Raw genomic sequence first — 72,089 nt, 5'->3', positions numbered from 1 at the left:
TATAATTCTATGACATTTTGTCTCTGATCTTGTAGGGGAAATTGTGGAACGGTTGCTGGGTGGTCGGTTTCAGTGCTAGTGTTCTAGGGATGGAACTTCCTTCCAGAACTTTTTGTCCTGGTCTTGACATGCAAAGCATTGCTTAGCATCTTATTCAATAACCACAAGAATAAACATGCAACTCTCTTATTCTAAAGCATTACCTCTGTGGTCAATATGTGTTTCGAGAAGCACCGGTGAGGGCAAAGGAGGAGAGTAGTTGCAGGTCAGATACAACTATTAGATACTTTTTTTCAGCTATTGTATTATTTTAATAAACATTTTATTTTAGAACTGTTTCAGATTTACAGATGGTTTTGAGAGTTTCCATACTTTCTAGGCTTAGTTTACCCTTTAATTTAGTGTGGTACTTTCGTTATCATTAATGAATCAATATTTATAAATTATTATTAGCTAAAGTTAAGAGTTTATTGTGGCCTCTGAGTTTTTCCTAATGTCCTTTTACTATCCCAAGCTCTCAATCATGATAGCACATTACATTCAGTCATGCAGCATCTTAAACTACTCTTGAATGTGAGTTTCTCAGCCTTATTTTATTTTGATGATCTTTACAGTTTTGAGGTGTGCTTGCCAGATATTTTCTGATATGTTTCTTTACTGAGATGTATATGATGTTTTTCTTACAATAAGACAAAAGTTGTATGTTTTTTGAAGTGAGACCACAGAGTTAAGTGCCATTCTCATCACATTTGCCATAATTACATACTACCGATAAGACTTAGCACTATTTGTGTTAACCTTGGCATCTAGCTGAGGTAGAGTTTATCAGATTCCTCCATTGTAAATTTAATCTTTTCCCTTCATTTCCATACAAACAAGTATAGTCAATTTATTTTGACAATGGAGCAAAAGCAATTCAATGGAAATCTTATAATCCTTACAGTGAATGGTGAGGATTTGCATTTATCTGGCTAAGAGTTTGACTGTGTGTAATGTTTTCATAGCTACATGTGCTAGAGGCTTCAAATTAATTTAAGTATCTTTGCTTCCATGTCCCCTCTGACTTTTAGTTTCCTTAAAAAACTGCTCCTAGGAGGGATTCTGAGTCTTGTCTTTCAGCTATAATCCACCGTTAGAATGGAGCCCTGTTAGTGTGGTAGAAAGGTATAGGAAGGGATGTATCTTATAATCTTTTGATTAAATCTGTGTATTTTTGTGATCTTGTGTCTCTGTGCTGCAGCCCTCATAAATGTTTCTGTAGTAGTATAGCTTAGAAAAGAAATTCTCCTTTAGATGAGATAGGAAATTAGAGGAGGCTGGAGTCCAAATAAATCATGTTCCCAAACTGGGATAAGGATTTGTTAACTTTTTCCTCATTGGATAATAGACAGTACTTACAGAGAATATTCTGAGAGTATCTGACAATGATTTCCCTTCTCTCTTCCATATCAGAGTCACAGGGGATCTTTTTAGTATATTACCTTAAAGAACTCCTAGAGGAAAACATAGAACACACTCTGACATAAATCACAGCAACATTTTTGATCCATCTCCCAAAATAATGGAGATATAAATAAAAATTTAAAAATAGAACTTATTTAAAAACTATTGCACAGCAAAGGAAACAAAAAGACAACCCACTAATTGGGAGAAAATATTTGCAAATGATGTGACTGATAAGAGATTAGTCTTCAAAATTTACAAACAGCTTAAGATACTTAACAGAATCAAAACAAACAACCCACTCACAAAATGGGCAGAAGATCTCAATAGACATTTTTCCAAAGATTACATACAGATGGCCAACAAGCATATGAAAAGATGTTCGGCATTGCTTAGTTATTAGAGAAATGCATATCAAAAGTTCAATGAGATATCACCTCACACCAGTCAGAATGGTTATCATCAGAAATCCACGAACAACAAATGATGGAGAGGATTTGGAGAGAAGGGAAGCCTCTTACACTGTTGGCAGGAATGTAAATTGGTACAGCCACTATGGAGAACTGTATGGAGGGTCCTTAAAAAACCAAAAATAGAGTACCACATGACCTTGAAATCCCACTGCTGGGCATATATCTGAAGGAAAATATGATCCAAAAGGACACATGTACCCCAATGTTCATCGCAGCATTGCTTAGAATAGCCAAGACATGGAGACAATCTAAATGCCCATCAACAGAGGAATGGATAAAAATGATGTGCGATGGAATACAGCCATTAAAAAGAATGAAATAATGGCATTTGCAGTAACATGGATGGACCTAGAGAGTGTCATACTGAGTGAAATAAGTCAGACAAAGAAGGATAGATATAGTATGATACCCTTTATACATGGAATCTAAGAAGAAATGAAACAAATGAACCTACTTACCAAACAAAAAACCCACAGACTTAGGAAATGAACTTATGATTGTCTGGGGATACTTAGGGAGTTTGGGAAGGTCATGTACACACTGCAATACTCAAAATGGATAACCAACAAGGACCTGTTGCACATGGAACTCTACTCAATGTTATGTGCCAGCCTCGATGGGGAAGAGGTTTGGGGGAGAATGGATACATGTTTATGTATGGCTGAGTCCCTTTGCTGTTCATCTGAGACTATCACAACATTGTTAATTTCAGCTATACCCCAAAACAAAACAAAGAGTTTGAATTCTGAGAAACAAACAAGCAAAATGTCATTTTATTTATATTATTAGTCATAGAAATAAAAATTACTATATGCATATTAAAAGACAAAACAAAACGTAATGGACTTGCAAAGTGTGGGGTTCTTTCCAAGTTTATGGACCCCAGGCTTTTTATTGATGTGCTAGTACATCTTAGTTGTTCAGTCATGCCCGACTGTGACTACATGGACTGTAGCCCGCCAGGCTCCTCTGTCCATGGAATTCTCCAGGCAAGAATACTGGAGTGAGTAGCCATTCCCTTCTCCAGGGGATCTTCATCACTCAGGGATTGAACCCGGGTCTCTGCATTGCAGGCATACTTTTTACTGTCTGTGCCCCAGAGAAGCCCAGTCCACACTAAACTTCCAGCAGTTCTTCAAAATGACAGTGAAGTATTTCTGTATGTGTATGCTTTCTCTCTTGATTTGCTTGCTCTCTGAATTTCATAGTGGCAATTTTCCTTGTAACCTTGGCTATCTGATTAATTCAGTAAAGGTCATTAATTTTCATTTTGTTCTTCTCTTTCTTGTTTTAAGGATGGGAGTGACAACTTCAAAGCTATTCTTGATGAGAATGTAGCTGAAACCAGAAGTAGCCAGCCATTAGATTTTAAAGTTCAAGAATGATAAATTGATTTCTTTTAAGGATTTGGTGTTTATACTGATATTCCTAATCTGTTTTTATTCTTACCAATGCATCAACTGTATTTATATGAAAGTTATCACAGATAACTGTGATATCTAAATGAGCTATTTTTTCCCTAAGTTTTTGCTAAAGCATACCTCATCATATTTTATTTAATGCTAGATATTGTATAAGAAAAATCAGAGAAGCTCTGGATGGTGTTTTCTTCCTCAAAAGGGTTAAATATTTTTCTGGAGGGCAAATAGAATAGAGGCTAATTCCCCTGATTCCACAGAGGATTCATTTTAAGCTTTTTTTTTTTTTTTCTTTCAGAAAGAAAACATTCAACGTTGGCTTTACTTCCTAATCATCCCTTACCCCTGGACTATGCTCCTCTGAGGTCTTAACTACAATTCAGAATTGTTTGCCTGTGTTCTTTTTTTTGGCAGCACTTGAACTCCAACCTATCTCTCTAGTATGGCATTGCTGATGAAATCTCTGAACTTCTTTAGCTTCCCAGCTGCTAGTTTCTGTACAAATTATTGTAGGATCTTTCTGAGCATGTTCATCTTAGGAGTTGACACATACCTCAGGGAGCTTGCACTCCAATATTTGGGTTCACTTCTTTCTATGGCTCTTACCTCTCCTGAGAGATTTTGTCCTACAAGTCTAATCACTTTGAAATTTGCAAATTCCAATCTCAGAATTAGCAGAAAAGTCAATTACTTTAACTGAAGTCCCAAATATTTCCATTATTTTTATTTTCTTGAGCTGTATCAATATATGTCTGTATTTGAAAGGATATTCAACCATGTTTTCATTATATTTCATGGCCTTGGAAAAGCATCTTACACAAAATATGGAAAGTGTGTACACAATAGTAACCAAGAGAAATGCTTGTTAATTCCAGTATTTTTAAAAAACATTTAAGCAATAATAGATCTGTAAATATTTTAAAATAAATTTTATTGCCTTGAGCTTTCTATTAATTAGGGCTTATTTAAATCCTGTGATATTTTGGGGATTCCACATTTTAAAAAATGTAGTATTAGCAAACTGAGAAATAGTTACCCTAAAAAGATTATACATGTAGCACCTTTGAAATAGGATTATAAACAGATAAGAAGATAATTTTGAAAAAGGTATTTTTGCTATACTATTTCCATGTGATACTGTACAGTTTAGTGTAGTGGAATAGTGTGAAGGTAGGTAAGTGGGGAAAAATGTCAGTTCAATACTACTTACCTATTAAATTCATTTTCTTTCCTTAAATTCCTTCAGTTAAAAAAAAAGACCCATGAATCTAATCTGTATCAGATTAATTTTACATATTAAGCTTTATTTAGAACCCAATTTAGACTGTATACATTTCTAATAATAATGTAAATTTATTTGAGATTTATTTATTTATACATCTTATAATGGTTAACTAATTTATTTTAAATATATATGTGAAGAAAGAGAAGAGGGAGAGAGAAAGAGAGAAAATTTAGAGAACGTGCTTTAGCCATAATAACATGGCCGAAAGAAACCCATTTTAGTTAAATAAATTATTAAATTATGTCTCCTGCACAGGAAAAGTCAGTTAAATCTTTTAGAATTCAGTGTTTGGTGACCAATTAAGCTTTTCTCTGATTTCAAGATTCTATCTGTAAATGGTATAGCATTATCTATGTTCCTTATATCACTTTGAATGTTAAGAAAACTTATTTGAAGAAATATCTCTAATAATCACACACAAAAATGTTTATACATTCGATAATCAATGAGTCCAAATACTTATTTTAAATAAAGTTTAGTCTAAATTTCACATTTTACAGGTCTACTTATTACTATTTTAGAAACTAACTATGATAATTTGTTATTGCATAGTATTTACATACACAAATACACACAAATTATTGCAGACATGAACTATTCCTTTTTTTGTAGCTGGATCATTTTCTGAAACAAAGGCAGTAATTTCCCATAATTAGATGCTATGAAGAATAGTATTAGGTTATGGCAATTTTAGCAGACATTTACTTCTTCCTAAATAGTTTATTGAGGATAATTGAAGAAAGCAAAGGAATGTCTTTGGTGAGTGTTAGTTGGAATATTACTTGATAGGAATGAAGCCTACTGTGGAAAATTCTGAAAGAGATAGGAATACCAGACCACCTGACCTGCCTCTTGAGAAATCTGTATGCAGGTCGGGAAGAACTGGACATGGAACAATGGACTGGTTCCAAATAGGAAAAGGAGTACGTCAAGGCTGTATATTGTCACCCTGCTTATTTAACTTATATGCAGAGTACATCATGAGAAACGCTGGACTGGAAGAAGCACAAGCTGGAATCAAGATTGCGGGGAGAAATCTCAATAACCTCAGATATGCAGATAACACCACCCTTATGGCAGAAAGTGAAGAGGAACTAAAAAGCCTCTTGATGAGAGTGAAAGAGGAGAGTGAAAAAGTTGGCTTAAAGCTCAACATTCAGAAAACAAAGATCATAGCATCTGGTCCCATCACTTCATGGGAAATAGATGGGGAAACAGTGGAAACAGTGTCAGACTTTATTTTTTTGGGCTCCAAGATCACTGCAGATGGTGACTGCAGCCATGAAATTAAAAGATGCTTAATCCTTGGAAGAAAAGTTATGACCAACCTAGATAGCATATTCAAAAGCAGAGATATTACTTTGCTAACAAAGGTCTGTCTAGTCAAGGCTATGGTTTTACCAGTGGTCATGTATGGATGTGAGAGTTGGACTGTGAAGAAAGCTGAGCATCGAAGAATTGATGCTTTTGAACTGTGGTGTTGGAAAAGACTCTTGAGAATCCCTTGGACTGCAAGGAGATCCAACCAGCCCATTCCAAAGGAGATCAGCCCTGGGTGTTCTTTGGAAGGCATGATGCTAAAACCGAAACTCCAGTACTTTGGCCACCTCATGTGAAGAGTTGACTCATTGGAAAAGACTCTTATGCTGGGAGAAATTAGGGGCAGGAGGAAAACGGGATGACAGAGGGTGAGATGGCTGGATGGCATCACCAACTCGATGCACATGAGTTTGAGTGAACTCCGGGAGACGGTGATGGACAGGGAGTCCTGGCGTGCTACGATTCATGGGGTCACAAAGAGTCAGACACGACTGAGTGACTGAAGTGAACTGAACTGAACTGAAGGCGACATAAAACCTTCAAAAGAATAATAATACAAAATTAAAGAACATTCTTTAGAAGTTCAAAGTGAAAACTAAGATGATTAGATATTAACATTCTCTGTTATGTCTTTCAGAATATATTCCATATTCACTTCAATAACAACAAACTTAAAAGGAAGCTTAAATAAGAACTTATTAGAGGTATTACTTCTCTTTTTCCTTTTATTATAATTATTACTTTCATCATTTATTTTAATTACTAGATTTCAAATCACAAAGCAGGTATAGAAAATTAACTTGATAATAGAGTAAGAATTTTTCACACAGGCTTAAATACACAAACACACTAGTACACACACACATGCTCTCACATACCCACATACAATACATTTTTTAACTTATCAAACAGAATCAATCAATTTTAATATTGTCAATTTAATATTTAATTTTCAATTAAATATTTAATATTTAATTTGGGTTTTGTGCTTTTTCATTTTGTTTAACAAATATAAAGCATTCTACATGGTCTATGTGAATAATGTCTGCATTGAATGCAATTTTAAGTGTGATTAAGCTGTCTATCTCCCTAAAGGCAACAAATTTTATGAGGTTTGGATGTACATTTTCAATCTAATTTTTTGATTTCTTATATATAATATATATTATTTGCTTTTTCAGTTTCTGGAAATGTTATCAGAGTTTATTATTCTTTTATTTCACTAAATATACAGTTTTTGAGATTTACCTTTATTGACGGTGGCAGTCAGACAGACAGACAGATAGATATATCTCATTCATCCCTATTTCTGGTTGTAGTTTTCACTCTGACATTTCCAGCCTATATCTCTTATATTGTGTATTTTGGCTCTCACTTTAACAGAATAAATCTAGAATTTTTCATGTAAACTTTGCATTAAGAGGCTTTAATTGGTGAGTTTATTCAGTTTAAACGATTCCTTATAATTTTTTAAAAAATCTTTCTTTTTCTGTGTTTTATTTACAACATATTCATTTTATTTTTCTTATCCCTTTATTTAATTGAATTGGTATTCTTTAATTTTATTTTCTCACAAGTTAAAATCTTATTTATTCTATACTTTCTAATTAAGAACCTATGATGAAATATTTAGTCTGTATTTTATACATGTGTATATTCATCTATTTATTATAGTAGAAAATTAATTGATCTTTTTTAGTTTATACTTAAAGAACTTTGGTGGTGGTGATTTAGTTGCTAAGTCGTGTCTGACTCTTGTGACCGCATGGACGGTAGCCTGCCAGGCTCCTCTGTCCATGGCAAGGATACTGGAGTAGGTTGCTATTTCCTTCTCCAGAGAAACTTCCTGACCCAGGAATTGAACCTGGGTCTCTCACAATGAAGGCAAATTTTTTGCCTACTGAACTACAAAGGAAGCCCCCAAGGACTTTATTATTTCATAAATTCCCTGAAAGTTTTCTTTCATATTTTCATGTGATATTTTTATTCATCTTTTTTAGCTCTTTTAGTTTCTAAATGAAAAATAAAATTATGTATAATCATCTGGCTAAAATGAGTTATCTACTTATCAATATAATATGGTTTATATATATAATTATATATATATATATAATTTGGTTTTTCCCCATGTACTTTGTTTTCTTGCCAAGCCCTTCATTTTTCCTAAGTTCTTAAATTATAGTTCAGTTTGGTATAAAATACTTGATTGACAATATTTTTACTATGTACTTAAAAGATATTATTCTTTTTTCCTTCAAGTAATCTTAGGATGAGAAATATGCTTTATTTTCATTGGTATATTTTTGGGGCACTTAGATTTTTAATTTGATAGCCTTTCTTTTTTTAAGTTTCTCAAATCTCTTTTATTTATTTATTTTTTTGTTTTTAAAATTTTTAATTTATCCATTTTAATTTAATTTATTTTATTTTATTTTTAGTTTATCTTTTATTTACTTTTATTTTTACTCCATTTTAATTGGAGGCTAATTAGTTTACAATATTGTATTGGTTTTGCCATACATTGACATGAATCAGCCATGGGTATACATGTGTTCCCTATCCTGAACCCCTTTCCCACCTCGCTCCCCATCCCATCCCTCAGGGTCATCCCAGCGCACCAGCCCTGAGTGCCCTGTCTCATGCATTGAACCTGGACTGGCGATCTGTTTCACATATGGTAATATACATGTTTCAATGCTATTCTCTCAAATTATCCCACCCTTGCCTTTTCCCACAGAGTCCAAAAGTCCATTCTTTACATCTGTGTCTCTTTTGCTGTCTCACATATACGGTTATCGTTACCATCTTTCTAAATTCCATAAACATGCGTTAGTATACTCTATTGGTGTTTTTCTTTCTTGCTTACTTCACTCTGTATAATAGGCTCCAGTTCCTTTTAAAAGCTAATCTTAACTTTTATTCTTAGACTTTGAGAGTCCACAGTTTCATAGAAATATGCTTAAGATTTATTTTCTCAATCTAAGGATTTAGATATTTCTTTAATTCTGGGAATTGTTTGCTATTGTCTCATTAAAAATTGCCTCTTTTGCACTCTTCCATTCCATTGCTCTTCTACTCCTCTATTCACTACTCAGCTGATTCAAATAAATCTACACTGGATCTTCTAAATCTATCATGTTGTCTGTCAAATATTAAATCAAATGTATATGGTAATTTGCCTATTGAGGTTTATTATGATATAATTTTAATTTTTGTTTTTAAGAATCCATCTGATTTTTTTCTTAAAACCTGCCTTTCTTGTTGTAAAATATTGATCCTTTTCTGTACTATCTCATTTTATCTTCTTGAATTTTTGTAACATAATATATAGTCAATTAAAGTTTTCTTTCAGTTCAGTTCAGTTGTGTCCGACTCTTTGCGACCCCATGAATTGCAGCATGCCAGATCTGCCTGTCCATCACCAACTCCTGGAGTTTACTCAAACTTACATCCATCGAGTCGGTGATGCCATCCAGCCATCTCATCCTCTGTCATCCCCTTCTCCTCCTGCCCCCAATCCCTCCCAGCATCAGGTCTTTTCCAAAATTTTCTTTAAATTGTTCCAATGTATCTAGATCCTTGACTTATAGTCCTCTCATTGTGGATCTACCAGCAGTCAGTCACCTTTCACTGAGCCTCATTATAAATTTTATGATTTAATTTTTTGAGTATTCTCTATGGGATAAATCTGGACTCTGAAAAGTACTAGGAATAATAGGGACTGCACCATTGGACCATTTTTCATACTGCTGCCATGTCCTTATATTTCATCAGTTTGGGGCAAGGTATACCATCCTTTTACATATGCAGGCTTCTTGTTCTGCAGAGGTAGTGTGAATGTAGCCTCAAAACTCTACCCAGTACAACTTCAGATACTTGTTTTTTCCTGTTCAGAATCTGGAGCAGTAAACCTAAGTGAGCAGGTAAAAAATTCTATTTGACATACTAAATATCAATGATTCTTGGATCTGTACATGGTATTGAGGGATTTTGTTTTTGATTTTCAGCCTTTTGTACACTGTTCAAATCCTAGGTATAATTCCTTTATACTAGATTGAAATTCTTCCATCATCAATCCTATGATTTACTTGCCTTCAACCTCCTTTCAACAATCAAAAAGCTATTGATTGCTGTTCTATTCAGTAGTTAACTACATTTATTTGAACAAAGATGAAGAACCATTCTTTAGTTAAATCTGACAATTAAATAGAAGTAAAGTTCATAAATTTCTGCTATTTTTATACATAAAAATATACTTTTTATGCATTTATTTGACAACTTCAGGTGCAAACAATTAGCTGGGAATCTTCCTATCCACAATGAATACATAAATTTTAGTTTATGTATACATCATCAATTAATTTTCAGGGGTGTTTTTGCAAAGAAAACTTTGATTTCACCATGACATTTACACAGCACACAAATATATGGAAAGGGATGAAATATGAGAACACATATTGAAAACAAAAATGTATTCATATTTGGCTATGATTGAGTATCTTAGATTTGTTTATAACATCAATTAGATAAAATCTTATTTAATAACTAGCTCTTGAATTAATAGACATTTAAACAATGAAGACTCTAAACCTATTTGCTTCAGGGTCAGCCAGATACATCATCTATCTTTTTCATGAAAAGGAATACTGTCCTTCTCATAGTAGTTATGATAAGAACAATCCTAATAAGTTTGTTATTGTCAAGAAACAGAGGAGAAATCAGAGAAATCAGATATTCCTTATAGTTGTCTACCAATTAAGATTTAGTCAATTTGCAACACAGGAGTATTTATGTTAGGCCATGAGCTCATCTCATTGCCCATTATACCATAAATAAATAGATTAACAAGTAAATTTACCTAATTTTGCCAGATAGTTTTATTGTTAATATGTTTCACTTTGAAGAGAGGTGTTTTTTTTTTTTTTTTTGCATTTTCATGATTCTTAGAAATGATCTTAAGGCATTGGTTTTGAAGTGAACTACATATCAATTCTCTTTTGAAACAGTTGGTCAATTAGCATGACTTAAAGTCAAGAATAATCATGAGGCATAATTTACAGAGTAAGAATGCAGGAAAGAAATGATTAATTATATCTACAACTTTTAAGATTTAGCACTTTCAAAAATGTGTGGTGTTCAAGTATATAAACTTTATAAATTTAAGGCTTTACATCTCCCTTCAGTTCAGTTCAGTTCAATTCATTTCAGTCGCTAAGTCATGTTCGACTCTTTGCAACCCATGAATCACAGCACACCAGGACTCCCTGTCCATCACCTACTCCTGGGGTTCACTCAAACTAACGTCCATCGAGTCAGTGATGCCATCCAGCCATCTCATCCTCTGTCATCCCCTTCTCCTCCTGCCCCCAATCCCTCCCAACATCAGGGTCTTTTCCAATGAGTCAACTCTTTGCATGAGGTGGCCAAAGTATTGGAGTTTCAGCTTCAGCACCAGTCCTTCCAATGAACACCCAGGACTGATCTCCTTTCGGATGAACTGTTTGGATCTCCTTGCAGTCCAAGGGACTCTCAAGAGTCTTCTCCAACACCACAATTCAAAAGCATCAATTCTTTGGTGCTCATCTTTCTTCACAGTTCAACTCTCACATCCATTCATGACCACTGGAAAAACCATAGCCTTGACTAGACGGACCTTTGTTGGCAAAGTAATATCTCTGCTTTTCAATATGCTATCTAGGTTGGTCATAACTTTCCTTCCAAGAAGTAAGCATCTTTTAATTTCCTGGCTCAGTCATCATCTGTAGTGATTTTGGAGCCCCCAAAAATAAAGTCTGACACTGTTTCCACTGTTTCCCCATCTATTTCCTATGAAGTGATGGGACCAGATGCCATGATCTTAGTTTTCTGAATGTTGCGCTTTAAGCCAATTTTTTCACTCTCCTCTTTTACTTTTATCAAGAAGCTTTTTAGTTCCTCTTCACTTTCTGCCATAAGAGTGGTGTCATCTGCATACCTGAGGTTATTGATATTTCTCCTGGGAATCTTGATTCCAGCTTGTGCTTCTTCCAGCCCAGCGTTTCTCATGAGGTATTCTGCATAAAGGACAGAAATGGTATGGACCTAACAGAAGCAGAAGATATTAAGAAGAGGTGGCAAGAATACACAGAAGAACTGTACCAAAAAGATCTTCACAACCCAGATAATCACAATGGTGTGATCACTCACCTAGAGCCAAACATTCTGGAATGTGAAGTCAAGTGGGCCTTAGAAAGCATCACTACGAACAAAGATAGTGGAGGTAATGGAATTCTAGTTGAGCTATTTCAAATCCTGGAATATAATGCTGTGAAAGTGCTGCACTCAATATGCCAGCAAATTTGGAAAACTCAGCAGTGGCCACAGGACTGGAAAAGGTCAGTTTTCATTCCAATCACAAGAAAGGCAATGACAAAGAATGCTCAAACTACCGCACAATTACATCTCCTTTAGTACATATAAAGTAAGTTATAAGATACCAATTAGATATTCAATTCAGTTTTGTTGCTCAGTCGTGTTCGACTCGTTGTGACCCCATGAATCACAGCACGACAGGCCTCCCTGTCCATCACCAACACCCAGAGTTCACTCAAACTTATGTCCATCGAGTCGGTGATGCCATCCAGCCATCTCATCCTCTGTTGTCCCCTTCTCCTCTTGCACCCAATCCCTCCCAGCATCAGAGTCTTTTCCAATGAGTCAACTGTTTGCATGAGGTGGCCATTAAGTTCGGGCAAATATTTAAAGGTTGGATTAAAATGGCTAAGTCAATTAATATAGTCAACAAAATATTTTTTGATGAGCTAGACTGTACAGAATTTGTGGCATTAATTGGGCATACAAATTTTTGAGACATAACTCCTTTTTAATGAGATGAATTCTACTGGAAAGAAGCTCTTTGAGGAAGTATTAATTAATAAATACTTATTGTATTTAAGATAATAATAAACAATAATAAATTAATTACTGGAATAAAATGAAGAAGGATATAAGAAAACTAATGAAGTGATATGTGAAATGAGATGTGTAGGGGCATATGGACTGAAAAGAAGTGAAGGAAATAGAAACAATTATTGTACAATTAAGAAAATGGGAGATTAAATAAACAAGAAATAAAACCAAGTGTAGGATAATAAAACATAGTAAAAATCATCAAAATGTGAGTCGTTTCCTAAACAATCATTTCTTCTCTAAAATTTTAAGTTTTATTATATGAGACTTTATTCTAATATGGGATATTACTAGCCCAAACCTAAATAATTTTTTACTAATATTTTGAAAGAATTGTCACTATTATTTTGTATAGCAATACTGTATTTAACATTGAGAATCTCTGATATTCTAAAGATTTACAGATGTAAAACTCTTGTCAAATAGTACTATTTCTTTTGTCTTTTATAAATATTTTAGATCCAAAGTTGTGATTTGGGAGTAGTATACATATCAAAAAGAAGGAATTCTTATATAAAAGCAGAAGAAACAAAAAAGTTTAGCAATCTCAACAATCTGACATAGATCTGGGTTTTTTGTTGAGTTTTAAATTTTAATCCCCCTTGACAAAATAATGTAGTACAATTTTCTCAGTTCTCTCCATAGGGATAATTTTTAAACTGAATGAAATATACAATAAAAAGCATCAAATACAAATGTCAAAATTTTTTGAAATATTAGTATCAAAAAGCTCTCAAGACAGTGAAGAAGCAGAAGCAAAATCTAAAAGAATATAAGTCCACAGAGATCTAGCCCAAGAATTCAAAAATGCTCTTTATGAAACATAAAAGATTCTGACTTTTTTTTTTTTTTTAACATATCAGTTAGTCAGTCAGTTCAGTCACTCAGTTGTGTCCAACTCTTTGTGACCCCATGGACTGCAGCACGCCAGGCCTCCCTGTCTGTCACCAACTACAGGAGTTTACCCAAACTCATGTCCATTGAGTTCGTGATGCCATCCAACCATCTCATTCTTTGTTATCCCCTTCTCCTCCCACCTTCAATCCTTCCCAGTATCAGAATCTTCTCAATTGAGTCAGTTCTTCACATCAGGTGGCAAAAATATTGGACTTTCAGCTACAGTATCAGTCTTTCCAATGAATATTCACGACTAATTTCTTTAGGATTGACTGGTTAGATCTCCTTGCTGTCCAAGGGACTCTCAACAGTCTTCTCCAATACCACAGTTCAAAAGCATCAATTCTTACGCATTCAGCTTTATTTATAGTTCAACTCTCACATCCTTACATGACTATTGGAAAAACCATAGCTTTTACTAAATAAACCTTTATTGGCCAAGTAATGTCTCTGCTTTTTAATATGCTGTCTAGGTTGGTCATAGCTTTTCTTTCAAGGAGTAAGCATCTTTTAATTTCATGGCTGCAGTACCATCTGCAGTGGTTTTGAAACCTCCAAAATAAAGTCTCTTATTGTTTCCATTGTTTCCCCATTTATTTGCCATGAAGTGATGGAACTAGATACCATGATCTAGTTATAACGTGAAGAAGTGAAGTGAAGTGATTTGAAGCTGCTCAGTCATGTCCGACTCTTTGTGACCCTCTGTGGCCCACCAGGCTCCTCTGTCCATGGGATTCTTCAGGCAAGAGTACTAGAGTGGGTTGCAATTTCCTTAGAAATTAGAAACTTTATGAACTGACACAGATTTCTGTATATAAAAGCCAAATAAAATTTCTTGATAAAGTATGTCTGTACTTAACCAATAGTAACAACAAAAAGAGGAAACAACTAGTTCTCAGAAGCTGATTTTAGATCTAAGACCAGATTATGTATATCTGGAGAAAGAGTTAGCCAATTGGAAAACAGATCTGACGAAGCACTCAAACTACAATATTGAGAGATAAGAAGACTCAACTTAGAGAAGAGAGGATAAGAAAATAATAAATATGGTGAGACATTCTAAAATGCATATCACTGGATTCTCAGAAAGCAAATAGAATACTTCAAAAGTAATGTTTAATGATAAAACAGTTGAACATTTTCCAGAATGAATGAAGTCAACAGTCCACAGAGTTGAGAAGCTCAGTATATCCTTAGTAAGAGAAGTAGGATAAAATACACTTGGAAAACTGTCTAGTATTTTCTCAAACTGAACATAGGTATACTCTATGGCCTAGTGATTTTGATCCTAGGTTATATCACAAACATATATGCATATGTACACAAAAATATGTATAAGAATGCTCATCATATATTAATTTACACTTGCCTTAAACAGAAAGCAACCTAATGACTGTCACAGCACAAGTAAAGCATTGCCTACTTTTCAGTGACTTGAAAGTAGAAAACTATATAACAATGAAAAAGAACAAACTACTGCTCCCTGAGATATCTTTTATATATAATGTTGCACAAATAAAGACAATCATAATGGGTATGCATCACATTATTCCACTTATAGAAATTTTAAAACTGATACAATGCGTTGTCAGAATAATATCTATGTTTGGGGAAGGCAGTTGATTGGGAAGGAGGATAACAGAAGTTTCTAGTGTGCTATTAAAGCACTCGCTCAGTCGTGTCCGACTCTTTGTGACCCAGTGAACTGTAGCCTACCAAGTTCCTCCATCCATGGGATTCTCCAGGCAAGAGTACTGGAGTGGGTTGCCATTTCCTTCTCCAGGAGATCTTCCCAACCCAGGGATTGAACCCGGGTCTCCCGCATTGCAGGCAGAGGCTTTATCGTCTGAGCCACCAGGGAAGCTCATGTTATTAAAGGTATATGCTTTGATCTGGGTGGTGAATAAATAAATAAGCTTGTTTGCAACATTTTACAAAATTTTAGTAGATTTAAAAAATCTATGTACTAAAGATTTGTGCATTATATTAAAAGTATGCTGTATTTCATAAAATAAGACCTTGCCATTAAAATGTTAAATCTATTGAGAAGAGGAAAAATGTGTTTAGAACTTTGACCAAGAATGTGGCTAGGGAGCATTTTCCTAAACAGGAAACAGAGCATTCATGATAGGAGAAGAAATGGATAGATTTATCTACATCCAAATCAGGAGCTTCTTTTCATCCATAGTAATCAGTGAACAATTTGTATACATTATATACAGAATCTCTACTTACTAATAGGGATAAAAATAAAAGACAATCTATTTAAAAATTGGCAAAACTCTTGAATGAGAACTTCAAAAGAGAAAAAATGTAGTTGATAACAGTATTGTGTGAAGATTTAGGGACATCTTCAATAAAGAGAAAATCTGGAAATTCCATGTGTTGGAAAATTTGTGGAACAATGGAAATTTTCATTATCCACTGATTGGTGTGTTCATTTCTATAACCATTTTGGAAAGCTCTTTAGAATTATTTACTGAAGCTGAAGATGTGTCTATCCTGTGTTGTGTGTGCTTAGTCACTCAGTTATATCCCACACTTTGTGACCCCATGGACTGTAGCCCACCAGGCTCCTCTATCCATGGGGATTCTCCAGGCAAGAATACTGGAGTGGGTTGCCCTACCCTCCTCCAGGGCATCTGCTCAATCCAGAGATCAAACCCAGGTCTCCTACATTACAAATGGCTTCTTTACCTTCTGAGCCCCCAAGGAAGCCCATGAATACTGGACTGGGGACTGGGTAGCCTATCCCTTCTCCAGGGGAACATCCCAAACTAGGAATCAAACCGGGGTCTCCTGAATTGCAGGCATGTTCTTTACCAGCGGAGCTACAAGGGAAGCTCATGTACATCCCAAGAACAGATGATTCCATTTTTGAATGAATTACTGGTAAAGGCTCAGAAGGACCTGTGTACAGAGATGCTTGTAGCAGCATTGCTCTTCATTGCCCTAAACTAAAAACGATTGGTTATCTACATTAGAATGAATACATGAGTTCTGTTTTATTTATAAAATATAAGTTTCTCTAGCAAAAAAGCTAAATGACCTTAGCTAAATCCAGCACCATGGGTGAATCTTAAAATACTGAGCAAAAGAAGCACACTAAAATGATATGTTGATATGATATGAATATCATTTGTTGACATAAAGTACACACACAGGACAAATTGCTCTATTTTGAGGTACATATAGAAGGTAAAACTATAAAGTAAATCTTGGAAGTGATTACCAGAAAACCCAAAGTCATATTAATCTCACAGAGACAGGGGAGAATTGTAATTATGAAGGAATACATGGAATTTATGAGAATGATCTCTAATACAATCTGGATGATTATTTTATGGTTATTCACTATACTATACATTTATGTAATATTGTCATATTTATATATCTATATCTATAGACATATGCTATTTTGTTGTTTAGTTGAAAAGTTGTATCCAACTCTTTTGCACCCCATGGACTGTAGTTCACAAGGCTCCTCTGTCCATGGGATTTCTCAGGCAAGAATACTGGAGTGGCTAGCCATTCCTTCCCCAGGGCATCTTCCTGATCCAGGGATCAAATCTGAGTCTCTTGCAGTGCAGGCAAATTCTTTACAGCTGAGTCACCAGGTAAGCCCCATTTATGCTATACTTCTAAATAAAAAATGTTTAAAAATCACAAATCACAAGTATGCATGTAATGCAAATAATGCATGATGGACACTAGGCTTGGCAAGTTGATACACTAAATCCAATGGGCAAAAGGTTCAATTCTGTGCTATTGTAACAAATCAATTATGATCCTGAATCTGATCATGTTGTTCAGCAGAAAACATCCTGATGCTAAAATCAGTTTGATGTAAACAAAAGTTGATTCAGTTTGCTCTTTAAGATTTCAAAGATAATGCATAGCGATAATTTTTTCAATGTAGTTATATAAAAGTTATGGTTCTTATGAAATATAGCATAGAAATACAATGTATACATCAAATTGAAAAAGAAAAGTAGAATTAATTCAGAGAGGAAATATTTATTTCACTTCCAAATTTCTCCTAAAGTTTTTCTTTATTTTAAACCCTATCTCTAACTTTTTAAAATTACCCACTTCCTAAAACTAGGGTTATATTAAAAAGGAGAGCATTGTACCAAGTTGAAAAAGAAGTTTCAGATTTATTTGTATTCATTTAACACACTCCAATTATAATTTAATATTTTGATTTTGAAAAGTATTCAGTTGATATACAGGTCACCCATTTCAGATTATTTTCCAAAACATTTTCTATATTGTAGAAATTGGACTATGTAACTAAAATTATAAGCTGTTCCCTGGTGGCTAGATTGTAAAGAATTTGCCAGCAATGTGGGAGACCTGGCTTCGATCCCTGGATAGAGAAGATCCCCTGGATAAAGGAATGGTCACTCCAGAATTCTTGCCTAGAAAATTCCATAGAGAGAGGAGCTTGGTGGGGTGTAGTCCATGGGGTCACAAAGAGTTGGACACGACTACATTAAGATTATATAATAAAAATATGGAAGACTTTATCATCCCACATGAAATACATCATAATACATACCAACAACTCTAATTCTACTATCATGTGCATTATCAGTTCAGTTCAGTTCAGTTGCTCAGTTGTGACCGACTCTTTGTGACCCCATGAACCGCAGCACGCCAGGCCTCCCTGTCCATCACCAACTCCTGGAGTTTACCCAAACCCATGTCCATTGAGTCCATCCAGCCATCTCATCATCTGTCTTCCCCTTCTCTTCCTGCCCTCAATCCTTCCCAGCATTAGGGTCTTTTCCAATGAGTCAACTCTTCGCATGAGGTGGCCAAAGTATTGGAGTTTCAGCTTCAGCATCAGTCCTTCCAATGAACACCCAGGACTGATCTCCTTTAGGATGGACTGGTTGGATCTCCTTGCAGTCCAAGGGACTCTCAACTGTCTTCTCCAAACCACAGTTGAAACGCATCAATTCTTCAGCGCTCAGCTTTCTTCACAGTCCAACTCTCACATCCGTACATGACCACTGGAAAAACCATAGCCTTGACTAGATGGAACTTTGTTGGCAAATAATGTCTCTGCTTTTAAATATGCTATCTAGGTTAGTCATAACTTTCCTTCCAAGAGGTAAGCGTCTTTTAATTTCTTGGCTGTAATCACCATCTGCAGTGATTTTGGAGCCCCCCAAAATAAAGTCTGACACTGTTTCCACTGTTTCCCCAACTATTTGCCATGAAGTGATGGGACCAGATGCCATGATCTTCATTTTCTGAATGTTGAGCTTTAAGCCAACTTTTTCACTCTCCTCTTTCACTTTCATCAAGAGGCTTTTCAGTTCCTCTTCACTTTCTGCCATAAGGGTGGTGTCGTCTGCATATCTGAGGTTATTGCATTACAAGTGGAGCTAAATCTCAAGACTTTCAAATTTGAGAAATAAATTATTAAACTACAGGGGAGAACAATATCAAGTTCTGAGGCAGATTTATATTTTATTTTACATATTTTAAAATGAGTTTTTTAAATAATTGAAAGCTAAATTAAACTTCATGAAGCACTGGGGAGACAATTTATTATTATAATTATGATTAAACTATCATTTCATGCCACATCTACTACTATGTTAACTAATACTACATCTAATCATATAATTATGCATAAATTCCTTTTTATGTTGTAGCAACCAGAGTTTCTTATGAAAATCAGCTTAAGGCTTTGTTTGCAGCACTGGATGACTTAAGTTGTACATGATAAAACCAACTTACATGCAGGCTAATTTGAGAGCTAGCGCCACTTTCTAAACAATCTTGAAGCTCTTTTTATAGTCGCAAATTGTTTATTGAAAGTGAGAGGATTTCAAGCAGTCATGAGTCTGGGTCATTTGTACTCAGTCACGTCTTATTCAGGTATTTAAATTTGTTTAGCTCTGGTTAGTTTGTGATGTGCTTTAATTTAGAGGTATAAATCCTGGCCAGAGTTCTGAGCTTTAATTAAGTACTGTCAAGGGACTGATTACAGTGTATTGATCCATAACTGAACATGCTATCTACTGAGCCACAATTCCGGTAAACGAGGCTGCATTTTTAGTTCTGTCTGATTATAGTCTGTACTGGGATAGTGTATAAATTGCAACGCTGTTATTTGAGAATAATGATACAAAGCCATGGATAACACATGGTTTTCTTCCTTTCCCTTCATTAAGCTACAAGTTTGGACAAACAAGGATATGATATTAATTTCATATATTTTCTGAAGGCAACTCTAAAAACAATGGAACAGCTTCAGTGAAACAATAGGTTTAGTTAAAATGTTTGAAAATTACTCCTACAAAATGGTTAAATTTAACTAGAAAACGTTTCTATCCTCTTTTTCAAAGATATTGATGGTTTTTGTTTTTTTCTGTCACCATTGATGTTTCCTACTCTCTAAACTACCCCTGACTCATGCAATAACATTTATATTCAACACATCATAATTTTTCACTTATCTGTGAATCCCATATAACTTTTAGATGTGGCTCAGTGGTTTCCCTATATTGTTAGAAAGTTCAGTATCAGAACCTTTTCACTTTGCACTTGAAATGTAAACTTAAATGGAATCTATGTCCATATTTCACCCTTGTCTCTACTTAAGCAGTAGTCATGTGCTTTTGTATTTATTTTATTTGGTAAAATGTTGAGAAACATTAAGGACTAACATAAGGAAAGAAGAATCCTGACTCAGAGTCTGTGACATATCAGTAAGGATTATTTTTAAATTTCAGACATATTCCCTGAAATGACAAAATAAAATACCCTGAATCTCATATTTCAAAGCACAGAATGATTGAGTCATATTACCTATCCAATTTGTATGTAGTAATTAAAAACAAAAGAGATGGACAAACAGTAGGCACTTTCTCCTAAGATTTCATTCAATACTCAGTACTCTGGGGTAACCATGAGATAAGACAACATTTTTTTTTCAATTAAGTTTCTTAAAAGCCATTGACTATGCTAAAGCCTTTGACTGTGTGGGTCAAACAAACTGGAGAGTTTTTCAAGATATGGTAATACCAGATAGACCACCTTACCTGCCTCCTGAGAAACTTGTATGCAGGTCAAGAAGCAACAGTTAGAACTTGACATGGAACTATGAACTGGTTCCAAATTGGAAAAAGAGCATGTCAAGGCTGTATTTTTTCACCCTGCTTATTTAACTTCTATGCAGAGTACATCATGTGGAATGTCAGTCTGGATGAAACATAAGCTGGAATCAAGACCGTTGGGAGAAATATCAATAACCTCAGATTTGCAGATGACATCCTTATGGCAGAAATAGAAGTGGAACTAAAGAGTCTCTTTTTGAAGGTGAAAGAAGAGAGTGAAAAAGCTGGCTTATAACTCAACATTCAAAAAATAATGATCATGGCATCCAGTCCCATCATTTCATGGCAAATAGATGGGGAAACAATGGAAACAGTGATAGATTTTATTTTCTTGGGCTCCAAAATCATTGCAGATGGTGACTGCAGAAATTAAAAGACACTTACTCCTTGGAAGAAAAGCTATGACCAAACTAGACAGCATATTACAAAGCGGAGACATCTCTTTACCAACAAAGATTGGTATAGTCAAAGCTATGGTTTTTCCAGTAGTCGTGCATGAATGTGAGAGTAGAACCATAAAGAAAGTTGAGCACCTAAAAACTGATGCTTTTGAACTGTGGTGTTGGAGAAGGCTCTTGAGAAGTCCCTTGGATTGCAAGGAGATGAAACCAGTCAACCCTAAAGGAAATCAACCCAGATTATTCTTTGGAAGGACTGATGCTGAATCTGAAGCTCCAATACTTTGGCCACCTGATAAGATCCAACTCATTAGAAAAGACCCTGATGCTGGGAAAGATTGAAGGCAAAAGGAAAAGGGGGCTGTAGAGGATGAGATGATTAGATAGCATCACTGAGTCAATGGACATGAATTTGAGCAAATTCTGGGAGACATTGGAAGACAGATGAGCCTGGTGTGCTGCAGTCACAGTTTTCAAAAAACCCATCAGATTAACTTATTTTGATTTTTCCTAAAGATCTATGGTGAACTAGCTTTTTTTCCCCTCTACTTTTGAAATTTCTTCTTCTTTTTTTTTTTTTTAAAGTTTGCTTATAATATATTAGCATTGTTCAATTCAATGAAACTTTCATTACAAGACAAAAAGACTAATATATTGTTTGATGGATTTGGTGCTGCATAAAAAATCAGTGACTCAGCAATATTATATTATTTTGAAATTCATTAGAACTTTTATGGAACTAGGGTCTTATTCATCAAATCAATTTAACAAATTATTGAAAGGTGACTTAGTAACTAATGGTGTACTAATTATAAAGAACAATTCTGCCTCCTCTGTTTTATTTAGTGACAAAAGATAGCACATCAATCATTTACAGACCTATGCTATTGTCCACCCAATGACTCATAGAAAAAGTGTAAATGGCTTAGTAAATCATCTCCTCGGTTCAAAAAACAGTTTAAGAGACATACTTTTTATGGATGAATCACTAGTGTTGCATTCAAGTAGAAACTGTGACAAAATCAGATCAACATACAGACCTTTGAATTAAAGAAAAATGCCCTGAATATAAGGTTTCCAAAAGTTGTTTAATGGTGAATTTATATCCCCATGTTCTTTATTTCTCTTTTTTCCCACTATTTATTTTGCACATATAAATAATAACAAATATGTATATCAACACACTCAATTTGGTTCAACAATTAACCATACATTTAAACCTTATATTTAAATCTTTACTCCATTTTTATTTAGTTGTTTTGAGTGCTGTAAGATAGGGGTTCAGTTTCATTCTTTTGCATGTGAGCATTCTGTTTTCCCAGAATCATTTATTGAATGAATTTCCTGTTCTCCATTGAGTATTCTCAGCTCCTTTGTCAAGTACTAGTTGATCTTGACTGTAAATGTATGGGTTCATTTCCAGGCACTTGATTCTGTTCCATTTGAGTATTTGTCTGCTTTGATAATCTTTCTTCAAAGAGATAAAATATTTTAATACACTTGCAAAGATCTAATACATTAAGCTCATGTGCTGTGCTGTGCTTAGTTGCTCAGCCATGTCCGACTCTTTGCAACCCCATGGACTGCAGCTTGCTAGACTCCCCTGTCCATGGGGATTTCTATTTCTGCAGGCAAGAAAACTGGAGTGGGTTGCTATGCCCTTCTCCAGGGGATCTTCCCAGGGATTGGACCCAGATCTCTCCCACATTGCAGGTGGATTCTTTACTGACTGAGCCATCAGGAAGTCCAAGAATGCTGGTGTAGGTAGCCTGTCCCTTCTCCAGGGTATCTACCTGACCCAGGAATTGAACCGGAGTCTCCTGCATTGCAGGCAGATTCTTTACCAGCTGAGCTACCAGAGAAATCCTCATTAAGCACAGAACTTTAGAAAAATGATCATACAGAATTTTCTCTTTCTTTTATCACTTATTTTTGACTCAGCCATTAAAAAGAATACATTTGAATCAGTTCTAATGAGGTGGATCAAACTGGAGCCGATTATACAGAGTGAAGTAGGCCAGAAAGAAAAACACCAATACAGTATACTAACACATATATATGGAATTTAGAAAGGTGGTAATGATAACCCTGTATGCGAGACAGCAAAAGAGACACAGATGTATAGAACAGTCTTTTGGACTCTGAGGGAGAGGGAGAAGGTGGGAAGATTTTGGAGAATGGCATTGAAACATGTATAATATCATATATGAAACGAGTCGCCAGCCCAGGTTCAATGCATGATACAGGATGCTTGGAGCTGGTGCACTGGGACGACCCAGAGGGATGGTACGGGGAGGGAAGAGGGAGAGGGGTTCGGGGTGGGGAACATGTGTATACCTGTGGCAGATACATTTTGATGTATGTCAAAACAATACAATATTGTAAAGTAATTAACCTCCAATTAAAATAAATAAATTTATGTTAAAAAAAGGTCAATCTGACTGTTCATACTAAGCATCTCCAGTCTTCCTTACATCCCTATATGATGGAAACAGATGACTCTATTGTTGATTCCTTCATCTTGTAGACTTTATCTGTTTCACAGGAAATATTTATTCATTTTTGGTACCAACAAAGTATGGGATATCAGGCTTAATACAATAGAGACATTTCTATATCTTGCTAGAGCTCACTTTAAGCTTTTCAAGGTATAAACCAAACACCATTATTATGTGTCTGAAAATTATAATAAAAATATTTGAAATCTTTCTGAGCAATTCTCTGAAATGCATCTTCATAAGACCAAAATTTAAATACTTAGCAACTTTCAATACTTTCCTTCGGAGAAGGCAATGGCAAGCCACTCCAGTACTGTGGCTTGGAAAATCCCATGGATGGAGGAGCCTGGTAGACTGCAGTCCATGGGGTCGCAAAGAGTCGGACATGACTGAGCATCTTCACTTTCACTTTTCACTTTCATGCATTGCAGAAGGGAATGTCAACCCACTCCAGTGTTCTTGCCTGAGAATCCCAAGGACTGGGGAGCCTGGTGGGCTGCTGTCTATGGGGTTGCACAGAGTCGGACGCAACTGAAGCAACTTAGCAGCAGCAGCAGCAATACTTTTTATAAATGAAAATCTAAAAGTTTTTCAAGAACCCTAAGATATATGTTATGCTTCTTATATCTATCAATATTTACTGTGTTAAAAATTAGAAAATATTTACAAATGTATTTAAAATGATCATAGCGAATTTATTACAGATTAACATGAATACTATATTTTACTTGAAAAATAACTGTACTTTCCAAAAGAGTGACATTGTTTTACAATTTTGTGGAAACCTTTAATATCTTGTTTAATAGAGGTCAAATGGATCCCTGAATCTGCCACTGCGTTCATCCTTTGGAATATCAAGTATTTCTTTATTGTCCACGCTACCTTGTATCTCTCAACTATGAACATACCATTTTGACATCATGGATTTTCTGATTGGATTTTGGAGAAATCTCAAGGTCACTAGGCCACATTTTGATAATCACTGTAGTACAATAATAACAATTTAAATTAATATTACTTCTGTTTTTATATTCTTAAAGCAATAGAGAAGATTAAAAATGGAAGAATAGGTGGAGTACTTTTGGAATGATGGGAACATTCTACAATTGAATAATGGTGATAATTTCCCAACTTTAAGTTTACTAAAACTTATTGAATTACAAACTCATATATGGTGAGTGTTATGGTATATAAAGAATGTCTTAATGAACTTGTAAAATTGGTGGTGGTGGTGGCTTCATCACTCAGACATACCTGACTCTTGAGACTCCACGGACTGTAGCCCACCAGACTCCTCTGTCCTTGGGATTTCCCAGGCAAGAATACTGGAGTGGGTTGCCATGCCCTCCTCCAGGGGATCCTCCCAACCTAGGCATTGAACTCCGGTCTTCTGCATTGTAGGCGGATTTAAATCTTCAATTCTAAAAGAAGTTGGGTAGCATAGAGATTAGAAACAGACTCTTGTTTCACCCTGAATTCCTGTTTTTAATCCTATACGCTCTCTCTGTTTCCTCTTCTGTAAAAAGGAGAAAATGATAGCACCTAAGCTAATGGCTTGTTCTATTAACTGAGTTAATATACCTAGAGTTGTACCCGGTAAACATGCCGTGCTCTGCTGTGCTCAGTCCCCCAGTCGTGTCCAACTTTTGCAACCCCATGGGCGCCAGGCTTCTCTCTCCATGGAGATTCTTTAGGCAAGAATACCGTAATCATGTGTTAGTTATTATTATAGATGCTGAATTGAAGAGCCACTAAATCTTAAAATTGAAGATACAAAAGATAGTAAAAATGATAAAGATTTGAGAAAAGGAATGTGATTAATCTTCTTGAAGTAAAAAAAAAAAATCTTATCCCTGAAGTAAGACATATATGACAATGACTAATATTAATTCAGGTATATTTTTAACTAGTGAACTGATGGATGATGGTGTTAGTAACTAGGAAGGTAATAGAAATTCAGCTGTTTTGGCTATTTCTATTGCTATTTTATAATAGGTGAATTCATTTGAAAAAAGAGATAACCTGATGATGGTAGAGATCATTAAAAATTTGTTATAGTTGTTATTGGAAAATTAAGAAACATGCTAAATAGAAATATAGAAGAGAACAATCAAATGTTATTGGAATCCAACTGAAGTTGTAGTGCATAACTTGCTGTTTATGGAAGTATATTTTTGATAATTTCAATAGACAAAATGACAAAACGATTTTACTAAAATGAATTTGCTTATTATTAGAAACAGTTTTAAAAGTATACAGTAGCCATTACAACTGACTAACCAATATTTATTCCCCATGAAAGAAATCAATAATAATAATTTCTTTATATTTGCTAGTGCTGAATTTAGAGATGGATAAGTTTAACAACATGAAACTAACTATCTGCTTTGGACTTCTAAGGAGATAAATTAAACGTATGCTGTTGAATGTAAAGAAAGGTGCTTTTTATTCTAGTTTCTGCTAGCAGACATCTATTAATGCCTATGAGGCAAGTCATCCTCAAAATTAATCTGTTTTATGGTGGTAGAGATAAAGAAATAACCTTGGCTTTTCAGAAAACTTTTCAGAAACCAAATCAAACATCCCAAGAGCCTGGCCTAACGAAGTTTGTACTGCTTACTAAGTACTTTTTTAAAAAAGCTATTATTATTTTCTTGTTTTAAATATGATTTAAGTTGAAATTTTCATTACCTATAGCTGAAATAATCTAATATAGAATATATATCTTGAAGTATTCTTCAGATACTCATTATAAAATGTAAAGAGAAAAAAAATATATTTCAAAAGAAAACATTTTGATTTAATAAAAATTACGTTGTTATATTTACATATTTTAATTGAATTTACATTTAATCATCTTTATGTGTGTGTTTAGTTGCTCAGCCATGTCCAACTCTTTGCGATCTCCTCTGTCCATGGAATTCTCTAGGCAAGAATAGTGGAGTGGGTTGCCATTTCCTACTCCAATCTTTATGTAGTTAATCATTTTATATGCAAACTATGGGCTCCTTCCAAGCTGAAAATTCCAAACAAGCAACCAGGATGACTGAGTCTGGAATTCAGAGCATCTGAGGATAAAACAAGAAATAGTCAATTGTATAAGTTCAGTTCAGTTCAATTGCTCAGTCATGTCTGACTCTTTGTGACCCCATGGATTGCAACCCACTAGGCTTTCCTGTCCATCACCAACTCCCAGAGTTTATTCAAACTCATGTCCATTGGGTCAGTGATGCCATCCAACCATCTCATCCTCTGTCGTTCCCTTTCTCCTCCCAATCTTTGACAGCATCAGGGTCTTTTCTAGTGAGTCAGTTCTTCGAGTCAGGTGGCCAAAATATTGGAGTTTCAGCTTCAGCATGTGTCCTTCCAATGAATATTTAGGACTGATTTCTTTTATGATGGACTGGTTGGATTTCCTTGCAGTCCAAGGGATTCTCAAGAGTCTTCTCCAACACCATAGTTCAAAAGCATCAATTCTTTGGTGTTCAGCTTTCTTTATAGTCCAACTCTCATCCATATATGACTACTGGAAAAACCATAACTTTGACTCTATGGATCTTTGTTGGCAAAGTAATGTCTCTGTTTTTTAAAATGCTGTCTAGGTTGATCATAGCTTTTCTTCCAAGGAGAAAGCACCTTTTAATCTCATGGCTGCAATCACCACTTGCAGTGATTTTGGAGCCCCCCCAAAATAAAGTCTGACACTTTATTTTAATGGAAACAATATTTCCATTGTTTCTTCATTGATTTGCCATAAGCTAATGTTTGACTAAAAGTAATTTTAGGATGAGTATAGATCTTGGGGCTTCCCTGGTAGCTCAGCTGGTAAAGAATTCGCCTGTAATGATGGAGACCTGTGTTCAATCCCTAGGTTGGAAGATTCCCTGAAGGAGGGCATGGCCACCCACTACAATATTCTTGCCTGGAGAATCCCCATGAACAGAGAAGCCTGGCAAGCTACAGTCAATGAGATCTCAAAGCACTGGGCAGGAATGAGTAACTAAGCACACGCACACATATAGATCCTGAACAAGGTGTAACTGAAACAGTCTTACAGAGTTTAAAAATTCAAAAACTACATCTGAAAATGTGGCAAGAGACTTGCATTTGCTTCTGTCCTATATGTAGCTTTTCTATCTAGTAGAAATTCTTCAAATAAAGCATTACATTAACTGTATTGGTTTGAATCTTTATAAGACTCTGGATTATAAATGGCTTACTAATTATAGGACAGGGTTTACATTCTCCTAACTGCATTTCCTTTTATTCTCTCTTGACTTTAGGCAGTCTTCTTAGCATACCTCATTACATTATTCTCAGAGTACATTAATCTCAACACTTAAAAAAAATAAACACCTGCCAGACTTCTCACACTGATTGTACCTAAGGAAACTCTTCTAAAATTGTCCCTTTAAATATCTCTTATTCCTGGGTAGAATTAGAAGAAAGAAAAAGTGAATACAAAGCTAAATTCAGTTCTTTTATTCAGATACAATAACCAAGTGCTCTAACATGTGTCCTTTAATTCCTTATTAAACAGACGATAAAAACTCTAGGAGAGCACATCATTTGGAAGCCAAGTCCTTTATCCTTCCTGAAATATGTGCCTGGGTAGGAACCACACTAATTAAACTCAGAACTCATCACAGTATGATTTCCTTAGTGAATGGAAAGGTGAAGTCTCACTCAGCACAGTTTTACCAAGCCCTAAAGAAAAAATCAATGTTGAATGCAATTTCTTCCAGAATCATATGATGCTCTTATATTCCAGAAAATCATTTAGGGTCAACAGGAAAACACTTTTAAATGGGAAAAGCCTTTAGTTTTGAAACTTTCCCCTACTTTTTGTTTCCCATTTACATTCTGGGGTCACAAATGTCCCATTCAGACGCACTCCTTAGTGCTTGCCTGCGTCTGTCCACATTGCTTATTTCCCGCCCGAGCACTGCCTGGAAAGAAATGTCAATCTTCTACTTGTTAAAAGAATTATTTGTTCCCAATGGATAAAAATTATTTGGTTGGTCCATAAGAAAAGTAATCAACACTCAACATTTCTGATCTATGTAAAACAGTATTTTCAGATGACTCCAACTAATATTATCAAAGTACTGAAAACTTCTTATCAGAAAAAATGATCTAATACAACCAGTAATATAAATTAATTTTCTATTTAATTTATAGTATGTTTCTGATATTTTAATTTTCCTGGATTTAGACTTGTATGTATGTAGATTACTTTTGCCCAATATTGTTTCCCCCTTTGCTAATTTCAGGGATTATTTTATTTTAATCTGAATTTGGTTAGGTAAAGAGTCTCTATGGATTTTCAAACAAGTTTTTAGAAACAAAGAAGTGCAACTTACCTGATTAGTTTAAAAAAAAAACAAACAACTGAAAAGTATCAAGGAAGATGGAGAGCTGCCATATTTTAGTACAAATCTTTGCAAAATTGGTGGAGAAGGTTGACAGAAAACTATAGTGACCAAGGAAGACAGACAATGATGTAATTCTTCTATATGCTTCTATGTATTCCTATGAAGTACTTTTTTCAACCAAAGCAGCTATTAAAACCAAGTAATAAAATTAACTGAACTAAGAATCAGACTTCTTGATGTTTTATCCCAGTATTTAATACTGAAATAGGTTCAAACTCACTGCTCTCATTAAAATATTATTACTAGCAAAAAGAAAAGGTGTTTGTATCATTAATAAATTAATAAATGACATAAAATTAAAAAAAGAATTATTGGAATAATGGAGCTTATATATTTATTGCAGAAACTGGAGGAGTGATAATAGGTGAACCCAGAGCTGGAGCACTGGAAAAAGATGTCAGCTGAAGCACAGGCTGAAGAAGATGGGAAAGAAGCCGCAAGACTGCAGGGACTTGGACAAGAGTTCTTTTCCCAGAACTGCAAGTCACAGGGATGGCTAAACCAGCACTACCTTAGTGGTGGTCTCTTCACTTCTGTTTTTTGGATTTTGCTCAGGTTATTCTTAATAAGAAGCTCTAACTCATGCTAACACAAGGAAGGGAATTCCATGGAAAATATGTCTTGGCATTCCAAGTTGACTACTGACAATCCACTGCAGGCCCAGAAGCCAGAAATTAGCATAGGAGGTCATGCAAACATTTTCATCTCCAAGGGACCATTGCCTTTTCTGGAAAAACCTAACAAAGTACATCCATCACTGAGATACACAATACCTACAATCATAGACAGAAAGACATGCTCAGCTCAAAGACCTTGCCAATAAACTAAGTGACAGTGTTTTTCCTAGAAGTTTAGAGCATATTGATCATGTTGGCTCACAGGCATGGTTAGTAAGGTGATTGATAGGTATGTCAGGTCTAATAACAGGACATTTGTCTCACACTCTGAAAGAAAGTTGGTCTGCCTGATCAGCTTCTATATAAGTAATAAATCTCTTATCTGTCTGTTCACTTCTAAGGCCCTAATCTTTATAATACTAGTTAAGTACCAGGAGTTTAAAACCTTCCCTCACTAGATCTTCAAGTCATCTAACAATCATTGATATAAGTAAATATAAATGACTATGGAATGAGAAAAATAAACAAAACCAAATTTTTTTTCAGCATGGAAAAGCTCTTTCCAAAGAAACATGATTTTGCTTACAAAATATCAGGGCATGATTATTATGCCAATTAGTCTTACCATAGGGAGAGGACTACCTATTTGTGAAATACAAAACAAATATGTGAAAATAAAATGTTCCGTATTGTGATTTTCAATATTTTAAAATAACTTAATGTTCTTTCTCTAGAATATTATTTTTAAAATAAAATTTGTCACCATTTTTTGTACACTGAGTCTCTTCCTAGAAGATATATATTTTTTCTCATTTCATGATTTTAGAAATACATATATCTTATTGTAATCAAAATTTAAGTGAAGGATTGTGAATCTTAGACCAATATTAAAATAGAAAACTACAAGAGAGTAGAGACTTAATAAGCGTTCATGAATGTGGTACTTGTCTTTAAAATTACTATGTTGTTGCATGAATAGGAGGACATGAGAAAGTGAGGTTAAGAGAAACAGCAGTTATTACAAGATTGTGAGGGCTGAGAATGACATTCAAATGGACAGTGAGGGCCTCCCTAGTGGCTCAGCGTTACGATCTGCCTGTAATTCAGGAGATGCAGGGGACCAGGGTTGGACCCCTGGGTTGGGAAGATCCTCTGGAGGAGGAAATGGCAAACCAGCTACAGTAATCTTGCCTAGAAAATCCCATGGACAGATGACCCTGGCAGGCTACAGTCCATGGGGTCACAAAAAGCTGGACATGACTCACTGACTGGACAAAAAAAAATAAAAATAAAGGACAATGAAGATGGAGCAGATATGAATACAGTGTCAGATACAAGGAAAGATCTCAGAGCCTTGAAAATAAGCAAAATAGTATTAAGTGTCTTGGTGAAGGATGAAATCAGTTGATGGCTTTGAGAAACAAAGTAAACATGAAATCATTTTCTTAAAGTGGACCATATTTTAATTTGTATGAATTTGTTACAATACTTTTTCTGTTTCCTATTTTTGTTTCAGAGATGAGACTGGTTACTGTATGGGGCTTAATCATCCCCTATATGAGAATATAAATTTAAAAATACTTGTTTCAGTTCAGTTCAGTCGCTCAGTCATGTCCGACTCTTTGTGACCCCATGAATCGCAGCAAGCCAGGCCTCCCTGTCCATCACCAACTCCCGGAGTTCACTCAGATTCACGTCCATTGAGTCCATGATGCCATCCAGCCATCTCATCCTGGGTCGTCCCCTGCTCCTCCTGCTCCCCAATCCCTCCCAGCATCAGGGTCTTTTCCAATGAGTCAACTCTTCGCATGAGGTGGCCAAAGTACTGGAGTTTCAGCTTCAACATCATTTCTCCCAAAGAACACCCAGGACTGATATCCTTTAGAATGGACTGGTTGGATCTTCTTGCACTTGTTTAAAAAATGTTTTAAAATGTCTCAAGAATTTTGGACCTAAATCTTGCTGAATTCTGTAAACATTAGAGAATTAGATGACTTACACTGTATTTCATTAAACTTAGAAACATCTATACTTGAATATTTTCATTTTAGGTTTAGATTTATTAAAAAGAAAGCTGCAGAGATAGTGCAATTACTATATACTCTACACTCAGTTTTTTTTTAATTAATATTATATTTTAGTATGGTACATTGTCACAATTAATAAACAGATATCAACGTGTTATTAACTGAAGTCCATATAACTGAAAGCCATCCTTTCAGAGTTCTGTAGTTTTCCTCTCATCTCCTTAACTCTTTCTCAGGATCTCATCTAGAATAATACATTACAGTGAGCTGTCCTGTCTACTTAGGCTTCTCTTGATTGTCATAGTTTCTCATTTTCTTTAGTTCTGGTAGCCTTGATCATTTTAAAGATTACTGGTCAAGTATTTTATAGAGTTCAGGCTTGTTTGATTGTTTTCTCATGGTAAGACTAGAGCAATATATACTTGAACATTAAAGAGAAGAAGAAAGCTTTAAAATTGTCACTCAAAAATTATTGTGACCTAGTAAACAAATGTAAATTTCTGGGGAAATGAATTAAATTTATAATATGTTAATATGATATCAAAATATAGAGTTCAAAGAGCAGATTTTCTAGCTTTTTGAAATTTCAGTCTATGATCATAAATATAAGCAATATGTGAACTTGAGAAAATAAGATTGTCTGTTTTCTTTTTTTAAATTTCTTTCAATCTACTAAATTCATCTTACAATCGACTAACGTGCCATGACTTGCAGTTTTCATAGACTGGGCTAATCTACTGTGTGTCACAGAGGAGATCAAATAGTCTTTTCTGTCCCTCAGAACTCTGGAAAGCATTTGATTGAATATTCCCAAAGACATAGAGGGAAACTGAGCAAAAAGTTTGGAGAGTTGGTATAATAAGAACAGAAACTCCCTAAAGAATTTCTTTACATTTGTTGGAAACACAAAAGTCTAAGAGAGAAGAAAATAAATACATGTTGCTGTGATTTTCATAGTGGTTATTACAGTTAAATTAGGTGTGAATCAAGAAAAAAATGTTAATTGCATGGATAAAGGTTGTACAATAAGTCACGAATAAAGAGGAGAATAAAAACCAGGCATCTGTCTGCTGCAGTCACTAAAATATCCCACAGCTAGTTGATTTAGCAGTAACTGCATTCTCTTTAATGTTTCTTATTACATAGGCCTGCTTTTCACTATAAAAGAGAAAATGAGTGTAGGGAATTCAAGGCTATGTATAAATGATATTGGTTCTCACGTCTCTAGTGAATATGAAAAAATTACAAGAATCATGTAAAAATGCCCTCTGTTTCACGTGACTTGCACTGTAGCAGTCCCCATTGCACAGTCCTATGCTTCAACTAAAAGGTAATATTACAGGGATCATTTACAAATGAAGATAAAAATAACAGAAGCATCCTTCACCCTGAGTTCTATTAGGAAATGTGACTCAGAAGCACGTTTTCTTATTCTTCTGTTTGTCTAAAGAGGTGAACACACGTCTGGGGAGCATTTTAAAAAAGGACAAATGTAGCAGGGATGTTATCGAATGACTGGAACATGATCTAGACATGTGAGGAATTCTAATTCAGGTGTTCAGGGAATCTTAAAAATGCAGTTCTTCTTTGAGAGCCAAAACAGCAGCTCATTAGTGACATTTTTTTTTTAATGCAAGACAAGAGATGTGGGTTCAGGCTATTTGGCACATATTATACAGTAGAGGGTGCCTGAAAAAAAAAAAAATAAAAACTGGGCATCCAGGAAGTATGGCATGCTGCTCACCAACCATTCTTCTAGTTTGGAAATGATTGACATGTATATCAGCCCTCTGGTTAGATACTCATGGTAAGATGTACTGTTATGGTGCATGTGTGTGCATGAAGCGAGAAGGGGTAAAGTGAAATGTAGGAAATAGACACAATGCTTTTTGTATTGGGAGCTGCCCAGGTGGCACTAGCAGTAAAGATGTAAGACGCCTGGGTTCAATCCCTGAGTTGGGAAGATCCTTTGGAGAAGGGCATGGCAGCACATTCCAGTATTCTTGCCTGGACAGGAGACAGGAGCCTGGCGGGCTACAGTACATGAGATTACAAAGAGTTAACACAGCTGTGTGTCTGGCCAGTCTGGGAAAACATGAAAGTGATTTGTCAAAATATAGATAAGAAATCTTTGCACCATTTATGCCACCAAATTTATCTACTCTTAATTCATATAAATAAAATGAAGTTCTAGTCAAAATTTGGTTTGCTGACTTTTGCTTGGCTAATTTGTCATAGGACTTTTAGTTATTATACCTTATTATTTTAAATTTATATTGTCAGTAAATTTATTTGTGACTTAGGACTCCTAATGACGATGAGGTTTCAGTTTCTTCCAATCTCTTTTAAAATTATTATTACTTTTACCTGGAGGACATCTGCTTTACAATGTTCTGTTGGCTTCTGTCATACATCAACATGAATAAGCCGTAAGTATGCATATGTCCTCTCCCTTTTGAACTTCCTTTCCACCCCTCATGCCATCCCACCCCTCTGGATTGTCACAGAGCACCAGTTACTCCCTGTATAGCAACTTCCCATAGCCATTTATTTTACATATGGTAATATACATGTTTCAATGCTACTTTCTCAGTTTGTCCACCCTCTCCTTTCCCCACTTTGTCCACAAGTCTGTTCTCTGCCTGCATCTCCATTCTTTCCCTGCATATAGGTTAATCAGCATCATTTTTCTAGATTCCATATATATGCATTAATATATATGTTTTTCTCTTTCTGACTCACTTCACTCTGTACAACAGGTTCTAGGTTCATCCACCTCGTTAGAACTGACTTAAATTTGTTCCTTTTTATGGCTGAGTAATATTTAATTGTTTATATGTACCACAACTTCTTTATCCATTCATCTGTCAATGGACACTTACAAGATCTCTTAATATATTTCTCCACGTTAAAAGAGGCTTGATAGAAAAAAAAAGTATTAGAATCTTTGCATGACCTTTTATTATATTTTTTAAACAAAATTAGAGCAAAAGAAGAACGTGCAACAGAAGAGTAAAAGGATATTCTCTATAAGGAGTGGTAGCATTCTGACAAACAGCTAAAAATCACTGGTTTATATGCTTGATTCAATTTAATTCTTAAAGGAGACCTGCAGTTGTGTGGAAAAACTGGAGTAAATATGTATTTGTGTATATTTTTTTTCAAGAAGCAAATGATTAAAATTTTTCATAGCATTTTGAAAGCATTCTTGAGTGGACCCATGACCAAATCCCACATCTCCCTCCAGTACATCAGATTCATATGAGTTTTCCCAGACTTTTGAGAAATTAGGTCATCTGTGACTTACAGAAAATTTTTGTAGTCAGATAAAACTTCCAGACTGTTGTCTTCAATTTTCTCCAGATTTCTATTTTATTCTACATTGTCTTAGAGATATTTTCATATTTTCACTGTTTTATTGGTTTGTTCATTTCAGTTTTCCAAAGTTGGGTGAATCTACCTTTAAATTGTTATCAAAATGCTATTTTAAAGTGAAGTCTATTCCTTTTTTTCTTATAAACAGTTGGGGTTAGTTTGAAAAGCAGAATAAGCTATCTAGGGACTATATGACGAAAGACAGGTATGGTAAGTGGTGTTATGTCAGGGACTTTCCAAGAGGAAGATCAGCATACCACTGCTTGTCAGGCCAGGAGAGCATGACAATGAACAATTTAAGAGCTGTCAGTGTTCAGAGATCCAGATAGATAAGTTAAAGGCAAAGCTGCATGAAGTAGCAGGGTGATAGACATTAAGGGATTAGCTGCAGTCTCTAGAAGGTGAGAGGACAGGGACTGACAACAGAGAAAAGCAGGGGTTCCAACTTGGAGGGCTTGAGAAGTTCTAGGATAGGCAATATAAGAACCCTGGCAGAGGAGACCGGGGGCAATCACTTGTTACAGGAGCAAAGCATAATTCTCAATTTGGCCTCTATGGTTAGAGCCAGATTGGTAGCGATGAGAACTTGTGGCTACCATCTGGTAATGAATTAAATTCTTGCTGGCAAAAGAGAATTTTTGATCTAGAAGCAATGACAGGGTTGAACTTAACGCCAAGAAGTCTAGCAAAAGAGAAGTAGCCAAATCCAATGCTGTGGCTATTTGACCTATTTCATATACATTTCTTTCAGTAGTCATTAATTATATTATTTAATTAGGGACATTTAGAGCTTTCTACTAATAGGTCCTCCTCATTATTGAGAACATATGATATGTAAAATACTCTTTGTTTCTTACTAAACATTATTAACAATAAATTGAACCTCACTATTTTTATTGGCATATAATTGCTTTACAATATTGTGCTAGTTTCTGATGTACAACAAATCGAACCAACTCTGTGTATACACATATTCCCTCCTACTCGAGCCTCCCTCCCTCCACCCCATCCCACCCCTCTAGGTCATCACGGAGCACCGCACTCTGCTCGCTGTGCTTTGTGGTAGTTTCCCACTAGCTATCCACTCTACAAATGTGAAAAAGTGAAACTTAGTTGCTCTGTTGTGTCTGACTCTTTGTGACCCCATGGACTATATAGCCCACCAGGCTCCTCTGTCCATGGCATTCTCCAGGCAAGAATACTGGAGTGGGTAACCATTCCATCTGTTGGGGATCAAACCCAGGTCTCCTGCAATGTAGGCAGATTCTTTACCATTTGAGCCACCAGGGAAGCCCTTATTTTACACCTGGTTGGTGTATATATGTGGATGCTACTCTCTCAATTCACTGCAACCTCTGCTTCCCCATCTGTGTTCCCCTGTCGGTTCTCTACATCTGCCTAAGACTATTTTGATTTTGCAAAGTTTACAGCATCCACCTCAGAAGGAGTTACCTATTAAAATGTTCATCTCAGCCACTTCAAATTGTGAGTCACATATTCTATATCAAGAAATACAGAATATCCTTAAACTTTAAATGTTGTTCTGTTACCCGAACTTCACAACTAAAATGTTCCTTTTCAAGGAAAAAAAAATCTGTCAAACTTGTTAAATAATATTTTCAATGTCTTACTTCCACATACTTTTGCTGAGACCGCCCCTTATTAAATCAGTCTGCCAAAGCATACATTTCTACTTATTTTCATTGCCTCTTCACAAGTTGGTACAGAAGTAGATGCTAACCTTTTCTTATACAACATTCTTTTTGAAAAATATTTGGTAAATTATGTCATAAATATTAATTTTAAAGTAAAGCATTCACTAAGAAAATTTGTAATCTATAATGCTAGTCAGAGTGTTGGATACGGTAGAGTGTTGATTCTACTCCTGAAACCTATTCTGAATAAGATGCTGCTAGTCTCTTTTGGTTTTTTTGTATCAATCTGTTGACTTTGCAACCTGAAAGCTCTTGGTCTTTAATGATCTGTAGCACATCTGTATGCATAATACTGCCTTTCAAATGTCTCAACAATACGAAAACATTAGGCACGTATCACAGAATTATTTTAATACATTTTCCATGCAACAATGCTTTTGCAAAATGCAACCCATTTTTGCATAAAAAATAAGATTTTCCTGTGTGAGGATAATCAGGTAGTTATGCTGAATTAATGAGCCTTTTCTCTTCCTGACAGTCTTCAGATATAGGGAAATTTAATCATCTCTTAGATCTAGAAATAATTAGTTCTCTACCTTTGGTCACCCATTAAAGATTTCCTTACACTGGAATATCCAGGCCAGGCAAGCTCATTAACAAGCAGCCCTCCAATCCATTGATTACATTATACGAAATAATGCTCTACTTGTCTATTCATTTGTATAAAGCCATTCATTAAAACTGAGCTACTCTGCATATAATGCAAATTGATTGTGCCCACTTGTCAATGTTATTTTTATTACATAAACTAACCTGAAAACATGTATTTTTTCTTTACTGTTTAAAGCAAAATTTTAAAAATGATCACAGGGAAATGATAATGTACTAGCTGGAATAATTTGGCTTTATCTCTTCAGAGGAAATCTTTATTTTTTTTTCCTGTTAATTGGAATCATGTTTTAGACAATATAACAATAGACTCCTATTGTCGTAATTTTTAGACATTCCATCTCCTTTTCTGTTTATTGCAAGTCTTGACTGTGTTCCAGAATTCAGTCCTGATGCTCCAAAATCATACAAATCCCCTATTCTGAAAGGAATATTCAGTTCAAAAAGGGAGAGGCAGAGTATGAAATTCATTTAGATTAATAGCATATTTATTTAGCACCAAAGGGCAATATTCTTATGAAAAGATGTTTTATTGTTTCTTTGAAATGACAAAGAAGCTAATGAGAAGGTGGCAAATCTTCTACCTTTGGCTATTTTTCTCTAAAGTTCTGGCCTATTTCTTACTGTGTTGTAGAAATAGTTGTTGGTTTTCTGTTTCCTTCCCTCTCTCAAAGCCACTTCTTTCAATAGTTCTCTATACTCATGATTTAAGGATAGGAAGCTTGAGGGTTTCTAAGTGTACTCAGTATTAGAAATGCAAGTACATGATGACTTCTTTGGGTGAGCATAAGGCTTATTTTCAAATCTGTGTTTAGACATTTAAAAATATTTAATTATTATTTTTAATGTTTCTGATGTCAATAGAAGAATACTTGTGAACAATGTTGTGCTTTTTTTGTTATTCTCTCCATTTTCTGGCTTGTTTGAGGGCACGCAGAAAATAAGAGTAAACTGACAAGATGCTCAAGAAAAGGCAGGATTGATTTAAAGTAAAAAGCACTAACAAGTGAACATAATTTTCAGCCTGTTTGGCAATGGCCACCAGAATAAAACCCCCAAATAAATATATAAATAAATACATTTTTAGAAGGAAGAAAAAGAAAAGTATACCTAAGCCTGTTTATTTCAAGCTAAGCGAGCAAAGCAGTAGCTTCTTAACAGTGATCACATCACTTGTAGGACTGAAGCATTAAATCACCCCAAGCCCATCTGTCAGCCAATCAGGAAAAATTTACGTTTTAGCTGGGTCTGTAGCACAGGGATCGAGGTATTCATAGGTTGCTTTCTTGTAGCATAAAGTTTAATGCACTGCATCGCATGTTGTTGAAAACTGGCCAAGACTGACAGGGACTTGGCAGACACTTTCTGGAGATCCTAGTGCCAACAAGATGTCTTTGCTAGGTAAAAACAAATAAGAACCAAAATTCTTTCTAGCTCGCAGAGATAAACGTTTCCTGGGAATTGTTGCGTGTTAGATTGTTGTCCTAAAGCCTTTAATTTTGTGCTCTCATTCTGAGTTGTGTTTCTGTTGCAATTGGCTCCCTGCCTGGAAACTTGCTGTGCCCTACTGGGTTAACCATGATGGGCAGGTGGGATGAGGGAGCTCTGGTTGATTTGACAGTAGCATGGTGGCATTTAGGATGATCATTACTACAAGAGGGTGGCATAAATCTGTGGAAGGCAACTGATGTTTCAATCCCCACACACAATTCCCCTTTTAAACTGGCCTCTTGTCTTCTCTTTCACTTTTCACTTTTACTGGAAATGCCCTCAATGGCCATTTTATAACTTGACATTGCCATGTCACATTATCAGCTTCAAACATAAAAAACAAAGAACAAAAAACCAAAGTGATCACCTTGTGGTAGGGGACTGGTAATTCAACAGAGTTAAGTCCATGTCCTTTTCATCACAGGGGACTGGAATTCAAAAGTAGAAAGTCAAGAGATATCTGGACTAACAGGCAACTTTAGCCTTGGAGTACAAAATGAAGCAGGGAAAGGCTAGCAAAATGTTGCTAAGAGAATGCACTGATCATAGCAAACACACTCTTCCAATAACACAAGAGACAACTCTACACATGGACATCAGCAGACAGTCAATACAAAGACAGATTTATTATATTCTTTGCAGTCAAAGATGGAGAAACTCTACACAGTCTGCAAAAACAAGACCAGGAGATGATTGTGGCTCAGATCATGAACTGCTTGCTGCAAAATTCCAACTAAAATTGAAGAAAGTAGGGAAAACCACTAGACTATTCAGGTATGACATAAATCAAATCTTTTACAATTCTACAGTGGAAGTGACAAGTAGATTCAAGGGATTGTATCTGATCGACAGAGTGTCTGAAGAACTATGGATGAAGGTTCATAACATTGTATATGAGGCAGTGATCAGGACCATCCCCAAGAAAAACATGGTTGTCTGAGAAGGGCTTAAAAATAGCTGAGAAAAGAAGAGAAAGGAAAGGCAAAGGAAATAGGAAAGACATACCCATCTGAATGCAGAGTTCCAAAGAATAGTAAAGAGAGATAAAGCCTTCCTAAGTGAAGAATGCAAAGAAATATAAGAAATCAATAGAATGGGAAATACTAGAGATCTCTTCAAGATGATTTGAGATACCAATGGAACATTTCATGCAAAGATGTGCACAATAAAGGACAGAAATTATATGGACCTCACAGAAGCAGAAAATATTAAGAAGAGGTGGCAAAAATATACTGAATAACTATACAAAAAAAGATCTTAATGACCCAGATAACCACAATGGTGTGGTCATTCACCTAGAGCCAGACATCCTGCAATGTGAAGTCAAGTGGACCTTAGGAAGCATCACTATGAACAAAACAAAGGAGGTAATGGTATTCAGCTAAGCTATTTCAAATCTTAAAAGATGATGCTGTGAAAGTGCCACACTGAATATGCCAGCAAATTTGGAAAACTCATCAGTGATCATAGGACTGGAAAAGGTCAGTTTTTATTCCAATCCCAAAGAAAGGCAATACCAAAGAATGTTCAAACTACCACACAATTGCACTCATCTCATGGGCTAGCAAAATAATGCTCAAAATTCTCCAAGCCAGGCTTCAACAGTGCATGAACCGAGAACTTCCAAGTGTTCAAGCTGGATTTTGAAAAGGCACAGGAACCAGAGATCAAATTTCCAACATCTGTTAGATCATAGAAAAAGCAAGAAAATTCCAGAGAAATGTGTACTTCTCTTTCATTGATTGTGCTAAAGCCTTTGACTGTGTGGATCAGAACCAACTGTGGAAATTCTTAAAGAGATGGGAATACCAGTTCACCTTACCTGCCTCCTTTGAAACCTGTATGCAGGTCAAGAAGCAACAATTGGAACCATAAATGGAACAACGGACTGGTTCCAAATTGGGAAAGGAGTACTTAAAGGCTGTACATTGACATGATGCTTACTTAAATTATATGCAGAGTACATCATGCAAAATGCCAGGCTGGATGAAGCACAAGATGGAATCCAGATTGCTGGGAGAAATAGCAATAACTTCAAATATCCAGATTACACCATCCTTATGGCAGAAAGTGAAGAGGAACTAACAAGCCTCTTGATGAAGGTGAAAGAGGAGAGTGGAAAAAGCTGGCTTGAAAGTCAACATTCAAAAAACTAAGATCATGGCATCTAGTTCCATCGTTCATGGAAAATAGATGGGAAAATAACGGAAACAGTGACAGACCTTATTTTGGGGGGCTCCAAAATCACCACAGTGACTGTAGCCATGACATTAAAAGATGTTCATTACTTGATAGAAAAGCTATGATGTTCCTGGACAGTGTATGAAAAAGCAGACAGTACTTTGCAGATAAAGGTCTGTGTATAGTCAAAGCTATGTATTTTCCAGTAGTCATGTACAGATGTGATAAGTTTGACCGTAAAGAAGGCTGAGTGCTGAAGAATTGATGGTTTCATACTGTGTTGCTAGAGAAGACTCTTGAGAGTCCCTTGGACTGAAAGGGGATCAAACCAGTCAATCCTAAAGGAAATCAGTCCTGAATATTCATTGAAAGGACGGATGCTGAAGCTCTAATACTTTGGCCACCTGATGGGAAGGGCTGACTCATTGGAAGGCTGGCAAAGAGGGAGGCAGAGGATGCAATGCCTGGATGGCATCATCAACTCAATAGACATGACTTTCAGCAAGCTCCTGGAGATAATGATGGACAGGGAATCCTGGCTTACTGTAGTCCATGGAGCTGCAAAGAGTTGGACATGTCCTTGTGTCTGAACGACAACATTTTTGACTCCATTTGCCAGTAGACAGGAGACTTCATCTCTTCTCAGCACTATCCAGGACTGTGCAGTTGCTGTCAGGGTTTGACCTCATGCTGGGCAGAACGTGGATTAAAGGTTCACATTCTTTATGTATGCTATGCTCAAAAGGGAGGCTGAAGGCCATATCTGGAGATTCTTCTGTATCCTCCTGTTAGTTATATTGGCTATACTCTGAGCTATCCAGCATTTTGTCCTGTGCTTTTCAAACAACTATCTCCAGATAATTCCTATCAAATCTCTTTTTACCTGAAAGAGTGATACTCAAGGTTACAGCAGAATCACCTAGGGGGATTTTAATGCATAGATTAAAGCTCTCTGCTCCCAGAATTTCTGATTCAGTAGGTCCTGGATGGAGCCAGATAACTTGAATTTTTAATAAGTTTCCAGGTTATCTTGATGCTGCTGAACAATATGTGGGAAACCGCTGACCTGGATGATCTGTATTTCCTTTTGGGCTGGAAGATCATCATGGTGAATTTTCCCTTAATCGCATTTCTCAGTCTTTCAAAATTGTCTCTTAACTTTTAAAGACAAACTTTTGGAATTTTAGAAAAACATTTTCTCTCTCACCAAAAGTCAAGTGGTTTTCTCCTTTTTCCTTAGTATATTTTGGATCTGTTTCAAACTGAGATTAATAAAATGAAATTGTTGTTTTTAGTCACTAAATTGTGTCTGACTCTTTTGCGATCCCATGGACCGTAGCCAGGGATCCTCTGTCCCTGAGATTTTCCAGGCAAGGATACTGGAATAGGTTGCCATTTCTTTCTCCAGGGAATCTTCCTGACTCAGGGATCGAATCCATGTCTCCTGCATTGGCAGGTGGATTCTGTACCACTGAGTCACCAGTGCTAGGAGGAAGAATTATATTTTCTTTTTCCAATTTCATACATACTTTCAACATGTAAAAATCAAGTATATGTTTATATATATATATATATGCATGTATTTGAAAAGTATTTACTGATTAAATATTCTCTATTTTAGCCTTTCAATTGCTAAATATGATTTAGTCAGTAACAGTCCTCCAAACTCTAGAGGTATCATACTGTTTTGCAATTGTGTTCTGTTAAATAATGCTTAGGAACATTACAAGTACTTAGCTAAGTTAATATGAGCAACCGTTTACAATCTGTTATATTTCTCATATGGTAATTTTTAAAAGATTATGTTAGATGCACAAATAAGCTAGCTGAGCCTGATAAATGAAAGTGCATGCACTTACTCCTTTCCCTCTTACTGCATTTGAATTAGACCATAAGCATTGCTCTTTTTATAGCATGTCCCTAAGAGTCAAAATGAACACCTGTGCCATTGAGGGGATTACCATACATAAATGAACACACGCAGACACACACACATACATTCATACGTTTTGGTAAACTGTAACGAGACGAAACCAGATACAGCACATATTCATAAAAGCTTGCTAATATAATTTATATGAATAAAAATATATCTTTTGAACTTTCCATTTTTCCATTTTCAAGCAGACAAGGCAATGTACTTGTTCTAAACGTTTAAATAACCTTTTTTCAAGTAGCCTCAAATTTAACTGGGATTTAATTACAGAGTCTCTATTTTGATTATTTGGCTTTAGGAATGAAATTTTCATTGACAGATTTTTGTTTGTGCGTTTGGCAGTTTTTCAGACAGAATCACTTTATTGTATAAATTCATGGCTACCCTTGACAAGCAATGATGTTGAATATTTGTATGTTATTTATACTTATATGGTATAAAAATATACAAACTTAATATACTTTAACATTTGAAACTGACAGTGATAATAGGGAATCAGGTTGAAAATGTCAGTATCTGTTCCAAGGCAATCAATTAAGAAAGCTGCCTTCTGCTTTGAAGGTGAGGTTGCAGCTTTAACAGCAAGCATTTTTAGTTAAGCTTTCTCTCTTGTCTATTAGTCTCTGTATTATAGATCTGTGGAGATTTTTTTTTTCTCAAAATGTTACTAGCCTATCTTGCATTCCTCCCTGCCAGCTGACCATTCCTATTTCTGTTTATTTTAAGCAATCAACAGCTCGTCTACATTTCTACAGGCTGAGTTTCTTGGTCATCTTTCTTTTGGCTGGAAAATATATTGGCTTCATTTGAGAGCTGGTCTAGTAAGCATGGCTATAATACCAGTTCATGCATTTTGTACCAGGATCTTGATAATTTCAGCTCCATTTTGCTAACTGAAAACATCATTGACACAGTGCTTGCCAATAAATCCTGTCCAAATATTGAACAAAGAGAGTGATCATGTTCAAGGACTCTAAACTCTGAGAATGCATTATTATTCTTAGAGTCTGTGTTAATCTTCATTGTCTTCCGTGGGTGCCATTTATGCTGAAGATCTGTTATTTGGCCTACCCAACAATCATTTCCCTTTCCTTTGGTAAAAGTACCTTGCCTTTCTTTTGGAAGATAACTTTTCTCAGTCTCAATCTCTGTGATTTGAGGTGAGCTGACTCAATCTTGAACTTTAGCAATACATGTGACACAGATATACCCATTTAGAGCACTTCAATCTCTTCACTTAAACTCATTACCTCAGGTGGACTAGGCAGATAGTTATGTGAGGGTTTTTATGTCAATAGGAAAAGGAATTAATTTGTTTTCTCCCCTAAAACTGTCTAAACAGAGACAATTTTGTTTTGGTGTCACTAGCTATCATTTAGCATTACTTGTGATTGAGGATAGCTGCTTAAAAATAAAGTCAACAAAGATGAAAGCAAAGCAGTGGTGAAGTTGCCTTTAGAGAATTCTCCTTGTATATCTCATTTGAGTACTATATCAAGTCATATCTAAAGCTGTCACCACTCTTAGACGTCCCTGTTATACCACCCAAACACTCCATTTTTGCTGTATCAATTTCAATTGGGTTTCTGCCACCCACAACAAAATTGTATTATAAAGTACACTAATAAAAACAGTACCTCTAGTCCAAAACACTGGTGTTGTTAGTAACAAAATAGCAAAACATGACAAAACAGTTAACTTTTGGATAAAGTCAATGATTTATCTCAAGATAAAGTAGTAAAACACTCTGGTTTATGGGCATTAACACGTAACATTTCACCTACTACTAGGAAGTTATTTGATGTGATATGCATCACATATAAGACATGCTTGCTCTTTTTAATCTATGTTTCATTTATGGTTATCTCTTTGGTTTACCTGAGTACCATGTATCTGCTTTGGTTTCACAATATTTAGTGATATTTCCTCTTTAATTAAGCCAGCTTTCTTTAACAGGAAGCTGGTATATAACTCAAACACAAATAATGGAGACTGAATATGAACTATGGAGGTAACAGAATACAATGATAGCTCTGAGGTCTGTAGGTTAGAAGAGAGTTGCAGCCAAGTGTAGTATTTGTTCAGCAAGACCTTGGTTTTCAGGATGATTGTCATTTCATTGTATTATGCTGAGCCTTATAAACAATCCCTAGTTTATTGCGTGTCTTCTTGAATGTATGCTACCAGGGCAGAGTCAGCAGTGTAGAGATTTTCCCAAATAACTTTATCAAGGTCTTCAGTGTATACCTATGAACCCTAGGAGTAGAAGAGCTTCCCTTATTTCCCAAACTGTGGGTCCCAGGATTTTTGTTTCAGAACTGATCAGCGTGGGATAAGGGCTATAAAGAATCCTTTATACCTCTATGCCTTTGAATTCGTTAATGCACACAGGGACTGATACTTTTGCAGACTGGAGTATTTTCCCAATATGTGGAGATGGTTTTTAAGATCTCAGAGTTCTGTGAATAGTGATAAACACACATTCTAACCCCTGCTTTCATACTTACTATCTGGGAGTCTTTGGGACTTGGGTTCTTCCCTTGTGAGCTAGGATGATGTTAATAGATTATTTCATTGGGTGGTAGTTATTATTATTAAATTAGATAATCCTTATTAGCCCACAAAGTGTGATATATTAATATTAGTGTTAGTATTATAGTACAATAAACAATAATAATCAAAATGAGTCCAGCCGTCAGGCAAAGATTTCTTTTAACAGTAATTCCTGATGTGAGATTCAATCAAAATAATGTGCTCTGACTCATGCTATATCATGAAATTATCTGCCTGAAGTTGCTACTTGATTTATATGTTCTACTTGACCTCTCGCACTCGTTTTCCTATGTGAATACATCAGAAGTATATTATTGGCCATATGTTTCTTCTTGCATTCAGTGCCCAGAGTGTGCACAAACTCGCAATGTTTCCCGTGAGAGAAGAGAAACCAAGACCCTTGAGACAAATAAATCTCTCAGAGCAAAGCAGAGATGCTCTTTTCTGGAATTCAGCATAGTCATGGAAGCAGAGCACACAGATGTGATCTATCAGCACAGCCTCAAGGTCACAATTTCCAATTCAGAGACTCACCCAAGAGAGGGTTTAGGAATTAGCAAGTGCTTCTGAGACTGTAGTAGAAAGCAGTGCAGGAGGAAACACCATTTGTAAAAGTAAAAAAGCTACAGTGAATACTAAATGTTTTCTCTTTTCTGGGCAAATGACAGAACAGTCTATCATATAAAATGGGAAGTGATAGTAATTATGACTTATTGGAAACGTTTCAAAACATTACCATTGGTGATGATGATAAACCGAACTATCTAGGACAGGAAGAATGGTTAAAAAAAAAAATTCTGAAAGACCATAAAAGGAGACTCAAGATAATAGAATTATTTGTTTTAAATAAAGAAAAAGAGGAAGGAAGAAAAAATATGGAGGCCTGTGTGAAATAAATGATTAAAATTTTAATATTCAGGAGTTTCAAAGATCAAACTTTTTAAGTCTCATAAAAATATATTTAGGTATTCTCACTAGAACAGGAATTTCTATTTTATTTGTAACATTATATATAAATAAAAATAATGAAATTAAAACATTAATGATATTATTAATGAAAGACTGGGAAGCCTGGTATGCTGCAGTCCATGGGGTAGCAAGGAGTCAGACATGACTCAGCAACTAAACAACAACAACAACAATGATATGATACATTTATACAGGGCTTCTACATTTTCATCAACTCTTAATACCACAACTTAAGTCAGTTCCAGAAACAAGAGGAGTCTTGTCAAGACCACAGAGCAAATGGGTCAGAATTGGGACAAGAATTTATATTTTCTAAGTGTTCAACTGAAGATTCTGCCATCATATAGCATGCTCTCCAGTAGATTTTCCCTAATTTCATAAACATTTAACATGGAGGCTACCATCTCAGTAGGCCTTCTTAGTATGTATAATCTCATCAATTTCTTAAATTCAGGGTAAGTTCAGTTCAGTCACTCAGTCGTGTCCGACTCTTTATGACCCCATGAATCACAGAAGCCAGGCCTCCCTGTCCATCACCAACTCCCAGAGTTCACAGAAACTCATGTCCATCGAGTTGGTGAAGCCATCCAGCCACCTCATCCTCTGTCGTCCCCTTCTCCTCCTGCTCCCAATCCCTCCCAGCATCAGAGTCTTTTCCTATGAGTCAACTCTTTGCATGAGGTGCCCAAAGTTTTGGAGTTTCAGCTTTAGCATCAGTCCTTCCAATGAACACCCAGGACTGACTTCCTTTAGAATGGACTGGTTAGATTTCCTTGCAGTCCAAGGGACTCACAAAAGGCTTCTCCAGCATCACAGTTCAAAAGCATCAATTCTTCGGTGCTCAGCTTTCTTCACAGTCCGACTCTCACATCCATACATGACCACAGGAAAAACCACAGCCTTGACTAGATGGACCTTTGTTGGCAAAGTAATGTTTCTGCTTTTTAGTATATTATCTAGGTTGGTCATAACTTTCCTTCCAAGGAGTATGCGTCTTTTAATTTCATGGCAGCAATCACCATCTGCAGTGATTTTGGAGCCCCCCAAAATAAAACCAGCTACTGTTTCCACTGTTTCCCCATCTATTTTCCATGAAGTGATGGGACGAGATGCCATGATCTTCATTTTCTAAATGTTGAGCTTTAAGCCAACTTTTTCACTCTCCTCTTTCACTTTTGTCAAGAAGCTTTTTAGTTCTTCTTCAATTTCTGCTATAAGGGTGGTGTCATCTGCACATCTGAGGTTATTGAGATTTCTCCTGGCAATCTTGATTCCAGCTTGTGCTTCTTCCAGCCCAGCGTTTCTCATGATGTACTCTGCATAGAAGTTAAATAAGCAGGGTGACAATATACAGCCTTGACGTATTCCTTTTCCTATTTGGAACCAGTCTGTTGTTCCGTGTCCAGTTCTAACTGTTGCCTCCTGACCTGCATATAGGCTTCTCAAGAGGCAGGTCAGGTGGTCTGACAGTCCCATCTCTTTCAGAATGTTCCACAGTTTACTGTGATCCACATAGTCAAAGGCTTTGGCATAGTCAATAAGGCAGAAGTAGATGTTTTTCTGGAACTCTCTTGCTTTTTCCATGATCCAGGTATGTTGGCAATTTGCTCTCTGGTTACTCTCCCTTTTCTAAAACCACCTTGAACATCTGGAAGTTCACGGTTCACATATTGCTGAAGCCTGGGTTGGAGAATTTTGAGCATTACTTTACTAGCATGTGAGATGAGTACAATTGTGCGGTAGTTTGAGCATCATGTTTCTTTGGGATTGGAATGAAAACGGACCTTTTCCAGTCCTGTGGCCACTGCTGAGTTTTCCAAATTTGCTGGCATATTGAATGCAGCAGTTTCACAGCATCATCTTTCAGCATTCTAAATAGCTCAACTGGAATTCCATCACCTTCATTAGCTTTGTTCGTAGTGATGCTTTCTAAGGCCCACTTGACTTCACATTCCAGGATGTCTGGATCTAGGTGAGTGATCACACCTTCGTGATTTTCTGGGTCGTGAAGATCTTTTTTGTACAGTTCTGTGTATTCTTGCCACCTCTTCTTAATATCTTCTGCTTATGTTAGGTCCATACAATTTCTTCCCTTTATCAAGCCCATCTTTGCATGAAATATTCCCTTGGTATCTCTAATTTTCTTGAAGAGATCTCTAGTCTTTCCCATTCTATTGCTTTCCTCTATTTCTTTGCATTGATCACTGAGGAAGGCTTTCTTATCTCTCCTTGCTATTCTTTGGAACTCTGCATTCGATGCTTATTTCTTTCCTTTTCTCCTTTGCTTTTCGCTTCTCTTCTTTTCACAGCTATTTATAAGTTCTCCTCAGACAGCCATTTTGCCTTTTTGCATTTCTTTTCCTTGGGAATGGTCTTGATCCCTGTCTCCTGTACAATGTCATGAACCTCTGTCCTTAGTTCATCAGGCACTCTGTCTATCAGATCTACTCCCTTAAATTTATTTCTCACTTCCACTGTATAAGGAATTTGATTTAGGTCGTACCTGAATGGTCTAGTGGTTTTCCCCACTTTCTTCAATTTGAGTCTGAATTTGGCAATAAGGAGTTCATGATCTGAGCCACAGTCTGCTGCCAGTCTTGTTTTTGCTGACTGTATAGAGCTTCTCCATCTTTGGCTGCAAAGAATATAATCAATCTGATTTTGGTATTGACCATCTGGTGATGTCCATGTGTAGACTCTCCTCTTGTGTTGTTGGAAGAGGGTGCGCAGAAGTGCGCCAGCTGCGACGGACCTCGCAGAAGTGTGTCAGAGAGGAACTGCCCCACGCCCGAAATCAGGGGCGGTAGCCGAGAGGAGCTACCCCACACCCGGTGTTGGGGTAGCGACCGAGAGGAGCCACCCCACATGCAAGGAGTGGCTGCCAGGCACAGGAGGGTTGAGAAGAGCTACTCCACATTCAAGGTCAGGAAGGGAGACCTCGTCCAAGTAAAGGAGCAGTGGCTGCACTTCCCTTGAACAGCCGTGAAGAGATACCCCATGTCCAAGGTAAGAGAAACCCAAGTAACACGGTAAGTTTTGCAAGAGGGCATCAGAGGGCAGACACACTGAAACCATAATCACAGAAAACTAGCCAATCTAATCACATGGACCATAGCCTTGTCTAACTCAATGAAACTAAGCCATGCCGTGTGGGGCCACCCAAGATGGATGGGTCATGGTGGAGAGGTCTGAGAGAATGTGGTCCACTGGAGAAGGGAATGGCAAACCATTTCAGTATTCTTGCCTTGAGAACCCCATGAACAGTATGAATAGGCAAAATGATAGGACACTGAAAGGGGAACTCCCCGGGTCAGTAGGTGCCCAATATGCTACTGGAGATCAGTGGAGAAATACTCCAGAAAGACTGAAGGGATGGAGCCAAAGCAAAAACAATACCCAGTTGTAGATGTGACTGGTGATAGAAGCAAGGTCTGATGCTGTAAACAGCAATATTGCATAGGAACCTGGAATGTTAGGTCCATGAATCAAGGAAAATTGGAAGTGGTCAAATAGGAGATGGCAAGAGTGAATGTTGACATTCTAGGAATCAGTGAACTAAAATGGACTGGAATGGGTGAATTTAACTCTGATGACCATTATGTCTACTACTGTGGGCAGGAATCCCTTAGAAGAAATGGAGTTGCCATCATGGTCAACAAAAGAGTCTGAAATGCAGTATTTGGATGCAATCTCAAAAACGACAGAATAATCTCTGTTTGTTTCTAAGACAAAGCATTCAATATCACGGTAATCCAAGCCTATGCCCCAACCAGAAATGCTGAAGAAGCTGTAGTTGAACGGTTCTATGAAGGCCTAAAAGACCTTTTAGAACTTTAGACTTTTAGCACCCCAAAAGATGTCCTTTTCATTGTATGGGACTGGAATGCAAAAGTAGGAACATCTGGGGTAACAGGAAAATCCGGCCTTGGAATTTGGAATGAAGCAGGGCAAAGGCTAATAGAGTTTTGCCAAGGGAATGCAATGGTCATAGCAAACACACTCTTGCAACATTCAGAGTAAACCAACTAGTAATTATACTGGTTATTATTTGTCTCCTTGGAGACAAATTGATACTGAGTATGTTCTAATGATAGTTTTTTATATCTTATGATAGCAAATGCAAACATTTATATAATTAGAAATAACATGGCTTAATTTACAGTAAGAGTGTGTTATATATCTGGGAAATTAGAATTCTGTTTCATTTATTCAAAACAGTCAGCTGTGAATCTTTGGTTTGATGTTTCACTGCATCTTAAGTGCAAAGGAAGAGTTGATATATTGATTTTAGATTGACACTGTGGAGAAATGACACAAGACTGTGATAAGATGGAAAACTTTGAGGGTAGAGTTTAGATGAATCTACAAGATTGGGTATATGCAGGGAATTCAGTACTTTAAACACAAAACTATTCAAACAGCTATCTCCATGCTAGTTAAAATTGCCAACTCTTAGTAAACTGCTACGTTGCTGTGAAAGTGTCTAACTTAAAAATAAAACTCCATTAAGCTTATAAACAGAATTTGATTGTCTAGCTAAGTGGTATTATAATTTTTCTCTTCTTTTCCAATTGTTTAACTTAGAGTATTTAGGATATATTTATTTCTCATTGATGTGACAATAAACTTTTCAGTTAATCAACAAATACACTAAGACAGGGTTCCCTATAATTACTTCTTATGTATCTTAGCTTCTTATTAGTTTGTGTTTTTCTACTGTGTACTCTTCTTCAAATGCATTATCGAGCTATTCTTTCCATTAAAATTCATCTCCTCATCTGAATAATTTCCCCAGCTGTCCAAATCCACCTGTATTTTTGATCAATCTGATTTATTATCTCTAGTTTCTAGCATTTTCTTATTGTAGAGTTGGATGTGTACTCGTTTATATTTTCCACTGACTGTTTAATGAATATAGTGAATAATATCAATGCACATTGTGATCCCCAGGGACCTTCTTTGATACTTCTATCTTCCAATGAGGCAGAAAATAATTGAAGCTTTCTATTTGCTGGGCTAATTTGTGTATTCTTATTGTGCCATTATTTGTATGCAAGAAAACCTTAAACACTGAAACCCCTCATTTAACTAGATTTTTTTTTTCATCTCTCAGCTGTTAGAAAAAGCAGTTAATGGTGTAACAGTAGCTAGCAGGTATTGTGTTTAAAAATTACTTTTTGGTGTCCTCGCTCAGTTTTATTTTAGCTCAGATTGTTTATCTTTGGTAGCTAAAATGAAAAAGTTTTAAATCGTCTAAGACTTGGGTACAACAACATTCCCAGCTACTCTATTAGGAAAATATGCCCTAGACATTGGAGAAGGCAATGGCACCTTGCCTAGAAAATCCCATGGACGGAGGAACCTGGTGGGCTACAGTCCATGGGGTTGCAAAAGTCAAACACGACTGAGCAATTTCACTTTCACTTTTCACTTTCATGCATTGGAGAAGGAAATGGCAACCCACTCCAGTGTTCTTGCCTGGAGAATTCCAAGGAAGGGAGAGCCTGGTGGGCTGCCATCTATGGGGTCTCACAGAGTCGGACTCGCGTGAAGCGACTTAGCAGCAACAACAGCAGCATGGTGTATTATGCCGACCATTCCCAGTGTAACTTGAAAGCAGACACACACCCATTTTTGTTGTTGTTGCTGCTAATCTATGTTCAGAGATCATTGATCAATGATCAATAAGTGCATATTTGTGTGTGTGTGTGTGTGTGTACACAGAGAGAAAAATCAGTAAATCTTTCAGACAAAGAATTATGGAGACCTAGGTCACCATCTCTTCCTGATTAGATAAGGTGAACTTGCTTGCTTAACTTAAAACAAATTGACTAATCTCTGATGCGTAAAATTGTAGATTTTGAATAAATATCTTTTCCACACATTTCTGGAAATATAAGAAACCTGGTACACTTAGGTACATAATATCCTTTATCCTACATTTTCAGTTCAGTTCAGTTCAGTTCAGTCACTCAGTCATGTCCGACCCTTTGAGACCCCATGAACCACAGCACGCCAGGCCTCCCTGTTCATCACCAATTCCCACAGTTTACCCAAACACATGTCCATTGAGTCAGTGATGCCATCCAGCCATCTCATCCTCTGTCGTCCCCTTTTCCTCTTGCCCTCAGTTTTTCCCAGCATCAGGGTTTTTTCCAGCTCTTCACATCAGGTGGTCAAAGGATTAAAGTTTCAGCTTCAACATCAGTCCTTCCAATGAACACCCAGGACTGATCTCCTTTAGGATGGTCTGGTTAGATCTCCTTGCAGTCCAAGGGACTCTCAAGAGTCTTCTCCAACACCACAGTTCAAAAGCATCAATTCTTTGGTGCTCAGCTTTCTTCACAGTCCAACTCTCACATCCATACATGACCACTGGAAAAACCATAGCCTTGACTAGATGGACCCTTGCTGACAAAGTAATATCTCTGCTTTTTAATATGCTGTCTAGGTTGGTCATAACTTTTCTTCCAAGGAGTGAATGTCTTTTAATTTCATGGCTGCAATCACCATCTGCAGTGATTTGGAGCCACAAAAAAATAAAGTCTGAAACTGTTTTCACTGTTTCCCCATCTATTTGCCATGAAGTGATGGGACCAGATGTCATGATCTTAATTTTCTGAATGTTGAGCTTTAAGCCAACATTTTAAATTCTATCAAATCAACTACATGAAGTATGAGTGCATATATTCTAATGCTATTTTCCCTTCAGAACAGAGAAATTAACAGCTCAAAATGAGTCTTGCATTATCATGGCCAAGCTCAGCATTATATCTGAGTCTGTCCTTCAAAGCAAATCCTCCCTTCCTTACCTCTGCCTTACTAATTGCTGCTTCTTAGGAACCACTTTACTTCCTTAAGAAAATATTAAGACAGTGTTCCAAATTTGCAATCTCTAATTGGTCCTACATCTTTATTGCCTGTTTCCAAAAAATCTTTAAATTTCAGCTCTAATCAAGACACTTGATCAGATTCTCAAGAGACTTTATCAAGCAAGACTTGTTTGGAATGAGCATATAATCAGCCCATGGTAAGGTGGCTATATATCTAACACCCAAAATAAAACATTCTGTGATTTGCATTTCAAGAAGTATAAATGAGGTAGTAGTGATGATAAAGAAAGCAGTTTCTAAATGGAGAAAATATCTTAAAAAATAAGAGGAACACAGAATGCATGTTGGCTAATTTATATGAGGTTAAAATAAGAAGGGGAGAATAAAGAAAAAGGATACCTAGAATGTCTATTACAGCATGCAGACTCTACTCTGGATTATCCAGGTTAAACTGTGTAACCAAACCAATCCTTGTTATGTTTATAGTTTTAAAACAGCAACTATAAATCCTGAATTGCTACTTGGGTTTAAATACCAAAGTAGATATAAATCCCCTATGAAAGTGACTTGTTCATAATAGATAAGTGCCCATAAAGTGTTAGCTACATATCACCTTCTGCCCCAGGGAAGTACTTCAGAGGTATTTCACCAACTGTTTAGATTAAATTAAGACATAATGAGGAGGGCATATTGGAGACAAATTGACATAGATGGCAAAGAACTAGGAACACAGTGGTTAAGTCTAAAAACTCCAGACAGGAACCCTATGGTATGCCAATTCATTGAATCAGAGAAACTTGTATTAAAGTGGCATAAACATGACAACATTTACTCAATAAAACTATTATGCCAGCTGTGGTATAACGTTAGCCAATATTGGGTATTCACTTTTACTTCTTTAAGAAGCAGCTTTACATATTTATTTACATTTTAAGTTTTTTGAAATGTTGATAGCCTTTAAAACTGTCATAGATCAAGCAGTGAAAGTTTGCTTGGGCTTGAGGAAGCTTTTTTTTTTTTTTTTCTTTTCTGGTGACATGACTGGATAACCATTTCCCCAACATTTTTATAATCAATAGAGTATTTAAAAACAATTTGAGAAAAAAATACGGTTTCTCATTATTGCTTAAAGATATGCCATGAAATTCTCTGGAAAATTCAGTGGAACAACAAAATCTAGTGTGCATAACAGAAGTAAGGGACAGCAAAAACTATTTGGAGAGAAAAGCAGAGGATATTTTAAAGGAACTGCGCATCACTGTATCATCGATATTCTTGGTGTCACCACAGGGCATATTATTTCAGGTAAAATACAGAGAATGACAATTCTGTGATTCCAAAGAGCCAGATTCTGAATAAAAGGTTTTAGGAATAACAATCACATTATTTCTCTCGTACTTTATTTTTAATGTATATACCAAGAGTGATATATGAATCAAAAGTTTTCATTGAGTCTGAAAGATATCTTTCCACAAGTATAAACTAAACAAAAACATTGTAATAAATTTTAATTGGCAGTATTCTCCTATTGTTCTTTCTTAGCGGTAATTACCATAACAGTGTGTCATATAATTGACTGAGTTTTGAAGTTAATGAAGTATAGAAGCTGCTCAGAACCTAGAAAATAGTGACCTAGAATGTATCATATGATGAGTATTTTTACAAATATATTCGAGTTTTTCCTTGTCTTTCTTACTAGAGTAGGTATATCAACCAATAGAAACACCACTGGTGGATGCTGCGCAAAGTTCCAGGATTTATATGTTTGGGCGTGATAGGATATTTGAGTGATACCTCAGAGGTGTGAATTTTTAATGATTCTAAAAAAGGCAATATAACAGTCTCACTTTTCAAAGATTTTCAAATGATGTAAAGTAAGTCTGCTAGGCAAAAAGAAAGCTGAAAAAAATCAGAGGAAAATGATTTACATGGCCAAGCATATAGATTAAATGAAAACACAGAGATACTTAGGTCCAAATTTGCTCAACTGTGGCCTCCATTTTGCACCTGCAGTGTGTGGGCACCATTCAAATGAGATAACATCTGGCACATTGTAAGTATAGTAATTGGCTATTGCAGAAGCATTTAAATTGTAGCTGTACTTATGGAGAAGGAGAAAAAAATGCAATTAAAAAGATGTGAGTCTAAGATAGGTTTAAACTCATAATTTCCGCATAACTTATTCTTCAGAAGAGAGAATGGAGTCAGGTCTGAACAGGATCAAAGAGGGTGCTGAAGGTGATGAAACTATAAGGTGCTCAGTCGGGGACTGGTGGAAACAGCAGTGTCTTTAAAGATGATCAGATGTAATTGCATACAGGCTTTTTAGGTGCAAGAAGTTGAAATAATCACTTAAACTCTGCCTCACAAGTCTTTCAGTTGTAAAAGGAAAATAATAGAAAGGGTGTGGATTTTTAGTGAGAATTATACTAGAATGCTGAAAAGTAAGAAGCACCATGAATGGTAGTTTCTTTCCTTAACTTTCTTTTTGCTTTCTTATATTTCTATCTCTATATTTTATACACAGCAATGATCATTTTTATGTATTTAACTTGATTAAGTATGTTTCAATTAGACTTATAAATTCATGTACTTCATACTCTGGGAACTTGGGAATCATTCATTCTAAACCATGTATCAAAAGCCTCTTGTGTATTAATTTATATGCTATATAATTTAGGTGCTGGAATTACAATTGAGTGAGACAGACATTAATCAACTGAACAAAAATGTGTGATTTACAAAGGTGATCATCGCCATGGATAAGCGATACAGTTTATAATACAAGAGGGTGCAGAAGACAAGGAAGTCAGGGAAATATTTAGGGAATTGAAAGAGGAAGAGAAAATACAAAGGCAAAAGGCAAAGGAAGAACATAAAAGCAAGAGGAAAAGATTTAAAAAAGCCTTTCTGGCAGAAAGGAGCACTATATACATGAAATCAAGAGAACATGTTTGGTATTAAGTTGGATATGGATGAAACATTACAGACTTGAAAAACTTATAGAAATCTTTATCAAATTATGGGGGAAAATAGCAGAGTTATCTATATAGGGTTGAAACCATGAGCTATGTTCAAAATGTGTTTGAAATTTTATAACTGTGAAAGTATTTCTTAAAATGAAAACTATACCAATAATGGACATTTTGAGGGCAATGAGATTAACTTAAGCCATGATGACATCCTGTTGAATTCCAAGGTCTAAATTTGGGCGAGATAAAATATAAGCATGAGTGGTACACTAGAATTTGGCGAGACAGATGTTCACACATACTTCCCTCTTCTGCCTGGTTATTCCCACTTTTCTCAGTACTTAGTTCAGTGGATGTCAGAAAGAGAATTGGAAAAGAGAAAAGTTTCACTGCTAAGCTGGACTGAACTATCATTTCTGGGAGAGGTTGTACAAATACAGTAGTACCATTAATATATGTGTGAATGTATACCTGCACAATATCCACATGAAATATTGATGTAATAAGAGAAATGCAGCTGTTGAGAAACAGTCCAAAATCCGAGCTGGAATATGGATATTTTGCAAGGTTACAAATCCTAAGGAAAGTAAAAAAAGGTAATTATACCTTAAACCTCTCAGAAAGACACCATAAATTAGACAAATGATAGTGTTTTAATTAACTTAAAACCTTATTGCAAATTGTTTACCAGACTCAACCTATTCTACTCATAGAATATATTAATATGTCACACATTTATGTCTTAACAAGAATGTGTGCCTGTGTGCTCAGTCTCTTCAGTCGGGAGTCATGTATGGGTCTTTACTACCCCTTATGGACCATAGCCTACCAGGCTCCTCTGTCCCTGCAATTTCCCAGGCAAGGATACTGGAGTGGGTTGCCATACCCTCCTCCAGGGGATCTTCCAGGGATCAAACCCAGAGTCTCCTGAGTCTCCTGCATTTCAGGAATATTCTTTAACACAGAGCCACAGGGGAAGCCCATTTTTAATAAAAAATAAGCTTCCCCAATCCACTGTCAATAAGATAAACAACACCTAGAAAGAAAATCCAACTATATAACAAAATTAACACTTGGACTGCGAAGAGATCAAACCAGTCAATCCAGAAGGAAATCAGTCCTGAATATTCATTGGAAGGACTGATACTGAAGCTGAAACTTCAATACTTTGGCCACGTGATGCAAAGAACTGATTCATCGCAAAACATCCTGATGTTTGGAAAGATTGAAGGTGGGAGAAGGGGACAACAGAGGATGAGATGATTGGATGACATCACCGACTCAGTGGACATGAATTTGAGTAAGCTTTGGGAGTTGGTGATGGACAGGGAAGCTTGCATGCTTCAGTCCATGGGGTCACAAAGAGTCGGAAACAACTGAGTAGCTGAACTGAACTGAACACTATAAAATTAATAATTTTGAACACTTAATTTTACAACAAAACTCTGAATTTTGTGAGATAAATATTACTATTCTGATATTGGACATAGTGAAACATGGATCTTATTTAACTTAGATGTCCAAAGTCATAAAGTTATTGAATCTGGCACATAATAATTATATGATAAATATTTATTTAGAGTACAAGATAGAGTGTGAAAAGGCATGAGGATACAGAGGAAGATAGGAGCTAGAAGATGAAGACCCTTGTGCAGCTTATTCATATGTACCTTAGAAGCAACAGTTTAGTTTGTAATAAAAGTGGTTAAACAATAAAGTTTACAGAAATTTAATATGGAAAAAAAATTATGGATAAAAGTCAATTTATGTAGAGACATCAACTGGTTTCAGTGGTATTGGAAAGAAAAACATCACTAGGAAATATGCTTAAGACATTGTCTGCAAGTCATTGTATGGGGTTGAAAAGAATAATTCTAGAGATTTTGACTGCGGCAACTAATGGTGTTGTAGTACAGTCCTGGAGTAAGGAAACCATTACGGAAGATAGAGTTAGGAGATGCCATAATAAGCTTTCCTCATATAGAGTTTGAAATGTCTAGCAGATATCAAGTGTATATTTGTATTGGATATTTAAATAGAAGGATCTGATACTCAGGACAAAAGCCTAGTATTGAGCTAGATTTAAACAAAAAAACATAAATAAATACAATTGGAAAAATGATATTAATGCAATAATGCTCACAGTCTTTCCTTTGAAGAGGCTTTGAGATGGTTTTCTAATTTTTAATCTCAGAGCAACCCTGCCTATGGCAAATATTGCAGATTGGTTTGATCAATATCACTTTCTGTAAACTAGAGAATGGAAAGATGAAATCTCATTTTCCACACTCTTGAAGCTAAGTTTTCAAAAGTGACAGATTTCTACCAAACAGATTGTCATGCAAGACTTGGAAGACAAAACTAAGGTTATAGGGCAGAGGCCATTGGGCTTCTCTAGCAAGTCAAGTCAGAAAGTGTTTTTCTTTTTCTTTCCTCGTTCCTCCTCTCTCTGTCTTTCTAATAGCAGCTCTATAAGGATCTCTGTTCTCCAGTTTTTGGCATCTTGGGTCTTGAAGATGAGCTGGGGCAGGCTCACAGAGCCTCAGCCCCGGATCTTGGCCACTGTGGACCCCTCTGGCAAACCCACTAAAAGATGAGAATCTTGGCCTTATAAGGCTAACCCCCACTTCCACCTACAGACCCACTCTTGTAACCCTGCACCCACTTTCCCTTCCATTTCTGGACCAGGAGTGGGTATCGGGACTCACAGGCACAGAGGAAATTGGGAGAGTCCTTGTGAAGGCAGAAGGGAAGGCATCTTCAAAAGTCTAATATTTCCTTGAATATTATCTTTGCAAACCTAATGTTTATGGTTCCAGTGCTGCTACTAGTAAGTTTCCATGTGAGACTTATGGAAACCTTGGCCAATGCCAGCTGGCAACTCCCCCTTGCTGGCGGGCAGGGTACTGGCTTTCCTCTTATTAATTAGTTGGAAATTGCATGTAATTGTGTCCAGGCCTTATAAAGTGTTCTCTGATCCAGGGCTTCCTGCTCAATGGACACCAGAAGACAGGCTGCAGGTGATGGAGTAACCAAAGAGAGAGGACCAAAAAGCTATGCTATTGCAGGATTTCAAAAGAATATTTTGTTGGTATAATTAGATAGTTCTGCTGTTTACATTGTTTCTGGAAACAGCATACAAATTTAGTATCCAAATAATAATATTGTAAAATAAATTATTTTTTCCTCTTATTCTACAGTACATTTTATTGTCAGCCATTAAAAATCCTCCCCTAATGAGAACTAAGTAAGCTCTTTTTGAATTTGAAGATGTCAGGTATAGAGTATTAAATCAAATAGAGGAGCTTCTAAGCTCCACAGGTCACCCATCCATGAAGCCACTCCCAGCTGGAGCATGAAACAGCACGGTGGCTTGATGTGGACAGAGTATGGTTCCAGAAACAGAAATTTCAAACTCCACTATCTTGGAGCTCTGCTGTCTACAACAGCTGCTATTTGCTGAGGCAGCAAAAGAGGGACAGGACAGTCACTCTTGAGCTTATTTCTGCCCCACCTGAAAGTGTTGCTTGCTATTTCACTTTATAGTCCATTGGTCCAAATTAGCCACAGCCTCTGTCTTAACTGGAGTGCAGGGAGATACAAGAATGTAATTTTAAATGTGTGAACATTATATTTGCTAAAAATCCCAATGTACACCAGCAGAAGTCTCAGAGAGTCCTTGAAATCTACTAACTCTAGACTAGAGGCTTTGCTATTAGGCTTATCCCAAGAGAAGGCAATGACACCCCACTCCAGCACTCTTGCCTGGAAAATCCCATGGACAGAGGAGCCTGGTAGGCTGCAGTCCATGAGGTCACTAAGAGTTGGACACAACTGAACGACTTCACTTTCACTTTTCACTTTCATGCACTGGAGAAGGAAATGGCAACCCACTCCAGTGTTTTTTCCTGGAGAATCCCAGGGACAGAAGAGCCTGGTAGGAGGCTGTCTATGGGGTCGCACAGAGTCGGACACGACTGAAGCGACTTAGCAGCAGCAGCAGCAAGAATATACAATGACACCAGCGTGGTCTTTGCCATCACCAGCATGAATGGGGCATGGAAACAGCATGGGAGGCGCCTCTGGAGTTGTGGAAGGAGCATGACTGATCCCACAAGCTACTGACTGATTCGGATGCTGGGGCTATGGGTTTGGAGTGCAATCTCTAGAGCAGCTGGCTAAATAAACATAAACTTCTCCCTTTTCCTGTAGTTAGAAGGATTGTTTAAGGCGTAGAACCTCCAAAGCATTGGCATTTCAAATACTTCTGTTTTCAAATCTCCTTTGCATAAGAAGGCTTGAAAAAGTTCCTCTTTTAAAAAAAATTTTGTGAAGGGCTGCTGGTGAGAAAAGGGCTGGAATTTACTGATTATAGTAAATTTTCTTAATAATTTTACAGATATTTTATCTCCTGTTTATATAATCTAAACTTATTTTAATAGTAGTTAAATTATACTTAATTATGAAGGCAGATAATTTAGGAAAAATACAGAATTGCAATGTGTAACAAAACCAAAGATAAGTCACCTATCTATTATTTGGTATTTCAGAACATCTATATCACTTTTTAAATTTATGGAGTGTGCTTAAGCCCCCACCCCTCCAAATGTTGGTTTTTGCAAAGACACAAGTACCAGAATTTGACATAGTTACATGTCTGACTGGTATATTTGGGTGGTAGTCATACCATTTAACATGATTTCAGGAGATTTAAGGTTAACTTGGTTCAGTCTCTAGATGTGTAACCTTTAAAAGTCACATTATCACCCATCACACTGTTGTAATATTTTATACAGCACAATTTTACTCTTGATTTGATCTGACCCTTATGTAGTTAGATGTCCCAGAGCAGATTATAGGTTGCCAAAGGTTATATTTTGCTCTTTTTTATTTCCATGTTTTGTCACATGTAGAGTTTCACTGCAATCTTCTTGAAAACTTTCATATGCCTTAATACTACTTCATGCTAATATGTTGTCTAAGATTTTTAAAATTTTGTAAAACTAAATGTATATTTGATTAGCTGTCACACATTTAAGTGTCAAAATTAGATTTAATTTGTATTTATTTGGTTTTTATTTTAAGAATATTAATGTAAGCATATTTTAATGGAGAGAATAGGAAAGTGAGTGTGGAAGGAATTCAACACAAAAAACAGACAAATAATACATTGTAAGATTCAGTTGCAACTAAAATAAGTTAGAGCATTTGGCTTGTAAGATATCCAACCATGAACTATTAACATTTTCTTTCAATGGCTACATATTTCCTTTTTTAAAAAAAAGGAAATCTTTTTTTTTTAAATGTTTTTCACTAAACGTTTTTCACTAAATGTCCTGAAACCTATAAATGTCTTAAATTTTATCCTCCTTATGATTTCAACCACTGAAGTTGTCTTTATTTTAAAATTATAGGTAAAGTCCTATACACAAAGATATATTTGGGTTCTACTTTACAGAAAAAAGGAAATGCTTTTAGCACAAAAACTTCCTAATTATATATTCATTTAAATGGTGAATTTGTAACATTACTGATTCTGTTTAATCTGAAGGTTAAAAGTGTCTATAATTTTGCTTTTCTTAATTTTACTAGCAACACAATTGGTGATTCTTTAATTGAGAGTTTTATTTTCTTCTAAGAAATCATTAATTTTCCAGTTTTATTTTTGCTTTCTTTTCTATATTTCTTTCTTTCTTATCAATTCACAGATGTCAAAATAGAAGTCACTTTTATTCAGAAATTCAGGTAACTGATATACCCAAAGATGATGTCAGACAACTCACCTATATAAGCTAAACACTCAAAATACAAACTGAAACTTCAGCAAGTATGGCAAAAACCACCATAATAATGTACAGTAACTAGCCTAAAATTAAAATAAATAATTAATTTAAAAAGTCATATCTTTATTCTCTTTCTGTGAAATTACAACAAACATATAGAATGTGATGGTTAAATCAACAGATCCAAGGTAAAGAATACTACTAAGCATTTATGATACATCCATAAATATTTTTCAATAAATCTTACTTATTTTATTATCCTTTATAATTATTTTATTATCCAGCTCTATACCCTTTTCAAGACTTTGGCTATGTGGATCACAATAAACTCTGAAAAATTCTGAAAGAGATGGGAATACCAGACCACCTGACCTGCCTCTTGAGAAATCTGTATGAAGCAACAGTTAGAACCAGACATGGAACAACAGACTGCTTCCAAATCAGGAAAAGGAGTAGGTCAAGGCTGTATATTGTCACCCTGCTTATTTAACTTATATGCAGAGCACATCATGAGAAACGCTGGGCTGGAGGAAGCACAGGCTGGAATCAAGACTGCCAGGAGAAATATCAATAACTTCAGATATGCAGATAACACCAGCCTTATGGCAGAAAGTGAAGAAGAACTAATAAGCCTCTTGATGAAAGTGAAAGAGGAGAGTGAAAAAGTTGGCTTAAAGCTCAGCATTCAGAAAACTAAGATCATGGCATCCAGTCCCATCACTTCATGGCAAATAGATGGAAAAACAGTGGAAACAGTGTCAGACTTTATTTTTTGGGGCTCCAAAATCACTGCAGATGGTGATTGCAGCCATGAAATTAAAAGACACTCCTTGGAAGGAAAGCTATCATCAACATAGGCAGCATATTAAAAAGCAGAGACATTACTTTGCCAACAAAGGTCCATCTAGTCAAGGCTATAGTTTTTCCAGTGGTCATGTATGGATGTGAGAATTGGACTATAAAGAGAGCTGAGTGCAGAAGAATTGATGCTTTTGAACTGTGATGTTGGCGAAGACTCTTGAGAGTCCCTTGGACTGCAAGGAGATTCAACTGGTCAATCCTAAAGGAAATCAACCCTGAATATTCATTGGAAGGACTGATGTTGAAGCTGAAACTCCAATAATTTGGCCACCTGATGCAAAGAGCTGACTCATTTGAAAAGACCTTGGTGCTTGGAAAGATTGAAGGCGGGAGGAGAAGGGGACGACACAGGATGAGATTGTTGGATGGCATCACTGACTCAATGGACATGAGTTTTAGTAAAATACGGGAGCTGGTGATGGACAGGGAAGCCTGGCATGCTGCAATCCATGGGGTTGCAAAGAGCTGGACATTTGCAATAGTTACAGTGCAATACTTACATTTGCAATAGTTGCCAGTATATGATTGAAATCTTAATTCTTAGCATATCCAAGGAGGTACAGAAAGCTATTCTGTTTCTCCCTTCATGCTGCAAAGACAAGAAGCTCTTTCTGTATTTCTGGCTTGCTGGAAACAGTTGTAATCATATCCATAAAATGTAATAGTTTGTTTTATTTTTTAATCCTCAGCTGTTAGAAAAAAGAAGAAAGTAATGGCATAACAGTAGTTAGCAGGTGCTGTTTCAGAAACTACAAACATTGGTCATATACTTTTAATGATAAACTACCACCAAGATACAAAAGTTTTATAATGTGGCAACTTCTTAGATATACAGTCTTCTAAACTATCACTAAAATCTGTTTGATTTTTTACATCTATAAAATATTTTTTAAAATCTTTTAATATTATTGCATTGTCATTGAACTAAAAAGCTAAAACTTTGGTTCATTTAAGGTTTTGCCAATTTTCGACAACTAAAGTGAATTAATTTTGACTGAATTTCTTGTGGTAATATCTGTTTATAATGCTGGCAATAAATGGCTACAATGTGCATATCTATTAATAATATCATGAATATATTTTAAACTACAAAATACATTCCAGGCAGGAGTAAGACGGTATAATTGGATTGGTTGAAGTCACTTATATATTAAAAAAAAACAAGGATAATAAAATCTGCAAGGCAGGCTAATTTATAACATTGATGAACATCTATTAAATTCCTAAATATTTCTCCTGTATTTATATGATATATTTGGGCAGTGGGGGTGATATAGGAAATCATTTTTAATGTACAATATACAAACTCTTTAAATTTGGTGATTTTATCATGAAAATATACTAAATTCACTTATAATGAAGTTTGATTAACTTTCAAATATAATCAAACATTTAATGTAAAATTTAATCCTTTAAAATTCTTCCTACATTGAGGGTTTTTTTTTTTTTTTGTATCCTCAGAAGTACTAGCATAAAGGTTTGTTGCAGCAAGTTAATGATCATCCAGTTGGTTAAATACCACATTGTGATCTCTTTCAGAGTCATTGTTTCCAGTGACATGCCCTTCCACCCATCCCTTTTGTTTAAGAGCATTTCAAAAGCTCAGGAACTTCTCAGAGAACAGGAGGGATCACAGATCCCCAAGTGGGTTCACTGTTATGATTTTCTGATGCATTATGGAAAGAGATTTACTGGTAGCCTACTTCCTCATTTGTTCTTTAAAACTCCTCTGCCGATTGTGCAATTAAGGTCAATTGTATAGCTTCTGAAGAGAAACTTTTGCTCCTAAAACAGGTAGTGATCATATTATTAGAGCAGAAAATTAAATATGTTAGTAAAGAATCTGCCTGAAATGCAGGGTACCTGAGTTCAAACAACTGGTTCAAAATTTTGAAAGGGTTACAACAAGGGTATATATTATCACCCTGTTTATTTAACTTGTATACAAAGTACATCATGTGAAATGCCAGGCTGGATGAATCACAAGCTGGAATCAAGACTGCCAGGTGGAATGTCAGCTACTTCAAATATGCACATGATACCACTATAATGGCAGAAAGTGAAGAGGAACTAAAGAACCTCTTATTGAGGATGGAAGAGGAGAGTGAAAAAGCTGGCTTAAAACTCAAAATTCAGAACATGATTATGGCATCTGGTCCCATCACTTCATGGCAAATAGAAGGGGGAAAAGTGGGAGCAGTGACAGATTTTATTTTGGGGAGCTCCAAAGTCACTGTGGATGGTGACTGCAGCCATGAAGTTAAAAGACACTTGCTCCTTGGAAGAAAAGCCAAGACCAACCTAGACAGTGTATTAAAAAACAAAGACATCAATCACTTTGCTGTCAAAGATCTGTATAGTCAAAGCTGTGCTTTTTCCAGTAGTCACATATGGATGTGAGAGATAGACCATTAAGAAGGCTGAGCACCAAAAAACTGATACTTTTGAATTCCCTCTACAGTCATTCACCTGTCTTGTCTGTACAATGTGTTGTGGTCATTTCAATCTGGCCAGTGACCTGTCTAGAACTAGAGACATTAATAATCATCCCTAGTCACCTTCCAAGCAGTGGCAATTGTCACCACTCCCTTCATATCAGTAGTTCTTGAGTATGTGATACTTAGTTAGGTGATGGATTTCAATTCTCAGTGCAGGGCTGTGTGATAAGAAATAGTCAGGTTCTATAACATCAACATAGAAAATGTCAGTATGAGAAAGATTGCGCACTATGTGTTTTCTTACCAGCACCACCCCACCTCCTCCACCATTTAAAGCTATTAACAGCTGTTCTTATTAGCCCCATTTTACAGATGTAAAAATTGAGGTTGAGAGGTTGGAAAAATTAACTATCAAACATCAGCAAGTAATTAAGCTCTCATCTGTCTGATTCCAGGTCAAATTCAAGGATAATGGGAAGACTTTACATTCTCTCAAACAAATAATATTACAAGAAGGAGGAAAAAATAGTGCCAGCTTCATATCTCCATGCAATAAACTCAATGCCTCCTCAACTTGTTCTCAGCATTTTAGTGAAAAGATTTATTCAGGATTCCCAAGCAATTTCAATAAAAGTCCAACTGGTTTGAAAATTTATATCTCAGCACTAAATGATAAAAATTTTAAAAAGCACTTTTAAACTCACATTGATATAGTAATGGCATCATTGTATTTACAGGCTGATACGGTGTGAAAATAGGTGTGTTTTATGGATACAATACTTCTTACTAATCACATGGAGCTAATCATCAGATTAGTTAACCTGACTTATGGCAAAACTCATCCTGACTTTTGCTGTGTAAAAAGGAGAAAGGCACAAATCAACAGAAAACTAGAGATGACTTAGAAACAGCCTTATCTTCAAAATGCCTAATTTTGGTGAGTTGTGACTTCACCATACTTTTCAGCAATATAGCTTTTTTAAGTGATTTTTTTTTCCCTTTGGCAAAGAAGAGATAAATGAGTATATGAATAAAGGAAAAAATAGGTACTGGAGAAATGAAGACTTTCCAATATACTTTCCATCTACTAGGTACAACATAGTTACTTGTATAGTTAACTGCTCTCCCAACTCTTAAAGCCATAACAAGATTTATTGTTGAATACTGAAGATGAAATGATACTTGAAGTTACACAAAATGTCACATATAGTGTTGAGACCGGCTAGACAGGCAGGGTTTATGAAAGCGTGATAGGGCGGAAGAAAGAGAAACAAGACACAAGAATTCAGAGGAAACTGAGGATCGGGGGACCAACACCCAAGGGCTCCAAGGTGAAAGTGCCGAAACTGAATCCAAGCCAATTTTTTATACTTTCAGCCATGAAGGAAAAATATGCAGGGAGTTAAGTTAAAACTCATGTGGCCTTCAGGGCCAAAGAACAAAGTGATCATTAACCACTGAGTAACTAAGAAAGAGTAATCAATAACAAATCATAACTAAGACTAATATTCTTATCTATAGATTTCCCACCAGATTTGTAAAACATGTGACTCTGAGATGCCAGTTGAGAAACAGTCTGGGGTTGGTTTTCTGACGCTCGGATCATATCATGTTTTCAAGATTATGAACTGTTCCCTCTGGACTTGTTCCAAGAGTCTCGTGCCTTATAGCATCCAGTTTATCAGTAATTATAAATTTCTTTTGTGGCCCTTGCTGGGGCCTGCTTTTCTTTTATTCTTCCTGTCTCCTACATATAGCAGGTATCGAACTACTGTCATTTAAATAAATGGTAAATTAACTTTCTTGTTTCTGAATATTGACCCACTGATTCAAATTGTCTGACTTTTATCATGCAGAGTAGGAGTAGCTTCATCATAACATCCATTTGACCAGAATACCCCATTAGAGGTTATATATTTTTTTCACTATTTCCAAATTCACTCACTGCCAATAATAATCTACCTTTGTCTTTACTCTCCTTTTAGTATAGAACTGCCTTCATATTTAAACTCTAGTTATTCTTCAAATCCCATCTTAATCCACCTCATCTGAGAAATCCAGTGAACATGCTGTTTTTAGCATATTAAGTTATTATATCATAACCTATTCCATTCATTAAGCAATCTTTCCTCTGTTGACTTATAGTGTCCATCATTTTGCACATAGAATCATTTTTTAAAAGAAAACAAACCATCTACTTTAAGAAATGGGCAAAATAACTTGCTAAACATTTTTTCCAAAGAAGATATATTAATACAAATGATCAATGAGTACATGAAAAAATCCTCAATATCACTAATCACTGGGAAATGAAAGTCAACACCATAATAGGATCAGTTCAGTTCAGTTCAGTCGCTCAGTTGTCTCCGACTCTTTAGAAACCCATGAATCATAGCATGCCAGGCCTCCCTGTCCATCACCAACTCCCGGAGTTCACTGAAACTCACGTCCATCCAGTCAGTGATACAATTCAGCCATCTCATCCTCTGTTATCCCCTTTTCCTCCTGCTCCCAATCTGTCCCAGCATCAGAGACTTTTCCAATGGGTCAACTTTTCGCATGAAGTGGCCAAAGTACTGGAGTTTCAGTTTTAGCATCATTCCTTCCAAAGAACACCCAGAGCTGATTTCCTTTAGAATGGGCTGATTGGATCTTCTTGCAGTCCATGGGACTCTCAAGAGTCTTCTCCAACACCACAGTTCAAAAGCATCAATTCTTTGGTGCTCAGCTTTCTTCACAGTCCAACTCTCACATCCATAAATGACCACTGGAAAAACCATAGCCTTGACTAGATGGACCTTTGTTGGCAAAGTAATATTTATGCTTTTCAATATGCTATCTAGGTTGGTTATAACTTTTCTTCCAAGGAGTAAGCATCTTTTAATTTCATGGCTGCAGTCACCATCTGCAGTGATTTTGGAGCCCCCCAAAATAAAGCCTGACACTGGTTCCACCGTTACCCCATCTATTTCCCATGTAGTGATGGGATCAGATGCCATAATCTTCGTTTTCTGAATGTTGAGCTTAAAGCCAACTTTTTCACTCTCCACTTTCACTTTCATCAAGAGGCTCTTTAGTTCCTCTTCACTTTCTGCCATAAGGGTGGTGTCATATGCATATCTGAGGTTATTGATATTTCTCCTGGCAATCTTGATTCCAGCTTGTGCTTCTTCCAGCCCAGCATTCCTCATGATGTACTCTGCATAAAAGTTAAATAAGCCGGGTGACAATATACAGCCTTGATGTACCCCTTTTCCTATTTGGAACCAGTCTGTTGTTCCATGTCCAGTTCTGTTGCCTCCTGACCTGCATATAGGTTTCTCAAGAGGCAGGTCAGGTGGTCTGGCATTCCCATCTCTTTCAGAATGTTCCACAGTTTATTGTGATCCACAAAGTCAAAGGCTTTAACATAGTCAATAAAGCAGAAATAGATGTTTTTCTGGAACTCTCTTGTTTTTTCGATGATCCAGCGGATGTTGGCAATTTGATCTCTGATTCTTCTGCCTTTTCTAAAACCAGCTTGAACATCTGGAATTTTACAGTTCACATATTGCTGAAGCCTGGCTTGGAGAATTTTGAGCATTACTTTACTAGTGTGTAAGCTTCCCTGGTGGCTCAGAGGTTAAAGCGTGTGCGGGGAATGCAGGAGACCCAGCTTCGATCCATGGGTCGGGAAGATCCCCTGGAGAAGGAAATAGCAACCCACTCCAGTACTCTTGCCTGGAGAATCCCGTGGAGGGAGGAGCCTGGTAGGCTACAACCCATGGAGTCGCAAATAGTCGGACACAACTGAGCGACTTCACTTTCTTTCTTTCTTACTAGTGTGTCAGATGAGTGTAACTGTGTGGGGGTTTAAGCATTCTTTGGCATTGCGTTTCTTTGGAATTGGGATGAAAACTGACCTTTTCCAGTCCTGTGGCCACTGCTGAGTTTTCCAAATTTGCTGGCATATTGAGTGCAGCACTTTCTTTCTTTTTTTTTTTTATTTTATTTTTTTTTAATTTTAAAATCTTTAATTCTTACATGTGTTCCCAAACATGAACCCCCCTCCCACCTCCCTCCCCATAACATCTCTGTGGGTCATCCCCATGCACCAGCCCCAAGCATGCTGTATCCTGCATCAGACATAGACTGGAGATTCAATTCTTACATGATAGTATACATGATAGAATGCCATTCTCCCAAATCATCCCACCCTCTCCCTCTCCCTCTGAGTCCAAAAGTCCGCTATAGACAGCTGTGTCTTTTTTCCTGTCTTGCATACAGGGTCGTCATTGCCATCTTTCTAAATTCCATATATATGTGTTAGTATACTGTATTGGTGTTTTTCTTTCTGGCTTACTTCACTCTGTATAATCGGCTCCAGTTTCATCCATCTCATCAGAACTGAATCAAATGAATTCTTTTTAACAGCTGAGTAATACTCCATTGTGTATATGTACCACAGCTTTCTTATCCATTCCTCTGCTGATGGACATCTAGGTTGTTTCCATGTCCTGGCTATTATAAACAGTGCTGCGATGAACATTGGGGTACATGTGTCTCTTTCAATTCTGGTTTCCTCGGTGTGTATGCCCAGCAGTGGGATTGCTGGGTCATAAGGTAGTTCTATTTGCAATTTTTTAAGGAATCTCCACACTGTTCTCCATAGTGGCTGTACTAGTTTGCATTCCCACCAACAGTGTAGGAGGGTTCCCTTTTCTCCACACCCTCTCCAGCATTTATTGCTTGCAGATTTTTGGATCGCAGCCATTCTGACTGCTGTGAAGTGGTACCTCATTGTGGTTTTGATTTGCATTTCTCTAATAATGAGTGATGTTGAGCATCTTTTCATGTGTTTGTTAGCCATCTGTATGTCTTCTTTGGAGAAATGTCTATTTAGTTCTTTGGCCCATTTTTTGATTGGGTCGTTTATTTTTCTGGAATTGAGCTGCATAAGTTGCTTGTATATTTTTGAGATTAGTTGTTTGTCAGTTGCTTCATTTGCTATTATTTTCTCCCATTTAGAAGGCTGTCTTTTCACCTTGCTTATATTTTCCTTTGTTGTGCAGAAGCTTTTAATTTTAATTAGATCCCATTTGTTTATTTTTGCTTTTATTTCCAGAATTCTGGGAGGTGGCTCATAGAGGATCCTGCTGTGATTTATGTCTGAGAGTGTTTTGCCTATGTTCTCCTCTAGGAGTTTTATAGTTTCTGGTCTTACATTTAGATGTTTAATCCATTTTGAGTTTATTTTTGTGTGCGGTGTTAGAAAGTGATCTAGTTTCATTCTTTTACAAGTGGTTGACCAGTTTTCCCAGCACCACTTGTTAAAGAGATTGTCTTTACTCCATTGTATTCTTGCCTCCTTTGTCAAAGATAAGGTGTCCATAGGTGTGTGGATTTATCTCTGGGCTTTCTATTTTGTTCCATTGATCTATATTTCTGTCTTTGTGCCAGTACCATACTGTTTTGATGACCGTGGCTTTGTAGTAGAGCCTGAAGTCAGGCAAGTTGATTCCTCCAGTTCCATTCTTTTTTCTCAAGATTGCTTTGGCAATTCGAGGTTTTTTGTATTTCCATACAAATCTTGAAATTATTTGTTCTAGTTCTGTGAAAAATATGGCTGGTAGCTTGATAGGGATTGCATTGAATTTGTAAATTGCTTTGGGTAGTATACTCATTTTCACTATATTGATTCTTCCTATCCATGAACATGGTATATTTCTCCATCTATTAGTGTCCTCTTTGATTTCTTTCATCGGTGTTTTATAGTTTTCTATATATAGGTCACTTTCACAGCATCATCTTTAAGGATTTGAAAAGCTCAACTGGAATTTCATCACCTCCACTAGCTTTGTTTGTAGTGATGTTTTCTAAGGCCCACTTGACTTCACACTCCAGGATGTTTGGCTCTAGGTGAAATGATGATTATCTTGGTCGTGAAGATCTTTTTTGTACAGTTCTTCTGTGTATTCTTGCCACCTCTTCTTAATATCTTCTGCTTCTGTTAGGTCCATACCATTGCTGTCCTTTATCAAGCCAATCTTTGCATGAAATGTTCACTTGGTATCTCTAATTTTCTTGAAGAGATCTCTAGTCTTTCCCATTCTGTTGTTTTCCTCTATTTCTTTGCATTGATCGCTGAGGAAGGCTTTCTTATCTCTCCTTGCTATTCTTTGGAACTCTGCATTCAGATGCTTATATATTTCATTTTCTCCTTTACTTTTTACTTCTCTTCTTTTATTTATCATATTGCACTGCTGACATTCAAAAAGCTAAGATCATGTCATCCAGTCCCATCACTTCATGGCAAAACAGTTGTGGAAAAAATGGAAACAGTGACAGATTTCATTTTATTGGGCTTCAAAATCACTGTGGATGGTGACTGCAGTCATGAAATTAAGACACTTACTCCTTGGAAGGAAGGCTATGACAAACCTAGACAGTATATTAACAATCACTTTGCCAAAAAAGGCCCATATAGTCAAAACTATGG

Source organism: Budorcas taxicolor, chromosome 5 (genome assembly GCF_023091745.1).
Source record: "Budorcas taxicolor isolate Tak-1 chromosome 5, Takin1.1, whole genome shotgun sequence".
NCBI lineage: Eukaryota > Metazoa > Chordata > Mammalia > Artiodactyla > Bovidae > Budorcas > Budorcas taxicolor.
The sequence above is the reverse complement of the archived record's forward strand: the minus strand, read 5'-3'. Positions refer to the sequence as shown.